This window comes from Ambystoma mexicanum, chromosome 1p (assembly GCF_040938575.1).
Source record: "Ambystoma mexicanum isolate Mex_15411 chromosome 1p, UKY_AmexF1_1, whole genome shotgun sequence".
Taxonomy (NCBI): Eukaryota; Metazoa; Chordata; class Amphibia; order Caudata; family Ambystomatidae; genus Ambystoma; species Ambystoma mexicanum.
This window is the reverse complement of record NC_090921.1, coordinates 63866158-63938246: the sequence shown is the minus strand read 5'-3', so window position 1 is coordinate 63938246 and position 72089 is coordinate 63866158. Positions and strand designations below refer to the sequence as shown.

At 45.8% G+C, this 72089-nt stretch overlaps 1 long non-coding RNA gene across 1 annotated transcript; it reads left to right on the top strand.

Annotated features, from left to right (window-relative positions):
• Nucleotides 1–31249: 31249 nt before the first annotated feature.
• On the top strand, nt 31250–32533 carry LOC138447835 (uncharacterized). The gene is made up of 3 exons (XR_011259975.1): nt 31250–31745; nt 31829–31954; nt 32193–32533. It is a non-coding gene; the product is annotated as an uncharacterized lncRNA (long non-coding RNA).
• Nucleotides 32534–72089: the final 39556 nt, after the last annotated feature.

Genomic DNA, 72089 nt, shown 5'->3' with positions numbered 1-72089 from the left:
TGCCCCTTCTGAAGCTGTGCAGATCTCTTCTTCCTCTTGTTTCCTTCATCCATTTTGGGGAAATTCGCTATATTTACATGTTTCTGGGGCAGCACTAGTGATGGTACATTAACGTGTACTCTTGTGCATACACCATTCCACAGAGGGGGCAGTGTGTGGTATGCCTTGTCTCCACAGGCCCAGTAATGGTCCATTACTACTGCTGTTCCTGCTCCCCTCTCAGGTAACTCCATCACGCTTTCACAGTTGGTGTTGTATCCTACGTCCACTTCTCCTTTATGTTGGTAGCATACCTTAGGCGCAGTTAGCGGCAGTATTGTTATTGGGTCTTCATCCTTCTCCATCCACGTGAGCATGGGTACGTACTTGACCCAAGTCATCCAACATCTATGGTTGTGTCCATCAATAGTTGAAATATTTTCTCTTGTTACCATGTTGCTGCCAACCACTCCTATGTCCCATTTGTTGTTCATGTACACCTTCCCTGTTATTATCACCAGTGGTCTTTCCCAACATCCGTTTTTACCAGGGACTTCAGTGGCGTACCAATCACATGGTAGGTACTGCAGTGTTACTTTCTTTGTTTCTCCTTTTTCAGGACCACTTGTTATGTATTTGAATCCTTCAGCATGTACACTGCTCTTGTGGTAACTCAAATAAGTCTTGAGGAAGTTGTTTTCATATGGATATGTATCTCGTGTTTTCCACACCAGATGCACCACTGTCCCTTGAAATCTTCCTTTCGTCTGGAACAGTGCCAGGTATATTATACATCGTGCTATTTTTTCATCTATCTCCATGGCAACAAATGTTCGAGAAGCGCTCATGGCGTATGGAATTAATGAGCAAACGTAGCAGCTGTCTTCTGTTGTCTGTTTACCTATGTGGGTCATGTGTTGGTACCATATGTTGTTTGAGATGTGTGCTGAATCTTGTATGTAGTTGTCAATACCTTTATTATCTGAGTATGTGCTGCGTTTAACTCTATTTTTCTTGTGTGGGATTTTACTAGTACCACCTGACGTAACACCTGTTGCAGCTGGGGGTGGGGGTGCATTAGGTTTGGGTACAGCAATAATATCAATAGCATAGCTGTACTGCCATACAGAGGCAGCCAAGAACCCGGTGATCATTAAAATCCCTATCAATTTTATTACAGATGCTAATTTCACCGGCATTTTGCTCTTACCTTGCTGCAGTCCGGCAGCTTATTCTTGCGACGTTACAGTTGCCCGCCTGAAAATTCTTAATATGCTTGTTATTAGTGTTAGTTGTCGTTTTTTAAGCTCTCCCTATCAAGTAGTCATTCAGTGCCCAGGCGAAGAGCTGTTCCCACGCCAATCTAAGCTATCTATCTCTTAGGGCAGGCAAGTATGGTTGGAGGTGGGGCATTGAATGTTCTATGGCCAAAAGAAATGCTGTGTAGTAGACACGTACCCTCCTTCTTTTCAGGTACGTTGGCCGTTTTATTTCATATACAAATTGGTGTGACAATTCTTCCAGGTAATTATCGTCTGAGGGTACCATCTACTCCTGGGCAGTGAATTGGTTAGTTATCTACTTTCTTAGTAGTACAATAATACGCTGTACCTGCATGTGCGAGAGAAAAGAAAGAGAACATTCAGGTGTTTACATGTGTATATGTGCAAGACAATGTCCTTCAGTTCAGTTATTACTACAGTGGGTAGGGGGTCAATGGGCAGAGGGTTTGGGGCTCAAATGGCGGAAGTCTCTTTATTCTTTGATCGTGTAACCATGGGGTGGGCGGTATGGGGATCACCCCTTTCTTGTCTAGTAGTTGTCTCTGGGGAATCTGGGGGGTGGCAGGGTATGGGGACACTTAGGCCGTTAGTTGCGGTAGAAGTCTCTTCCTCCGTTGGTGATGCTGTTGTTGTTCTTTCAGTGGCCCTGTCGGTGGCGCTGGGGCGGGTCTGGAGTTTGTAGATCTTTACGTCATGTAGGTGGTTCCAGGCACGTTTGTCCTGTAGCTTTACTGCTCTCGTTGATACCTCCTCTACCAGATGGGCGACAGTGAAGCGTGGGGTGTTCCACTTTCTGTTGAAATTGCGAAGTTGTACGTGGTCACCTTTAGCAACTTTGCACAGTCTTTCCTTTTCCAATTCTTTATCCGCGTCTTCTTGTTGATCGCTGTTAGACCCGCCCCGCGTGCGCTCGAGCTGTTGAGACACAAACACTACACTAGTAATCAAAGAAGACACATATTGGTACATTTCATCACCAAGGACATTTGCAGTACTCTCGTGGTCGGTAAATGCTCTTGATGTTGGCGTTAGGGGAAGGCGCATTTGACGTCCGGTAACCACCTCGTGAGGGGTGAGGTGGTGGTCGGAACCTGGTCTATTCCTTAGCTCAAATAGGGCTAATGGAAGGCAATACAACCAACTGTTCTTTGTTGTTTGCTGTATTTTTGCAATTGCCTCCTTTAATAGGCCATTCAGGCGTTCACATACACCGTTGGCCTGTGGGTGGTATGCACATGCAAATTTATGCTTGATGTTCAGTAAGGATGTGATGTGCTGGAACATTTCGTTTGCGAAATGTGGGCCATTATCTGACCGCAGTACCTCGCACACTCCCCACCTGGGGAAGACCTCCCTCACTAGGAATTTAGCTGCTCTAAATGCATCTGGGTGTGAACAGGGCCCTGCTTCAATCCACCTCGAGAATGGGCATACTACTACAATCATATACCTATTTCCTTGACATACGTTGATCATATCAACATAGTCAATATGGAGATGTCGGAAGGGTCCCTCTGGCCGGGGTATAGTACCTCTTATCACCTTCAGAGTGTGACCGGCCGTAAACTGTTGACATGTGAGATAATTGCTGATAAAATTTGACACATGAGAATTTAACTCGGGGCAGAACCAGTCTTCCCTAATTCGTGCTGCAATTACTTCCTTGCCTGTGTGGGCTGGGTGGTGTAGTTGGCTCAGGGCGGTGTTCAATAGTGCCAGTGGTATTACAATCTTACCAGTGTCACTCTGGCGCCATAGTGCGTCGGTTGGTGACATTGTGCATCCTCTTTTTAGCCATATTTCATTTTCGGCCATTGGTGCAGCCGCTTGTAGCTCCATAATCTGTGTGGCTGGGAGATAGGTGTACCCTTCTCTTATCAACATCTCCTTAGCCATTCCCCTCCCTCTCCCTCTCCCTCTCTCTGACTCTGGGGTGTTCCATATCTCACCAAAATATGCAGCATACTTCGCAGGTGCGTCTGCTGCTGCATTCCCTTTTGAAATGTGGTCTTCACCATTGGTGTGTGTGCGGTGCATTTGACCAAAGCTAATTCTTGGGGGTCCTTTATTGCTTCAATTAGTTCAGCCAATAGGAGGGCATGTTGCACTGGAGTGCCATCAGCTCTCCTAAACCCTCTTCTTCTCCATTTCGACAGCCCTGAGTGGACAGTGGACGTAACATATGCGCTGTCGGAATATATGGTCACTGTTTGTCAAAGCTTTCCTTCAATGCCAAAATTAGTGCAATTAATTCTGCTGCTTGAGCGGAGTAATGCTGTGGTAGTTGTACACATTTCATTGCCACACACACCGGTACCTCCATCATTTTTACCACTGCTGCCCCAGTCCTCCTTATACCATCCCTTTGGTCGATAGTTGATGACCCATCAATGAACAGGAGCTCACCTCCCTCTAGTGCGTTTTCTTCAATCTTTCTAGTACATGAGTACATTTCAGTTATTTGCGTACAATCGTGGGCATAATCTCCTTCCTCAAGTACTTCTGCTAGGAACCTTGCAGGGTTGACCGTGCTACATCTAACAATTGATAGTTCAGCTCTGGATAAGATGATCTCATAACCTGATGCCCTTTGCGTGGTTAGGGTGGACTTAGGTTTATTCAATATTGCAAATAGTGCATGTTCCACAAACAGTGTAGTTGGGCACCCCATGGTGATTGCTGATGCTTTTTCTACCGCAAAAGCAGCTGCGGCGAGACCTTGTTCGCAAGGGAAATGACCTAACATCACAGGATCTAAGTGGCCACTGTAAAATGCTACTGGTTTGTAGCCCATGCTTGTTTTTTGAGCCAACACTGCTTTCATTACTGCTGAGTCGCAATGTGAAAATATAACGAATTGTCTCTCATAGTCTGGGGTTGCCAGTACCGGAGCAGTTGATATCGCATCTTTCAGTTCATCAAAAGCCTCTTTCATTTCCATTGTCCACCCCAACTTTTTCTCCCCTTTATTAGCTTCCTTTAACGCCTCAAGCAGGGGTCCTATGTATGAGCTGTAATCAAATACCCATGCTCTACAGTAGTTGCACAGACCCAGGAACTGCTGCAGTTCCCTCACTGTTTGTGGCACTGGCGTTTTTGAAATGGCCTGTGCCCTTTGTGGTGCAATCGTTCTTCCATATTGGGATATGAGCTGACCAATGTAAAGTACCTGTTCTTGTTAGTATTGTAACTTTTCCATGTCTACCTTGTAACCTTTTTCAGCCAATATTGTCAGCATCTTTAATGAGTCCTCTCTGCATGTTCTTTCGTTTGTACTGCAAATTATTATGTCGTCGACATACTGCAACACTGTGCTTTCCACTTCAATGTTACCCAAATCCATCTGTATTACTCTGTTGAATATTGAGGGTGATTTGCAGTACCCTTGTGGCAATCTGGTGTATTTCCACTTTGTGTTTCTGTAAGTGAAGCTTGTCAGATCTTGTGAGTCTGGGTGCAATGGTATTGAGGAAAAAAGCATTTTTAAGGTCGATCACTGTAAATCGTGATGCTTCTGCTGGAATGCCACACAATACTGTGACTGGGTTTGCGGCTATGGGGTATTCTGCTTCTACTATGTTGTTCAAGGGCCTGAGATCCTGTATGAAGCGCCAAGACCCCCCTCTAGCCGTGCGCACTGGGTATACAGCCGTGTTACATGGTGATTCTGAGGGGACCAATATGCCATTATCTATAAGGGCCGTTATGGTTTCATATATGCCCTCATCTGCCTCTTTTGATAGTGGGTACTGTTTCACTCTGGGGAGTATTGCACCTTTTTTCAATTTTATCCTTACTCCCCCTATACTTTTAATGCACCCCACGTCATAGGGGCTAGTAGTCCATAATGATGTGGGTACCTTTGTCATATCCTCCTTAAAGAAGGGAACTGGGGTGGATGTGGGTGCCTCAAGTGCCATTGCCATTTTCTGTGCCACTTGTTTGTACGCCACTCTTAGCCATATTTCCACACTCATCATAAACACCATTTCACCTTCCTCCTTTTCTTCTGAGAACAGCTCCTCATCTGACACCTGGGTGAGTCTACATCCTTCTGCTAGTGCTATCACTGCCCTCCATGCTCTTCCGTCTCTGTCTTGGGCATGAACAGCAATGTAATCAGTTGTTGCTATAATGCTCTCAATGTCCACTGGAACCACCTTTCCTTCTGGTTCGTTGACTGGTGTTTCTGGTCTGAACAAATAGGCTGCTGGCCTCCTCCAGATCTTTCCCTCCATCCCTGGCATCCATGCAAATGCCATGTCTGTCCCGTACTGGAAGAGTTCGCCATCTACTGGCTCGGCCCTAATCGCTGTCTGTCCGCAGTATGCTTGCATAATCTGTCGTGCTGTGAGCATGTTAATTCCTGAAGTAGAGCAAATTATGCCGTTCTCCGTAAAGGAGATCGTCATATTCAACCTGTTCATGATGTCTCTCCCCAGCATATTTACTGGTGAGGCACTATAATATAAAAGTGGGACTGACATGTCATAATCTCCTATAGATAAGGGAATGTTATCAGTAAAAGGAACCAACCCTCTAGCCCCAGAGAATCCTTGGGTGTTCATGGCTTCGCCCGACATCTTAAATTTACCTTCCCTTATGCAAGACCGGGTCGCCCCGGTGTCAACAAGGAATGATAATTTTTTGTCACCTATCGTTACCTCTATGCGTGGTTCCTCCGCACTATTAGGTGTTACCAACAGGATGGGACACACCAAGGCCGTCTGTGGGCTGTCCTATTGAGGGTACAACGATTGACCATTTCCTGTGTAAAGGTTGTGTCCCAGGACCGTCACCCTACCCAGTTGTGTTTGTTGTGCTTGGGGTTGTTGTGTTATCGCTACCTGTTGTTGTGGCAGTGAATATGTCTGTGGCTGTTGTTGTGTTATTAGTTGTTGCTGTTCATTTCCCTGTTGCAACGTCTGCTGTTGCTGTATGCCCTGCTGTTCCTGTGTGGGCCTTGGTTGTCCCTGTTCGCTCCATGATGGTGTACCTGGTCTTACTCTACACGTGCGTGACATATGCCCTACTAATCCACAACTCCAACACACCGGTGGTTCCTTACTCTGCCATGGAAAGCTTCCTGTGTTGTCCTGGTATACTGGCTGCCCAGTGGGGTAGGAATTTCTAAGTCCTCCCACCTGCTGTTGTGTGTTATATCCGTATCCTCTCCCTCTCATAATTCCTCCTCTTCCCCTGTTGTAATTATAATACCCAGCTCCTGGCATTGAGTATCCTCCTCCCATGTTGGTCGTGTATGGTTGGAGTGGCGGCACCTGTTGTGTTATTGTCTGTGAGGGTGGTATTTGGGAGGGATCTTGTGCAGCCAATACTTGTGTGGGGCTTTGGGTCATTATTGTAGGTGCAGTTATTAGTGCCCCTTCCATTGTCTATTTAGTAAGTTTTTTCTGTATTAGCTTAGCCTCTTCCGTTTTCCTATCCTCTTACTTTTGTTTCATTTTTCCTTGCCATGCCCTGCAATGATGCACTATTGTCAGTTGTATTTCTGGCCATGCTTTTGCTTCCATTCCCACTACTTTCTTCAGTTGTTTCTGAACTCCTTCTGGGAGCCCTTGTACTAGTATATGATAAAATATTGCTGGTGTTTTGTCCCATTGTTCTCTAGTTTCCATGCGCCACTTCTCTTGGATTTCCTGGATGTAATCAACAGGATCTTCGTTCTCACGCATCTTGCGTGAGGTAATTGCTCCTATGTCTGATGTGTCTGGGTGCTGTACCCTCAATCCCTGCCATAGTGCATGTCTGCAGTTTGCGAATGGTGCCCCATCATGCGATGTGTTTGCTATTGTTACCCCAGGGAATCCCGCTCTCTTCCAAATGTCATCCGCTGCATCCCCTAATATCGATATTAGAAGGCCCTTTACATCTCCCACTGCCAGTTTCTGTCCTGCGGTGTGTTTTTCCATTTCATATATCCATTTACCCGCACCTCCACTTAATGATGGGAGCCTGCACTTTATATTCTCTTTGTCTGTATGCTTCCAAGGGACGTACTGTGGTCTAACTCCTCCCCTCTCCAGAAGTGGCATTAAGTTGTGTCTCATTTTACCCCTTGGGTTCCATAAAATCGAGTCCTCACACCCCTCCTCTTCTTCCCTCTTTTCTACATCGTCAATTTCGTCCGTATTTCCCCTGCTCGTAACTCTTTCTTCTCCATCTTTTCCCCTTCTTCCATCATTTCCTGTATTTAATGTGGGCGTGTGTATTCGTCCTTCCTGCCTGCGTCTAGGGAGGTCTCTAAGCCGACATGCATAGGGTGTCAGTTCGTTTGTGAAGGGCGCAAGTTTTATTGTACGTAATGAGCGTGAGGTGGTTGAGCATGTAGGGTGGGATGGGAGAGGGCTTGATGGTGACGGTGTGGTTTCATGTGTCTGTCTTTCCGCTATTCCTTGCTCTTCCTCCTCACTTCTCTCCAGTTCATCCTTTCTCCTACAGATCAATGGTGAGTCTGTATTGGTCCGGGTGGTGTATAGTTTATCTAGGCTTTCCCTTTCACTGTTTCTTCCTTCCTTCTCCATTCCTTCTTCTTCCTCACTACAAAAGTCAGTCATAAACGGCACCCCCCACTCTGTCTTTTTCCCCTTGATTGTTACTGTTTTTAAGTCTATTAGGTCCGGTTCTCCCTTTTCTCCTTTATCAACCGCTCCCCTTTGCGCTGATGTTGTTGCTACTTCTGTGTCTCTATATACATCCCCCCTTTCTTCACTCTCCCTTCTCCTATCTTCTCTTTCCCCTTCATTTCTCTCCTCCATCTCTCTACCAATTTCCTCCCTTTTCCTTTTTAATTCCTCCATTACTTCACTACTCACCTTTTCCAATATCCTTTCATCCTCTTTCTTCCTTTCCCCTCTCACCCTCTCCCTTTCTAATATACTCTCTATCACCCTCCCTTCTTCGTATTTCTTAGTCGTTTCTGATAGTAATCTCTTCTTCCACATTGCCATTTCTTTTTCTTTCTCTTCTTCTTCCCTTTTCCTCTCTCGTAGCACTGCTCTTGATACCCTTTCTGCTGCTGCTTTTACCCTGTCAGCTTCTTTCCTTTGCTCCTCAGTTCGTTCCCTTATTTTTTCCAATTTGTTCTTACCTTCTTTCCTTTCCCTCGCTCTCCCTCTCGAGTTGTTTGATCAGTTCATTCTGCTCATCCCTTAACTCTGCTAGTCGTTCCTCCAAAATCTCTTCCTTTTGACGTAACCGCTCTTCCCCTGTCATTCCACTCTCCCTAGTATTATCCTCGTCTATTTTCCTTACTACCTCCTTCTCTTCTCCTGTTAATGAACCTCGTAATTTTAATAATATCTGCGTGGCTACCCACTCCTCATGTCCTATTTCCACAGTTTGTTCTTCTCCAGTCCTCTCCTCCCCTGCTGGCATCTTCCTATGAGCCACATATGGTGGCGGGCTGTATGCCGGGTTCGAGTACCCCTCAGCCGCCCTTAACTGTCCTCTTTCTATTTCTCCTATCTCTCTTAAAGGGTACAACCCCCCTCCCTCTGTTTTCACTACCTTTGCTAGGGGTATATCGTTGCTCTGTTCCTTTTTTATTTCATTTTCTTTTGAGTTATTATTCTTTTCTCCTTCCTCTTGTCCATTCCCCGTGTTCTTTGGGTCTTCACGCCCCTTTTTCCCATTCTCTCTTTCCTCCTTAATCACTTTTTCTTCCGGTATTTCCCCCACAGTGAACATTCCATTTGGTCCTGGTCGGGACCCCTGGAACATCCTCCATAAGTTAAACACCTCCACGTGGTTTGTCAACTTCTTCCCTTTGTATGTATTATGCAAATGGTTTAATAGTGAATGTTGGGTATATGGATCGAAGCTACCATTAGGCGGCCATGGTGTTATTTTGTTGTCCGTCCCCTGTGTCCATTCTATGCTATACTTGATCAGTTTCTCCCTATGGGGTGACAGTGTTGTACATATGTGTTGTAGTGAGGGTGTTCCCCCACCCTCCCGATCCTGTCCCGTGTGACATAGTAGCGCTCCACTTGTTACCCTTCCCCCATTTGGTAGCGGTTATCTCACTAGCAGTTTACAATATACAGCCTTACATCTTTACCTGGCCCCGTAAGTTTGGGGACTTGTGATAGTCCGCTAAGGAAAATTATTAAAATATAGTATTTACATTTGTATATTTTCTTCTGTCTTTCTTCCTTTACACGACACCCTTACGGCCCCCTGCGGCCGAGGTGCACGTAGCCCCCTGCGGCTGCGTACCCCTTGTGACGTTCTTATACAGTCGTCCTATTTTCACTTGCTTCTCCTCCTTCTTCTACACTTGCCGTGGCCGGCGTTCTCCGTGCGCCGCCACGTCACCCGTTTCGCCTTTCCTCGATCAATTCATTCCCGTTTATCTCCGTTTCCACTCCCTTACCACAGTTCTCTTCCCCACCACTCTCAGAAAGAAAGATGCCTTGTGCTCGGGATATCCTATGAAAGCCCTACTGGTGACGTCACCAATCTCTTCGAACTACTGGTAAGTTCTTCATATATTCTTTAAGTCCAAAATACACTTGCAATCTACCCCGGTTAATCCTCACAGCTGTCTTCCTGTCACTCCTGGAACAAGGTAATCAATAATATAATCGGGCTGCGCACGCTGCGTCGCCTCGCGTGTGATACGCCCCTCGACAGGAGGGCTTAACCAGCCAATTATCTTCCGTATTGGGCAACTAACTAGCTACCGTCTACAGGGAAACGTCATCTACCTATCGAGTTTCTTGCTCGAACAATAGGGATCCTCATCTACTCATTGATCAATAAATGCCAAATCGTAGGAAACCACACACACACACCCTTACACGTAGTCGCGACCTAGGCCAATCAGTGTCTACGAGCGGCCGCACGTGATGTTTTCGTGCTCCACCTCCCTTTCTCGCGTAACGTAGCCGACTGCTCTCGCACTCGTTCGGCTACCATTCATTTCATTACCTACACTAAATTGTCAAACCTTTGCCGCGCACCTGTGCAACACCTCCCACCTCCCGTATTTAATTCCTCCCCCCTCCCTCACAATTTCACATTGCTTGTTGTGCGTGGCATGCTCACCAAGTTCTCTTGATGCGGGGCCGCTCGACTGCGTGCACCCCTCCAAGCGGCTCGCCACCTCCCCTCGTCTGGACCACGTCTGGACACACGCCAACCGCGGGCGGGATACTTCTCAACCGGCTCCCGAAGGCCAATATCCGGATTGCGCTGTCCGGTCTTCTCGCAGTTCCGCGATGGTCCTGTAGTCCTCAGAAGGGGGCAACGGCAGAGGGGGCCGCGCCGCCGGGCCTCCTCGCAACAGGATTACCTGGAAAAAAGTAAAAATAAAAAGGCAGATCTTAAACAGATCTCAGCAGTGCCTCCAACTTGTCGGGGGAAATTCTGCCGGGGTCGGCCGGGCCGTCCGCAGACCTCCGGGCAGGGAGGCCCCAACTCCTCCCGTATATCCCAAAAGAGATAGAGTATGAGACACACGCAAGAAGCAAGGTGACTCTGCTGTTTATTAGACAAAACGGCAGGGATGGGTCAAGGATCGTACGTGTCCGTCCTGACACACACACAATCGTGGGGCTTGCAGGCCCTTTTTACCTTAGTATGACGCGCTACTTGCGTCACCTTACAAAGTTTAGCAAAAAACCTATTTCCACTCTGGATTGGTTACTCGAGTGGTAGGGTTAGTATAGCATACATATAGAGAACGATGTTAGTGGTTGAGGGTTAGTCAGGTGATATACTTGGGCTGTCCCTTCAATTTGATACATGAAAATTGTTACATGAAGACCTCTGAGGATTGGTCAATGTTAATGGCGTCAGTGATAAGAGCCCCATGTTCTGATTGGTCCGCTCGCGAGCCCCCCAGTCTGAGACTATCGCTGTTCTCAGCTCGCGGTGCACCTGTCATTTGCAACAATGTTTTACTATGGGTAGGTGTAAACAATGTGAGGATTTATTCATATGTTGGGAGGTCGTCTACTCCCACTGCTGCAGATGTCCAATGAGTCTTTTAATTGTATCTCCCTGTGTCTTGAAACGTGGGATTCAGGCGTCTCCTTCCTCCTGGGCTTGGCATCCTGTCAGGTTTGGCTTTGTCACGTGAGGTGGGACCGTGTTTGAGTCAAAAATTAGCACAATTAATATTGTTTTTCCCACTGTGTGCCTGGTTTATCTTGCAGGTGCGCCCTTGGCGTTGGCTTGCGGCGTGCGAGATTGCTACATCGTGCCCTTGGCGGTGTGCTTTCGCCAGGCTCATTCTGCAGGGTCAGCAACCGAGCTCTTGCTCATTCAATGCTCATGGAAGCTTTTGCTTGCGGCCTACTTGGGCCTGGTGCATAGGTGGAACCGTTTGATGCAGAGCGCTTTAGGTTACGGTATCATATTGCCCTATCCTCAGTATCGTGTCTCCGTTATATTCTTCATTATGGTACATGGTTCTTAGAAGAAGCGTGAGCAAGCCTTTTTAGATAAATTCATTATGCGTCTTGCGTTTCTGCATTTTGAGAGCCTATGTGGAAAATAATAAAGATGCACGTCCGTGAGTATGTCTGTCGCCTACGTCATAGCACTGAGTATATTCTTCGTGTGGATTGGTGTGGGAGTGTCCGGTGTGCATGTTTGCCCAGGTGTGCTAACCGTTGGCTAGGTCGTCATGGCATCTCTAACGACGTGTTGATTTAGTGCTGGATGGTTCAGTCGAGTCCATCCATGCCGCAGGTGTCGGCATGTGCAGGGCAGGCTGGTGGGCACATCCGTATGTTCCTGTACCAGGGTATTTGGTCGTCTGGTAGATGGGCAAACTCCTCTCGTGGCGGGTGTCTGGGCCGTGATCCTCTAGGCCAAGCGCGAGAGGGGAAGGGCGGGAGCCTGTTCTTCCATTCTCCCACTTCACATGTTAGGGCCATTTGGTCTGATGCAGGGCTGAGAGCACGACCGGTAAAGACCTTTGGAAGGTTTAAGTCTCCCAGCACCATTTGTGAACAAGTAGGTTCAGAATGTGAAACAATCAAACTGATCGAAGGGTTCAAGACCAGCACTTTGTCGGTATTGGTCAAGGCCAAGGTACCCTCATGCAGGTCCTCCATGGGACATGGAGCAGGGGTAATCAGAGCATTTATGACAGTCTCGATAAGTTTAGTTCCAATGCAGGGGAGCTTAGCAATTAGCTCTGCGGTAAGAGCCGTGTATTGGGCTCTGGTGTCTTCTTGTACAGCAGTTTCCAAGGCGGGATAAAAGTCAGTAATTTTGGAACTATGCTTGAGGTAAGAAAGTGGATCTTCAATGTCTACAGTCCTTCGGGGACAGCCTCACAATATTTGCTGTGTGCCACATACATGTTTCCCTTTCTTTGTGGTTAAATCGATGCATTCATGCACTCCCTCTGTCCCCCCACCTTTGGGCGTGGACATAGCTTCTGGTCTGTGGGAGCTTTTCTGTTCGCCTTCGCCATCGGAAAAGCTTGCCGGTGATTGAGTGTCTAGAGTCAATATATTTGCATTGTGCATACCTGCGGCACTCTTAGAGGCCCGTGTCACGGCAGCGGTAGTGGTTCTGCGCAGTGTGACGTGTCAGATGGAAAAAGAAGGAAGCAGTAAACCACAGCCACAGTTCTCTCTGATCCGACAGAAGAATTTCATAGGGCTTACCGATTGAGGATGAAACAGTCAATCAGCTTTGCGTGCAATATTCCTGAGCCCTCACGCCCAAACACCAAAACACACTGGGCACCCACACTCTCTGCGTGTGCAGCAGTCTTTAAGCCCCACCTCCAGGCAGGCTCGTGGAAAGGATAGACTGACTTCAAAAGCTTGTGGCAGAGAAGCACTACAAATCAGAGCTTGAACAGAAGAAGGTTAAAAAATGTAAACGCGACACCTATGACTATATCAACGAAGAGGTGTATACATGGATGGAAAGATATGGCCCAGTAGCACCTAAGAAACTGTTTAAGTATACATCAGACAACACCGCCAGCTCTGATTCAGAGAGACTCAGAAACGGCAACTGAACAAACTACAGACGATCCAGTCCCTCATCACGAACACCTTCCACATCAGCTTTTTTAGGCACCCGTCGAAAAGAACCCGCAGGGGGAGGAGGAAACATAAAAAACAAACCCCAGACAAGACGGCAGCAAAAGAAAACTTCGTTATTAACATATCTGAGAGGAGATTAAGTCAGTCCGAGGAAAATACACTTCAAAAAGGTCTTAGTTTTGTACCCACTTACGGAACCACCTTGTTCGTCACAATGATCGAACTTTATAAGTTTGTTAGAAAACTTAAAACTTAAGGTCTTTTTTGAAGAATTGGAAACCCAAGATAGTCCGCTTAAGACCCCGGATTTCCAGGAATTCAGAATAAAAAGCGGGTTTGTCCCACCTATCACAGCTCCATCTATTGACATTTTCAAGAAATTAGTAACCCGTGATTTGGAACGTATCAGCTACAAAACTCCTCTACATAGGAATCTCAAACCCCACGAGATGAGACTGATAAGGGACAAAGTTCAGCGACAAAGACATCACCATCCGCCCTGCTGACAAGGGGGGTGCCTTGGTTATCCAGAACACAATTGATTATGATGCTGAGTGCACCAGACAGCTCCGAGATCACACCACATATGCTCTTTTGGACCATGACCCTACACTTTCCATCAAACAAAATCTGGAAAGCCTACTGGCTAAAGCACTTGAACTGGAATGGATCAATGAGCATACACAGAAATTTCTCCTGAAAAGCCATCCTAGGATCCCAAACTTTTACACGTTACCGAAGATCCACAAGGATAGCACCAAACCACCAGCAGACCTATTGTTGCAGGGATGGAGAGCATTAACCAACCTCTGGGCATCTACATCGATTTCTTTTTGCAGCCTTTAATCCTACAAACTTCCACTTACACCCGTGACACTACCCATTTCCTGCAGAAACCTAATTCCATCACGCCTCAACAGGACGATTTCATGTTCACCATCGATGTAAGAAGCTTGTACACCTCTATACCACACGATTTGGGGATTGAATCAGTTGAATGGCTACTGTTAGAGACATCGGAAATCCGAGCGCAGAAGGAATTTATACTAGCTCTCCTACAGTTTATCGCTGAGAATTCGTACTTCCAATATGGTACCCAATTCTAATTGCAGACATCAGGGACGTCGATGGGGGCCACCATGGCACCCATATACGCCAATTGTTTTATGCACAAGTTTGAGACTGATAATGTATTGAGTAAACAGGAATGGAACAAGGATATCCGCCTGTGGACGCGGTACATTGATGATATCTTTGGAGTGTGGAAAGGTACCAAGGAATCCTTTGAGATCTTTTTTGAATACCTCAATAACATAGACCAACGGATCCAATTCACAAGAGAGATCTCGCACGACACCATCACCTTCCTGGATGTCCTGGTTAAAAAACAAACAACTGGCTACAGTACTTCTCTGTTTCGTAAAACAACGGATCGCAATAACCTTCTACACCGTCTCAGGTTTCACCAACCCAGCCTACTTAAAAATCTGCCATACAGCCAACTTTTAAAGAGTCAAAAAGATAGTGAGTGATCCTGAGGACTATCTGACACAACAAATGGAGATGAAAGAGAAATTTCTTGCATGGGGCTATAAAAATGATGAACTGGAGATGGCATCTGCCAGGGTTACCGCCCTGTCACGTGAGACCCTACTATCGACTCAAACTCCCAAAAACAAAAGAGAATTGAAGTCACCGGTATACGTATCTAAATTCTCCGTTCAGAGTAACAAAATTAAAAAAACCATCAAAAAAACACTGGGGGATCTTCAAAAATGACATCAGGGTACAGAGTTTGTTCAGTGAATTACCGGTGTTTGCCTACCAATGCAGTAGGAACCTGAGAGATGAATTGGTTCAAACGAAACCTTCACCCAAAGGACCAACAACTCAACTCTGTCATTAAGGGCAACACCATCAATCACCCCAGAACAGGGGAGAAGATTCCACTTAAGACATTTGGTACCTGTGACAGCATCAACACTATCTACGGCATTAAGTGCCCATGCGGCAAATGTTATGTTGGGCAATCGACAAGAACAGTTAAGACAAGGTGGAATGAACACCGATCCTGCATTCGAAATGCTAATACCAACTCGGCCGTAGCACGACATTGGGCTGAGAATAGACACAATGTGACACAAATAAGATTTGTTATCCTAGAGGTACGAGTGAAAAACAGTCCACATGAAGACTTGGGCCAACTGCTCAACCGTAGAGAGACCTTCTGGATAAACAAACTCGGCAGCTTGACACCTCATGGACTCAACAAGGAGATTAATTATCATTGTTTTCTGTGATTTCTGGTTACACTCACTGTTATTTGATATGTTCCTGAGCACACTTGATATAGCGTGACCTGGGCCGATTGAATGTGAAGGTTTATAGTAATGTATCAAAATGTTAAACTTAGACCCATGGTACCACCATTTGATACTACAAATCATGTACACTGTTGCAGGATGTATACCATTTTTGACCTAAACGCTGCATTTCCTGGACCTTGTGTCTATGACCCAAGGTGTCGCCTGTTTGACGACACCAGTAGCAGCGGAGTTTGATACTATGAATGGTTATCTTTCTGCTTTTGTTGTTTACTAGTATGTTTTCTAACCATAGTATTTCTTTTGTGTTCATTGTTTAATTTTTGTATTTTTCTTTCTCTCCGATTATTCCTCTTTTTTCCTGGAGAGGCCCTATAATTATTTTATCTAGCCATGCTTTAGCCGTTTGGCCTGTGCACAATTCATTATTTCTTCTGTTTCTATTCCCTATGATATTTTACACTTAATGTTATTTTCACCACCTATTTTTCTGTTAACACACAAGGAGACCTGACAATTTAATTTTAGCTCTTAATCCAAGCCCTAGGGCCGGAATGCTGCCTTAGTATTTAGCGTGCCCTTCGAGCGCGTCACGTGTCGTATTTATGCACGTTGCCTCGGCAACGCGCCGATGCGAGGACGGCAGTCTGCTGCTTGCAGACCTTGAGAGAACTGCTCTGCTCCCGCTTTCCAGACGGTGAGCCCATTTTACTCCTCCTAGCTCTATTTCACCACGGATGTCATTTACTGACATTAATAGGTTTTTTTCCTGCTTACAGCTATTGCGTTGCAGGCTTACAAACTGCGCTGATTTATATCGGACAGTTCATTTGGTCACCATCTGACAAGCCTCACTTTAGTTTGCTATGTGTTACCTGATATCCACCTGCCCCAGGTAATTTATTACTTCTTGGCACCATACTTATGGTTATATACACACATACTGTTGGGCTACAGCGATTGATGAGTCATTTTCGCTTTCTCTTTTTGTTTTCTTCTGCTGCACTCTTCTGCTACTGCAACCACGAATTATTGGTATGTTTTTTATTTTTTAATTGTATGTACTTTACTACTATAATTTCTTACAATTGTTTCCTCGGAATTGTTTTTCCTGCATTGTTATTATTCTGCACTGCTAACTTAATACATGTTTTGGTATGAATCATGATTAGACTGGCCCTGATGAAGGATTCTTTTCCGAAATGCATTGGCATAACTTGGTCTGATTGATTAGTCAATTGTGGCAAACTCTTCCTCACTAAGAAATTATTAGTGACTACTCATTTTTTTGACGTGTATCATTGTTGCAGATGAATATGATTTTGAAAAAATAACGGATTCTTCGAATTTTTTATGAGATTTGAAACAGAGATTCAATTTGAACTAGCATAAATCTTGAAAGTTACCACTACCCAGGTTGGGTACACTGGAGAGTGGCTGTATGACTTGGTAGTTTACCTTGTCTTTTGCTTCACCAGCAGTCTTTAAGCCCCACCTCCAGGCAGGCTCGTGGAAAGGATAGACCGACTTCAAAAGCTTGTGGCAGAGAAGCAGCTCACAGTGTAGCATCTCCACACACAACCTCACCAAAACACACTGCGCGCACCGCGTGTGTAGCAGTCTTTAAGCCCTACCTCCAGGTAAGCTTGTGGAAAGGATAGACAGACTTCCAAAGCTTGTGGCAGTGAAGCAGTTCACAGTGTAGCATCTCCACACTCCACCTCACCAAAACACACTGCAGGCTTTGTGTGTGCAGCAGTCTTTAAGCCCCAGGTCCAGGCAAGCTTGTGGAAAGGATAGACAGACTTCAAAAGCTTGTGGCAGAGAAGCAGTTCAGTGTAGTGTCGCCACACTCCACCTCATCAAAATACACTGCACACCTATATATATATATATATATATATATATATATATATATATATATATGTGTGACAACAGAAGAGAACAAATGAAATGTTGAAAATTTGCTACTGATTTTACAAATGCTAGGCATTGTAACCTTTTCAGCGATCTGGTATAGTTAAGAGTACTCGATCTTTAAACATATGATATGATATATGATAGTTTATTTATATAGCGCCTATACACAATGTGTTTCAAAGCGCTTCAAGGAGGGAGGGGACATAGGAAAATACAGTTACATTCAGCAAAAGTCCTTGAGACAATACAGAATGTGAAAATAACTATCATAATAGGCCTGTCGACATTTCTGATAGTGCAAGTGCATAGAACAAGTAAGGCAAGAGGTGATGGAAAGGAAGGAAAACAGAGCAAGCAGTAACATTACTAAGTCTGACGACAATTTACGCAGTGCAGGTGGTAACAAGAGGTGGGGTGGGAGGGGGCAAGTGGACGGAGGGGGGAAGGAGAACAAGACACGCTACTGAGCAAAAAGTCAGTGACAAATTGAAAAGTAGGGGAGGGGGGAGGGGGAGAACAAAAAGGGGGGACAGACAAGCTGCTATCAAGAATCACGGAACAGATGATAGGAGTAAGTGCTAGGAGGCGGAAGTCTAAGAGGGGGGAGAAAAGGAGGGGGGAGTAGGAGGGAAGTTGAAGAGGATGCAAATGAGGAGGGGGGTGGAGCGCAGAGCAAGAGGGGGGGGCAAGCAGGGTGAGGGCACACAGATACTCACGGGGGGGCAAACAGAATCTCAGGGGGGGCAAACAGACACTCACGGGGGGTAGGGGGGCAGGGGGGGCACACAGATACTCACGGGGGGCACACAGATAGTCATGGGGGCAGGGGGGCACATAGATACTCACGGGGGGGCAGGGGGGCACCCAGATACTAACGGGGGGCAGGAGGGGCACATAGATACTCACAGGGGGCAGGGGGGCACCCAGATACTAACGGGGGGCAGGAGGGGCACATAGATACTCACGGGGGGGCAGGGGGCACACAGATACTCACGAGGGGGAGGGGGGGCACACAGTTACTCACGGGGGGCAGGGGGGCACACAGATACTAACGGTGGGCAGGGGGGCAGGAGGGGCACATAGATACTCACGGGGGGCACACAGATACTCACGGGGGCAGGGGGCACAGATACTCACGGGGGGCAGGAGGGGGGCACACAGATACTCATGGGGGCAAGGGAGGCAGGAGGGGCACATAGATACTCACGGGGGGCAGGAGGGGGGCACACAGAAACTCACGGGGGGCAGGGGGGCACATAGATACTCACAGGGGCAGGGGGCACACAGATACTCACGGGGGGCAGGAGGGGCACATAGATACTTACGGGGGGCAGGGGGGCACACAGATACTCACGGGGGGCAGGGGGGCACACAGATACTCACGGGGGCACACAGATACTCACGGGGGCAGGGAGGGCAGGAGGGGCACACAGATACTCACGGGGGGCAGGGGGGGCACACAGATACTCACGGGGGCAGGGGGGGCACATAGATACTCACGGGGGGAGGGGGGGCACACAGATACTCACGGGGGGAGAGGGGGCACAAAGATACTCACAGGGGGTAGACAAACACTCACATGGGACCGGCGATCCGGCGTACCGCGGTGGACAGCGGTAGACAGGGCCTTAGGATCGGGCCTTTGGGGGAGGGCCCGCCAAGCCTGCTGGCCTCCTCATTGGCCAAGATGTAGAGGGCCATGGCCAATCACACTTGCTAACAAGTTGGATATCGATTATGGCATGCAGAAGCAAAAATATATATCCACATGCTTGCAATGGCAGCACAAGCCTTTATGTCATTCTGAAAATGCAGTTAATTTCCATGGTTGATGCAAGTTGACCTAGCTTCAAATGGAGCTACTGATGGGGGATTGCAGGTTTGATTCGGATGAAAGTGCACGACTGCAGTGATATCACTCAGGAGGTGTTGGGTGTATGAGAGCACCAAGCTTCCCTGCTCTCATATAAGAACATTATTCCAGCAGTTGGGAGGTGATAAAAACCTCCTTAATGAAGTCATAAAATATTTGGCCGTGCTCTTAGACTTCAATGTACTTGAGTCTATATAAAAGGGATGCACTGTGGGTGGAGGGCACACAGGACTTCTCTTACGTTATGTACTGTGGGTGGCTGTTGCGATTAAATATCTGTTGGACTAACCTCACACTAATTAGAATGAGAGCAGCATTGATATCCTCAATAAGTCAATCCTCGTCTTACCCTATAGGAATGGGATCAGGTAGATGGAAGCAAGTGCCACGTGCATCTAAGTAACGTCCAGTCCACTACGTATATATAGATTATTTGCCCAAGACGTGTACATTTCTGGATAAATTACACTATTTTAAGCGTAGTGAAGCCAGTAAACTGTTCCTTGAGGGGGTACAGTATAATTTACTTATGAGGCACCCAAGAAGCTACACCTCACTGAAGATGCCCAATGAGGCCGAAACATGCCCGGGGTTGCTTGCGGTCTTGTACAGCAGGGATGTGACCAAACAATTTAAGCTGGGACAAAGCTTCATTTGCATATGATCTTTTCCCTTTATGCTGCTGTCTGGAAGGTTTAGAATTCATCTTAATCTATAGCATAGCTCTGAGCACTCCCAGACATATTTCTTCTGCCTGCCAAGCCATCATGAAACTGAAACTGCACTGGTTACCTGGCCATCCTCTGACCTCGGGCCCAGGTCCCCTCCCCAGTCAGTCGCATACCTGCACTGCCTCCTGGCAACCCCCACACTTGGGGACCGTTTTCTGTATCCCTACAGTCCCACTTCCGGCACTTGACACCTGATGTCTGCACTTACCCTTGCACTTGCCACCAGTAGGTCGCACTTTTTACTTACTGTTTATTTATTCTATTATCCCATGTACTGCACTGCCCCCTCCCTTTTCTCCTCCTGCACTTTTCCCCTTCCCCCTTCCCATGCACTTGCCCGATCTGAGTGACACCTGGCCTAGTAGGATCGTTGTCTCGGTCTACCCTCTGTTCCCCTCCCTTGCCTCGACGTGCGTTGAAACACTTGTGTATAGGTGCATTATAAATGCCATATCATATCACACAAAACAAAAGAGGTGATAGTGGGATGGTAATTTCTCAGCCTCTGGTAATTGCTCTTGTCAACTCACCAGAGCATCATTGTTCATTCAGCCTGCCTGTATGCAAATCAGACTTGGACCGCACCAAAGAATGCTGTACAGCCTAAACTGTTTGGTCACATCACTCTGCACGATGACGCAAGAGACCCCAAGGTTAGAAATTGCCGGGAGCTATTTAGCTCCTGCTTCTATCCGAGGAGTGCCTGGTAAGCTTGAAAAGATCAGTTACCAGAAGCTACTTTTAACTCCCGAGACCAACTGGTGCCATAAAAACATACATATGCTATATTCACTCTGTATGTTTTGTAATATAAATAAAGGCGACTAAAGGACGCATCTAAGGGACATTCAAATCAGAATAGAGCATACACTGTGGACAGAAATGTATCGTTTGGATCTCATGCGCAAATTAGATTAGTGGTGCTCTCCATTCTAGCTCCTGGTTCTACTGAGGTAGATCCTGCCTACTGGGTGATGCCAATACCCAGGTGATGTCCAATAACCAGGAGCTGCTTTTAAAGGGGTCTACTGTGTTCAGAGTATCGGAGCCCTGAATATACTTTTTCCCCGAAATCTCGAAGAAGTGTATCCCCATATATTTTGCTTGATGAATATGTAGCTGGAAATCAATGTTAAGCGGTTCCATATGATAATGTCCCTGTAAAAATTTTATCTGACAAAAATGTCACCAAAAAGGGCAGTGGTTTGCAGGGACATTATCACATTGAACATGCGGGGGGACATCCCCACAACCGTAGCTCCTCTTGACCCCATATATATGGTCACCATATATAAAGTCACCACAGCCTTTTCCCAGCGATCACATGTATGGGATAATATTACTGGATACCTGTTAAGCCTGATGGAACAGATTTTATCCATAAAAAAAGACATAAAATCATCAAATTCATTGGCCAGAATGGACGAGTGGGGAAGACTGGGCATAGTACATGATACAGAGGCTACATTTTTGATTGCTGCAAAAAGTATTTCATGTATATTGTCAGCATTGTTTATCTGTTTCCGAAGAAACAGACATTCGGCAGATATAATGCCCTCTTTGTAGGCATTTAGGGATATTTTTACAATCTGGTGATCACTGGAGTCTCTAGACTAACCATTTCTTCTTCTTATGTTAATCCTTAAGAATTATTTTTTTGTCAACTTTATTTAAGTTCGGTTGCACAAACATGACGTGTTGTTGACATTTAAGTACCAGATAGTCGTAAAATGCACATTGACCCACCATAACAGTTCAACCCCGCCCTCTTGTTACTTTTCTCCCTCCCTTCACCCTATCCCTACCAGGTCCGGCCAAGAATTTTGCCACTTGCCACTGCTTGTACACTTTTGCAGGAAAGTCAACATCTCAGTAAACTGGTGTAGCTGCTGTGACCTTTTCTGCCACTAGGATGTCCCAGATTTGTGTCCACCACTGGGGGTGAGCAGGCCTTCAAGGGTTTTCCAGGCCCATGCAATTGTGATCCTTGCAGCCAAGAGGAGATGAGTGATCAGCTTGACCGTTACCACAATCTGGGGTATTTCTCTGGGACTGGCATCCCCAGCAAAGTCACTTTGGGTTTCAATGGAAGTTGGACCCGGGTTATCGCCTCAAATGTGCATACCAGTTTTCCCAGAAAGACTGGATCCGTGGGCATTCCCACCACATACGTAAATATGTCTCTCGGGCCCCGCACTTCCACCAACAGATCGAGTTTAGGGTTTTCCTGATCTTATGTAGCCTAACCGAGAAGTGTGTGGGGGGGGGGGCAATACCAATGACAAGTCAGTCTAAAGACATATTCCTTGTTGGTCACACATTTTGAGGAAGAGTCGTTTCACCCATATTTCCACCCATGCCTGATCTTGCCCAGGATGGCCTAGGTCTGCCTCCCACTGGGTCATATAATGGGGTTGGAGCGTCCACATGTCCACCTGCATAAGTCTGTATAACCTGGATATGTTCCCTCCACGTGTGCCCTGGTGCAGGGTAACTTTGATGGCCTCCAAATCTCGGTTGCTCCCAGTCACGCCAGTGGATGGATTATCCTGTGCCCGAGTTAGGCGTAGCTATATCTTTCCAATTCGGTTAAGGCAGCCGTCCCTTTACCATCTGCAAAGGTCAGGGGTGACCGATTTTCAAGAAGCTGGAAGAGGAGGCATAGGCCCACTCGCAACCATCACCTAAAGTCAGCTGGTCTGAGGCTGGGGGCAAAGTCTGGGTTGTGAAGGATTTGGGTCCATGGACCCAGCCCCCTCCCATGGGATTCCCACCATTTTTATCACTGAGTCCCATGTCTTGATTATTGTTTGCATGGATGTCCACTTGCAGAGAGGCAGTGGGGGTCTCGACTGCTCTATTGCCACCCATTCTCGGGGGTTATTTGTCATGTGCCAGTTGGGAATGTGTGGCAGTTGTGCCATAGGATAGTAGTTGCGCCAGTTAGGGACCCCCATCTATCCCAGCCATACATTGCCCATCATCACTGCCGTGGGGATTCTTGATTTTTTTCTCCTGCCCTATAATCCGGAAGACCTTCTGTTGCAGTCGAAGTAGGGGTTTCTGCGGGGTAACCACTGGGAGCACCGCACATTGAACCTTGGAAGCAAATACATTTTGGTTACCATAATGCGACCCATTAATGAGATCTCCTGGGCTTTCTACCACTCCAGGTCTGCCTCTAGGTCTTTGAAAAGCTGTGGGAAGTTGACGGCATATAGCTCTTTCGGTTGTGATGAGATGTGAACCACTGGGTACCCCATCGCTTTATTTTCCCCATGTGATAGGACAGCTGGGGTGGAGGGCCTCCACTTCCCCTTGCATCAAGCCAACCCCTATTGCCCCAATGTGTGATATTGATTGTGAACCCGCTTAAAGGAATCTAATTGTATTACGAATTGCCGCATGGATGACTGAACTTTGTGAGTGTTAGCGTCAGCATATAAGGACAGCTTATACTGATTCTGGCCCACTGTTATACCTTCAACAGCTAAGTTGTCTCTGCCTCGTTTGGCAAAGGTCTCCATTATTAAAGCAAATATTAATGGGAAACGGGGCAGCACTGTCATGTTCCACATGTAAGTTCTATGGAGCCCGTCTTTGTCTGGTTTACCGAAAGTGAAGTTCTGGGTGAGCTATAGTTGGCCAGGATCATTTTTTGGAAGAACGGCCCAAAGTGGAAAGCCACGAGGGTCAATTTCATGACGGCCCAGTCAAACCTGTTGAAGGCTTTAGTGGTGTCCAACAGCAGTTGCCCCATTTTATAACGCTCTGATGCCGCCATTTCCACCAGGTTTAGAGCCAGGTGGATGTTATCTCCTGTGGTTCTGCCCAGAATAAATCCGGTCTGATCTGCATCAATTATTTTGGGCACAATCGCTGCCAACCGATTGGCCGAATTCGCAGCGTAAAAGTCTGCATCGATGTTCAACAACAAAATCAGCCTGTAGGAGGTGCAATCTCTTAAGTCCTTTTCTGGTTTTAGCAAGAGAATGGTAGATGCTTGCATGGATTCTGTTACCATTTTGGTCTGTCGGAAAGTGTTAAATAGTTTAGTTAGGAGTTGTATCCAGAAGATTTCGTAAAAATTAAGCATAAAGCCATCAGGGGCCCTTGCCTTCAGCGATGTGAGGACTGCATCTACCTCTTCTGTTGTGATTGGTGAATCTAGGGTTTCCTTATTTGCCTCTGTAAGGTGGGGGAGGGCAGCTCCTTCTATAATTTGCCTCTGTTCCGCGGGAGACCGGTGTGAGGCCGACATGGGGCCTCATGACGAGAGTGGCGGTACGGAAACAAGGGTGTCGGTAGCCTTACCGGCACCCTTGTTTTCGGACTGCCGCACTACTATTCTGCCTGCAGGGGCGGTCACCGTCAGTGACGGTGTTGGTGCTTCCGAGTCCCCATTTCTGTGGAGTCCTATGCGACTCCACAGGAATGGGGACTTACAAAATGTGCCACATTACTTCCCGCTCTGCTGGGAATTATAATGTCCGGTGGCATCGGGAAGTCAGGTGGCAGATTCGGTGTTACAGGGTTGGCGGCAACCCACCGGTACCACCCGGTGGGTTAACGGAAACCTAGTAATGAGGCCCATGGTTTCTTTGAAGTGTGCCGGGGGCTGCCTCCTAAAACTCACCTAAGAATTTAAAAAGTAGTAAAACAGGAGTGTACTCCGGTGCAAGAAGTAACAGTTTTATTCAGGGCCACAGATGCAGCTGGGACAGCAAATTCAAACAGATCGCTGAACAGAACTGCATGAAAAGGCGCTGTCAAAGAAACGCCCATAAACTAAGATCTTTTATATAAAGCAAAGCCATTCGCATTTTCGATCGTGCGACACAAAAGAATCTCCCCACACAGAACTGATTGGACTTCGCACTTTGGCCTCTTATAGAAAAACAGACATTGCGATTAATCATTGGCTCCATGAACATTCCCACACCGCCTTCAATTACAGTGTTGTGATGTCACAATCCACCCCCAATTCCCACAGCACAGAATTATGTGATTGAAACATTTGAGACGACCAGCAGAACTTTAATAATCAGCCCTGGTCGCCTCATCCCGATTCTCACGAGAATGGCTGCCCACCATCACACCATCAGAGCCCTGAAACACGGACATCCTGTTCTTGCCGGCTCCATTTGAAAATCGCATTTTTGTATGGGAGCTATAATCTGTTGACTTTGAAAAAGAACAACCACTGTTTGCTTCTCTTAATGCAGGCCTGGGATCGCAGACTCTGCACTAATTCACCAGCTACAGCAGCCTTTGCCACAAACTAAATGCTTGCACATGTTTAAAGCAGAAACAAGCTTTTGGAGCCTACTTACCTCATTTCATTCTTCCACCAAATGTGATTATACTTAGCTGTGCTTCAGTATTTATGGATTAGTTTTATTAAGCATTTAATTTCAATAGTATGAGAAAGAACCCCCTCCCCTTTTACAGAACTACTGCTGCAGCTTATAAGTGCGTTCCTTCATACCTCGCTTTATTACAGAAGTGACATTCTGCCAGCTGTAGTTCGGCATCCTTCACATACTACACTACTCCATGGAAGTCCCTTATTTCTACTATCGTGTTTCGTTGGTTCATATTCACCAAGCCTGGTCTGGAATTGAGGAAAGAGCCCCTTTAACGTGCAGATTATTGCTCCGAGCCATGTTCTGAAGGTCCTCCTGTTTCATTGGCATGGACTCACTCTCCCCTTCCAGGGATTGAACTCAGAGCTGCAGGTTCGCCATCACTGTCACTTGTTCCGACATCCTGCCCTTTACCTCCCCAAGCCTCTGCTCTGCCACCAACACCTGGCCGTCTAGTCACTCCATCTTTGCAGAGAGCTCTGACATGCAATTCCAGAATTCCGCCTTGAACTCTCATTACTGGAGGTCTTTTCTCATTGCTAGTCGCTCTGGAGTGTCCTGGGAGCTTTCTGGGGCGTGGATCATGGCCCTCACCCTTTTCGTCTTCCTCCCTTTCTCCCGAGTTTTTAGTACAGCTGCTATATATGTGCTCTCATTTGCTTTCTGCTGCTTGTCCACTGCGGTCACAAAGGAGACGCCAGGTGCGATTATTCATGGATCTCACGTTTGGGTCTTAATTCTTCCTGGAGCCGGCAATGCTAGGCTCAGTGTTAGCAGCCTATGCCTCTTCACGGGGGGTAGGAGGTGCTACTACCTGGTTGATAGGGTCAGCCAAGCTGGGGCCTCGTGTGCGCCTCTGGGTTCCCCAGTGGAAACAGCTGCACTCTGCAATGTAGGGAAAAGCTTTTACTGGCAGGTGTCTCTCTCAGCCCAGACTGCGGCACACATTTCCTCCCACCAGGCTGGCTCCACGCCTCTCTTATGTTGAGTCCCCTTCTGACTCCGGGCCAAGTCTTGTTGCTACATCTTTATGGGGCGCGGGGAGGGGGGTGATCCCCTGCAGCTGGGCTTTCCCGTTCGAGCAGGATGGTGGAGCCCTTGTCCCTAAGGCTGCCTCACAAAGCACCACTTTGGGGGACTCCTTCAGGTCAGAAGTCCCGGACCGCTAGAGATGGGACCGAGTACGGGAGGTGGTTCAGCGCCCCCAGAGTCGTTCCGCTCCCTCTCCCAGGCAGCGCTGCATTCCATTTGGACTCCTGGTTCTTGCCGCCACTCCGGCTGCTGCAACGATCCATCCTCCACACCATGGATGGAGAGGAGTGTAGTCTGCCAGGGGATATCCCAGTGTTTTAGCGCCGCTGCTCAGTGACAATGTTCCTCCCGAGGCCTCCACTCTGGATCTTAAGGATGTTAAGGCAGCAGACTATTCCGCTGCTAACGGTGGTTGCTGGATGCCATCTTGGATTTTGACCGTGGCCACTCCCCCCCAGAGTTTCTACAGATCAGTTCACAGGCAATCCCTCATCCTAAATTGTTCCACTCAGATCCACTGTTGCCCTGGACTGCGCCTTGATTACTCTGCCGCATTTCGGCTTTGAGACTGGCGTTCAGCCTATGTTACTGGCTGATATTCCTAGGTTCTGCACAGAGGCTCTCAGAGGAGCGTCCACATCGATGGCGCTCCAAGACATGCCCCCCATCTTTAAAATATTTTAATGACTGTGTACCATTGTTATTTTATTTTTAGATCTATTCATAGTGTTTAACAGTGCAATCAAGTCAGAGTTGTTCTGTAGATGTGTTACATTAGTCTTATAAACCTCTGCACAGTTTAAATAAGGTGAGATGAAGTTAGGGCCATGAGTAGTAGAGCTTTGTGAAATTAAGATCTATTTTTACCACATGAACAAAGTACATACAGTTACTATAGGGCCTTTACAAGAGTCTACATGCTGTGTTGGAATAAGAGAAGGAACAACAGAGCGGTCCGACCATACAACAGAAATATTTTTCTGATGAAATAAGAATTTGCCTCTAAACATTACTGGATATAAGCAACCTATATGTGAGGCAGAATCAGTGAGGAACGAAAGGAAGTGACTGCAATATATCCTTAAATTTGATGCACTTTGGATCAGCGGGAGCATTGCACCAAATATTAAAATTACTGAGAATTATCATATTGGAATAGTGCAAGGCTTCTGCGCCCAGAAAGGCATCAAAATTGTATCAACAAATGCAAAAGGGGCCAGGGTGTCTGTGTTAGGCAGAAACCTGTGCAGTTCCCTTCGGGACCACTGCAAAAGATTTAGGACTACAGGTGTTGGCAGTAAACCCACTTGGTAGCAGTCCATACCACCCAGATTTACCTGGTAGCTGTGGCTGAGCAGTCAGACTTCCCTCAAGAAGAGTTAGGCTGTATGCAAAGTATACACAATAGGTACTCAGATACAATAGCACAAGCAAACACTGACCAGAGCTTTAGTATCAAGGTATATAATTATTTATTTAAAAACACACTTATTGAAACACTCCAGCACTATTATTGTAAATCACTCTAAACACAATTACTATTATTATATATACACTCCTTATTCCTTATCAGACAAGTCTTAGTTAACACCACTTATTTTCAGACATAGGTGAGCGCTTAACTACAGATGGCACTCCAATAAGTTAACGAAAAAGGGAGGGAAAAAGGCAGAATGTAGGAAAATACAACACACTAATACTTAGGAATTTTGAAGCAAGGCAGGAAAGTCGAAAGTTACTTGTGAGCCAAAGTCCATAGGCCGGGCCCACTCTTGGAGGGAGCAGGGCACACATGCACCCAAGATCACACAATGACAACAGGTTTAAAAAGTCTTGCGGGGAGTTCAGAAAGGTTTTAGTTAGGCTCAGAAAAGTTTAGCCAGGGTGTCCCAGGCTAACCCAGGGTCGAAAGCCGGGGACTACATCTACCCCGTACAGTCGGCTGCAAGGGAAGCCAGGCGGAACACGGTACCTTATGTGGAAAGGATCCTCCAGCGGGGGCAGTTGTTCCTGGCAGTGGGTGCAAGTCGCGGCGTCATCCCGGGGAAGAGAAGATCTCGACGTGGAGGAAAGATGAAGGTCGTTGCACTGCCAGGGAAGAAACCAGCTGCAGAGTTCTCTGGTTAAAGGTACTACCCTTTGATTCGCGGTAGTGGTAAGACGTGGTATCCCGGTTGCCGGGGCGCTTGGCACAGGCAAGGCGGCCAGGAAATGCTCCAGGAAGCGAAAAAGGAAGCAGACTGGTTATCCCCACCAGTCGAAGGAAGAAGACTCTCCGGGCTGGAGATCTCTGTCGTTGGGAAGAGTGGTGAGAAGGTTCAGCAGTGCTCCACCGGTGGTGTCGTCGTAGCAGGTCGGCTCAGCTTCTCCCTCGTCGGATTCTTAGGTCCTGTGGCGACTTCTAAAGTTCCAGCCCCCAAAGCCCTGCTTTTATGCAGAAAACCCCCATTCACTCAGCCTAGCTGTCACTGAAACATGCCAATCAGGACGGAGTGCGACTTGAGTTGCCTAGGCAACTCAGTCCAGGGTGCCTAAATCCCCCTCCTAAGTACCCCAAACAGAGTGGCACCACTTTGGGGGGCTTCTGTGGAGAAGCCCGCCAAAAAGTGGAACAAAGAGCTCAACTTGGGTTGGAGTCACAGAAGTGAACACAAACGCCATTTTAGAACCGCGTTCTGGCAAAAAATACCAACCGGAGAATTAATATTAAATAAATAAACCGGCGGTATGTTCGAGGCTATAGGAATTAAATAATTAAAGTTGGTAGCCTCGAACAATGGGAAATCCCATAGGGGTATATTCGCAGTCGAATATAAAAAGTAGTATCCACTGCCACCAGTCAAAACTCGATCACGGGGGACAGAGACGTGCCCCCTCGACTAACAGACCCCGTGGCAATCGAATTGCCCCGGCCAGTACGTCCACAATATGATGGTTTTGAAGAGGGAAAATCGAGACCAAACCCATGCCCCCTCACCCCAAGCGCATATATAGAAGAACAGCAGGAAGAACAAGGAGCGCACTTATCATTTGAACCAGGCCCCAGCGCACCCATGGGTGACAAATATGCTGAAACACACCCACTTCACCAACAGTGCAACTTCCATGCTATATTAGAATCAATGCTGCAATATCAGAATCTACAAACACAAAAATCCCTGTTTAAAGGCTTGGAAATGCCTATATGAATTAACATGGTCTAAATGCACAGTGTAAAGCCATGTTTCAGGAAAATTACAGCCAAGTTCATTTCACTCACTGAACACTGGCTGCGGGAGCCTCATCAATGTTCCTCGCAAAACATCCGACCTGCCAAGGCCGCAAATTCAAGATAAAATTGCTTTCTGCAGACAAACATTCCTCGCAAAACCCCCGAACTGCCAAGGCCGCACATTCAAGATAAGACTGCCACAAATGCGCATAAATCACGGCAACCCAGTGTGTTTTTTTTTTTTCTTTCTGGGAAAGAAAGACATTTTCTCAAGGACTCGCACAACATTTGAAACATAAATTGTAGCAAGAATGGCGCAGCCCAGCCAATCTGCGCCCAGAGCCCAGGTGCGAACTGCTTGTTCAGCTAAAAAGTTATGGGAACAAAGTCATAATGTAACAGGATAGAATTAGGTAATGGGGGCTGGCACAGCTAAATCAACCCACTGACGCAGAAAGGCTAACGCCCAATTGTCAGGCTCTCTATAAGGGCTACAATCACAATCTTTCACAGATTAAGTTTCTGATTCTGGAGGTACTCAGAAGAAATAATCCTCATGAAGATTTAGGTCTGCGCCTCAATCGCAGAGAGACATTTTGGATTGATAAACTCTGTAGTTTGGTCCCGAGCGGTCTGAATGAGGAGATCAATTACCACTGTTATATTTGATTGTGATACTACGGTTTTGCCTGTGTTAAAGGTGTATGCTTTGCCATGTTTTCACACATAAGGGTCTCTACTGTTCCTCTTGTGACTTTACTGTTTCTACTGTTCTTTCTGTGCTTGAGTTGTATACTTTAACATGTTTTCATACATAGGGGTCTCTTTGCCCTGTGCTCTAATTATTACTTTTTGATTGCATTGGCTATTCTATATGATGCTCAGAGTAATTTGTGAAAGATGTTCTGAACATTTGGATACTGCTCTTTTTACATTTCCACATGTTGACAGCCGTTGAGCTTAACTTGTTCGAATCACTCTACCTCATGTAGCCTTTTTTGCTTTATTTTCTTAATTATTGTCTGGCATATGTTGCCCTTTGTCTAATTATGTTTGGAGCATTCTAGTAACAGCCCTAGTGCAAGTCCCGGACGGTTGTCTGGGACCCAAGGTGCCGCCCCTGGGCGACACCTTACGCACTGTGACTGTACTTCAACTGCTCATCTACGTTTGAATAGTCTTACTATTACCTTAGCTTAATTTTGTTATGTCTTGCTGTCCAGACAGCTTAAAGACCTGTGACAGTATTTTTTCTATCTTTACTACTTTGTTACTTCATATATTTATTTGGAATTTTGTCAATACAATTATGGGCACCCATTGGTGATGCCCCATAAATACTTTAGAAGATAGAAAAAATACTTTCACAGGTCCTATGGCTATCTTCATTATTCTAATGTTTAATTTTTTTTTTTTTTTTCGGATTTTATCATCACAATTATGGGCACCTATTTATGATGCCCCATAAATACTTGGTTTGACATCTCTGTGGGCCCTGGCCTATTTTACATCAATATTTGTGACCACCTGCATAAATCTATCACCACTACTTTGTTTTTTCATAAAAAATTTTAATTTGGGAATTTGTTATTACAATTATGGGCACCCATTTGTGATGCCCTATAAATACCTCATTTTTTATTTTTGGGGGGCCCTGGCCGACTTTACAGCAGTATTGTGACCAGACAGCCACAGGACCTGTGACAGTATTTTTTCTATCTTCATTATTCTAATGTTTAATTTTTTTCGGATTTTATTATCACAATTATGGGCACCTATTGATGATGCCCCATAAATATTTGGTTTGTCATTTTTGTGGGCCCTGGCCGATTTTACATCATTAATTGTGACCACCTGCATCTCACAGAAACGAGGTGGTCACATGCTAAACAAAAGAACCGTTGCCTAGACAACGGCTTCACACTGCAGTCTGAGTCACTGCCCTGCAGCTGCACAGTGGAGGATCGTTTCTCTCTGTGTATTACAAGGTAAGAATCTGATTACAATCCTTCTCTTTGACCAAGTATGAGTGTAAAACACAGTATCTAATTGGATCTTTTATGATCCACAGATTGGTTTCCTTGTAAGCACGAGTGGATTTTCTCCATGCCTTTGTGCATATTGTCATTTACAACCCACTGCTGAGTGGGCATGAACGCAGGACGTTCTGTTTTTCACCACTGACCACACCAATGAGGTAAATTCATACCTAATATTCTTTGGTTTCATTTATTTACCTTATAAACCACTTACGGCATTTTTCTTTTTCTTTTTTGCTATTGATATTTACCCATGATGTAACATCTACTAATTGGTATGTTTCCTTTCATTTTTTTCAATGTATGTTTCGTTTGAATTGTCACCATTATATGAATTTATGTCACATACTTGCATTTGTTATGTTATATACTTGCTTGCTGGACTTATATAATTAGACTCGCCCTGATGAAGGAAATAATTTCCGAAATGCATTGGCTTTTTTAGTCTAATACATGTGGATTGTGGCAACTGCTTCCTCACTAAGGATTATTAGTGATAGCTTTTTGTTTGAACTATTATGGATAAATCATTTTTGATATGAATCAGAAAGACTCATCTTCCTTTCTCTAAGAAGTATGGTATATTATGGATACTTGAACATATTGTCGTGAATCAGATATAAATACGTGCCCATCTTGGGCCCCATATGAGAGCGGTTGTGTGACCCAGTATTATTACTTGGTCTCCAGCGTGTGCTACATAGGTAACCTACCACTTAGCAGCCAATAGCAGGAGGAGATAGGTTTCTGGGAGCTGATCCAATTCTGTGAGGTCAGCCTGCAGTGCGATTACAAAGCTGGCTTGCAAGCCAGCCCCGGGGGGAGACGGCGCCTGAACTCGCGATGTGCACGATGCTCTGTGTTTTTTTTTTCTTTTTTGCTGCCCAGAAATAAATGCAGTTTGAAACATGCTGCTGCCTGCTTGGGACTCTGTTGCATTTCTGGGGGCCATATGGGAGGTGTTGGGGCCTCCCATAGCTGGCGAGGGTATGGCTGCTGGCCCCCCACTGCCCTGGGGGGGGGGGGTCCAGCTTCTCCCCAACAGTTTGTACTGGTTTCTTTTAATAATTTGGGACTAGTAAAGCCAATGGTGACTTTACATGCCCTGGGAGACAGTCAGTCCCAGGGTATGGAGTCTATGGTGGGGTGTCACTATGACACCCCTGTGTTACTGCAAGGAGGGTGCTGTGTAACACACATAGTAAAAACACATGAGACCCTATGGAGTAAAAGACCCCATAGCCCATTAAACACATATAGAATCAAAGCGACACACTCAAATCATGTCCAAGAGTTAGGGTAAAAGAGTCTCACTCTTGCAGGAGAAAAAAATAAACCCCAAAAAATCCAGCAAAGCTGCTGGGGGACTCACTAGGTTAGGAAATTCAGCCTAAACAGAGAATTCTCCCTAACAGTCTGCAGCAAAGAAATAGCTAGTAAGAAACATTAGGAGCTAAGGAGAGTGTAAAAGCATAGATCTGAGACGTCTCATCCCAGCTGAAAATTTGAGGGCTCCGCAATTCCAAAGAGGACTTGGCAATAACAGCAATTCCTCCACCTTTTTGTGTCCCTCTATGTAATTTGAAAACTATGAGGTACCAGTAAATGAAAGTGAGCGGTGGAGCTGGCTGTAAACCATGTTTCGGTTATAAAGAGTAGATCCAGTTCTAAAGATCCAGTAGTAAAGCCTGTGCACAATTGAAAGTCTTTGATAAGTATAAAGTGAATTACAATTGGTCCGAACCTGGCTAAGGGAGACTAGTTGAATGTGAAGAGAGATCCGATCCAGTTGAGGGGGATCCAGGGTGAACCGTGAGTCACCCAAGAAGGAATAGTTTTGGAAATCCGAGAGAAAGGGGAGGAGGGATCTCCCCACCCCCCAGGCAGAAACCTCCAAGATTGTTTAGCTACAAGAAAAAAAAAAGGAACTTTCTACGTTTTTGTTTTCTACATTAGGCCCTCTGAAACAAGAGACTTTGATGGAAAAGAGAAGGCACTGATACTAGAACTGCCATTGTATCCTCGTACCGCAACCGCCAGAGTGTGCGCTTTTCTTAGAGTGAACCGCCTTGTTCTGTGCTGAAAATGTGTGAAAGGGAGGCCATCAGCCCAAGTATCCTGATCATCATTTTGTGAACACTTCTTTCTTTTTAATGAACTGCAACCCACACTATTTGCAACTAGTAGTAAGGTTTGGCAATATTTGATTTTAGTATAGGCCCTTTTCTATTTGTCACGACTTCTCTAAGACTGCATTCTTTATTATTTGATGGTCGTACATTGCTCCAATCTTAGATTTAGGTTTAGATAGACGTTTATCACAACTCTTTGAAAGTTCAATAAACATCCTTGAACTGTGGTCACTTCTGTCTGAAGCGGGAATATATCCACATGCCAGCACACACCTTTATATAATTCTGCAAACACAGTTAATTGCAGCCTGCTGCAAGTTGACCTAAGCTCAAATGGAGCTACTGATATGGGATTTCAGGTTTAATTTGCATGAAAGCCCACAAGTGCACTGATATCACTCGGAAGGTGTAGGGAGTGTTCTAGGAGAGCTCAGAGTCTGCCTGCTTTCTAATAAGAACATTATTTATGTAATTGGGAAGTGTAGAAAACCTACTTAATGAAGTTATACATTATTTGGACAATGCTCTTAGACTTCATTGTATTTGAAAGTTTACATAAAGTGATGTACTGTGGGCAGAGTAACGCATTAACTTGTCAAGTGGTGTACTGTGGGAAACTGCCGCTATTAAATACCTGCTGAACTAATCAGGGTCTAATTTGTCTTTCAAATTGGTGATTGCGATTTGGAAACCATTGTCGCCAGGCACCTTAGAGGCTGCTGTAGGCAGGTTTCTCAGTAGCAACCCCGGGTCCATTAAAGAAGGTAAGACACTTGTCTTAATGGATATCTGTTAGTCGGGAGTCTATTTGAGCCAAGTTCTAATGTGTATACATCCGTCTTTGGTAACTGGTATTCTGGATTTGTTCAAGAGAGCACTCTCTGGTAAGCACCCCTATGTGGTCAGGAACAGCTGGCTGTCATAGAAAGTTAAAATTGTACATTTGAATCAATGCACAATGTTTAGAGGGGTACAGTGTTAGGTCAGAGAGAGCACCAGTGTTCTTGTATGAATGGCTAGTTCATACATTTTTTAAATGTTTAAAAAATAAAGAATGCCCATACACATTTCAAACAACAGGACAGCCAAGGTTATCTCTCCCATGACAAACCACAAAATGTTATATCAAGACCGGGTGTCACATAAGGGCTTGTGGCAGAGAATACTAAATGGGTGCAGAAAAGTGACCATGTGCAAGAGTTGTTGTGTGTCCATCCACTTAGCTGCCACCCAATTCATCTGTGCAATAATAGAACCATTGCCTGGCAAGAGTGGCTTTGGTGAAGACTTTCTCCATCTTAGTAACCAAACCAATCAGGCTTTCTACTCCTCTTTTGTGTCTAACCCTCCACTGTCCCCTTCCCTACCCTTTCTCTGAATCACTATACATGTAGGATGCAACAGGGCAACATACTGCGCCTCAATAGTCCCGCATGGGGCATGGTTCACAAGAAAATTATTGCATTTGGGGGTGGAGTACAATCTTAGTACAGCAGTGTTAAGAGATGTTACTGAACTTTCAAATAAGCCAGGTCCCATTAAATTGTGTCTCAGCGAAGGGGCACTGCTAAAGAGCAGCATCGACTTCTGCAGTACATCAATCTTTGTTGTGCCATGTGGGAACAGAATGAGATGAGGTGGGGGGGATTGGCACTGGCTTCCATCTAAGAGAAGTCCAGCCCACTTCATATGTGTACACACATTATTTGCCCAAGACTCATACATTTCCGAATAAATTGTACTATTTTATGCATAGAGACCCCAGTAAACTGTTCTCTGAGGGTGCGGGTGGAGGGGTACTTTTTAAAAACAAATGTATTTGTATTAAGTACTTAAACTTTTACAAATTTGAAACATCATATTGATCATAACTATGCATCTATCGATAAAATATCAAAGCAATCTAAAATTTTAATTTGATAAAACATCTTATAATACATTAACATGTGAGGCAGAACCAAATTTCATTAATTAAAAGCAACACTCCTTTCCTCTGTACACATAAAATCCTAAACTTACATCAGACGTAAGTTTATTGTAGAGAATTGTTGTTATGGCTCGTGGTCCTGCGTCTGTCTCGCGAGTCCGTGTTATTGTTGGAATGCGGACATTGTGTATCAGAAGCAGGAGACCGTTACAAGAGAAGGAAAGCAACAATCTCCTGGCAGGCTCGTTTAATAAAGACACTTGAAAAACGTACCCCACTTCGTCTCGCATTCCTTCAAGTGGCGACGAGGATGGGATGCGATTACGAGCCCGTCACGGGGAATGGAGAGCAGCGAAATCAGCCTCGTAGCCAAGGCCGACTACTGAGGGAGCGTCGCAGTGAGGCCGGTCCTGTCTCCCCACTCGAGTTTACTGGAGCCAAGGCAGGGAGGCCGCCCTACTGTCACCCTGCTGTGGGGGGCCCGACTGGAGCACGAAGGAGCGGAGCGCTCTGAATCCTCCCCTCTCTCGACAGCTGAGCAGAAGTCGCAGCTAGCCATTGAGGTGAGGAGACGGGGGAGGAAAGAAGGAAGGCAACCAATGAGCGGCTTCACGTGTATGGCTTCTTCCGTGTTGTGTTAGGCGCGGAGAGGAGCTGGCTGGTGATTAGCAGCAAGCAGTCCTCTCTCCGATTGGCTATCCGGAAAAATTGGAGAAACAAGGTGTACAGGCAGTGGGAAATACTTCCAAGGAATTAAACAGGAACAGTGATAGAGCCTGTAAGCCTATTTTGAAAGTGTGGACGGTTAAGGTAATAAACTGAAGAAAACAGGCACAGAATGGACCCCATGAACCAGATTATACAGACTAAGAGGAATTTTGGACTCAATTAGGACATTTGCATCCCCAAGATAGAAAAAATTGTAAGTGTAGCCAGAAGAATAAATATACACCAGCACAATTTATGAATATTCATACAGGTGGTAACACAAAAAGGTGTGAAGTTTAAGCAGACATGGCGGCAGCAAGTATGTCCCCACTTCCACCTTTCTTACCAAAACCAGGCACGCCAGCTATTAGGTGGAAGAAATTATTCGATACATATTTGATTGCCATAGGAGGGGAAAAGTTTGCTCCAGCAAGGAAAGGAGCGGTATTGTTGCATAATCTGGGCGCGGAGAGTCGTAGTGTCTACGACAGGTTGCCAGAGCCCCCACAGGAAGGCCAAGGGGACACTGATCAATATAGTGTGGCAGAGAAGAAATTAGAAATTCATTTTGAGGCTAAGAAAAACGCCACGTTCGAGAGGTACACATTTTTCCTGAGGTCACAGGAACCACAAGAGCAGGTGGAAAACGTTATTGCTGCGCTAGGACTTGTAAGAGGATTCAATTCAACACTACAGCTAAGTCAACGCCTAGTCTATAATACTGAATGAAAACCCTTATTGATATCACTTTATGTCCAGTTCATGCGTTCTGGATGACTACCCCTATATAACACCCCTCTCTTGGAATCCCCCTGACCCCACTGAGCCAAGAAGTAGTTCTGTTTTGCAAGTTTAAAAGGTTTATTTGATAATTTAAACAATAGATATATATATGACACTTTATAATAAATTAATAATTGAATAGAACACTTAATCTGATATGATAAAGATCAACAACGGAGAATCTGGCACTAGCACACTTCTTATAATCACTAATGAGTTGACATGAAATGGATAAGGTAGCACACTGGTAAATAGGAACAAAAGAAGAAGGTGGTACAAAATGCTTTATAGAGTTCAAATGGATGCAAGGTTGAATGAATGAAATGCAGTATAGAAATACTCAATATGATTTCAACAAAACAATGTAATCACTTTTCTCTGGCAATTCCCCCCCCCCCCTTGATGCAAGGCAAGGAAATGGAAGGAAACACACAGTTCTCAGAAATGCAATCAAATGTGATTCAGTTCAATCCCAGCAAGCTTACAGAAAACAGATAGGAGTTTTGAAAACACAGGCCCAAATGCTTTGATATGTGCTAGCAATGGATGAGAAATATGCTGGAAATGCTTTTTAATTCCCTTTCAGAGGTTCAGGGTGAGTGGTATCTAGTTAATATTAGTCCAGACTCACACTAGCAATGAGGCAGGGATAGTTAGCAGGTTAAACGAATTTCTGGCAAATGGAAGGCAAGCAGCAGCAGTTTTTACATGTGAAGAAATTTGCAAATCGCGGCAAAATTCGCGGATGCGTGTTCCGCGATTGCGGTAAAACTATAAGGGCTAGGAATGCGGTTCTAGGTGCGATTCAAAGCTTTCAAATAAAAGTTATTGCAAGTCTCTAGCACAAACGGTTGCGGAGATATGAGCAATTTTGTGAAGGTCGTTTTTCAGATTTGAAATTTTAAAGTTCAAAAAGACAAGTGCAGCTTGCAACTAGCAAATCACAGGTGACAGCTTTACAAGTGACAGGTGACAGTTAGGAGGCAGTTCTACTTAGGTTAAATAGATTGAATTAGATGAATTTAAACTAAGAGATTGGTTCTACACAGTTCTCTAGGTACTCACACTATATTCTTGAGTGAAATGGGCCTCGCCATGGATCTGGTCAGGGTTTTGGACTGGACTCTGGTCTGGTCTGGCCTCTGCACTTCACAGTGATCTGGGTCAGCTCTCTCTGGTTCTCTGGTCTGGGTCTCTAGTTCTGGATAGATTGAAGTCTCTAGTTTGGCTTTCTGGAGGTTGATGGAGGTAAGTATGGATTTTTCCGGCAGAGCGTCCCGCTGCAGATGGATTTGGAAGGTCCCTATCTGTCCTGTCTGTCTGCTTTTATGTGTTTAGAATGTGGGTGTGTTCTAGCATCACTGACCCTACCTCTCTCTCAGCTTCTAATTGGTCAAACTCCCATTTATCATTTGATTGGGGAATGAACTGTGAGTCAGAGTGATGTCATTTTACAGCCTGCAGAAAGTCCACTCCTCCTGTCAACTTACACACAAATCTAGATTTGAAACAAATACATATTTGCAGAGGTACATATTGTTTTAAAATCATATGCACCCATCATGCATTACAGGAGGTATCCCCTGTTCAAACTCTGCTCTTCCTGGGAGCTTGCATTCAGAAATGGCACATATTTCACTTTTTAACTGATTTTTCAATTTCTGACATTGACCCAACTTTACATACATGTGTGCAGGGAGTATGGACATTAACTGAAGAAGTTTCAGATTTTTAACATGCATACAGTTAGAGTAATATCCATTTTTCCGCTAAAACCCCCCTGAACATGCCACCGGGTCGAAAAACCTCTTAAAATGTGGGCAGAAAAATCACAAGAATTATGGTATCATTTATAAAATTTTCACATGTCCGCTCTATGAGTTATTCATCTTTTTAAAGTTATGTTCTGGCTCCAAAGGGGTGTGGTTTCCCAGGTCACATGGTATAGAAACCAGTCTTTCCAGTTTCTGCCAAGCCAGCTTGCTCTCACAGGCAGTGCTCCTCCCAGCTCCTGCCAAGAGGAAGCTACATTTTACGACTGCGGTAATAAAAACCTTTGCCTGAGTGAAGAGGGCTTTGTTCACTCTCCTGCAGAGCACCAGTAATTCAATTATCAGATAGATGGCATATCCTTAGCTTGGGCAGCAAAAGGAAGGTTGGCCTGGGAACACAGTTGTGACTCAAATTTCACTCCTGATGGGGGTAGTGGCCAGGCAGAATTAAGTTCCTTAAACCAGACTTTCAGCTACTGTCATGTTATTTGTTGCTTTTTAAATTAACTTGCAATTTTACACATGCAGCTAGAATGCTGATTCTAAGTTTAAAACTATGACATTTAAACAGTTACAAAGGCATGTGACACCAAACATAGCTCACTCATTTAATCTAAACATTTTCGATTTTAGTGTCTTTAAATCCAGTGCAACTTAAACTGCTGACTCCATAGCAGTTTTGTTATAAGCATTGTTTTGGGCTCTTCATTTCCCAGATTTTGTAGGCACACAACACTCCATTCTGCCAAATGTCTGCTGGTGTTCAGTAAATATTTTGCACATATTGCAATGTTTGAAATAGGCACTTTGGCTTGCCTTCAGAGAAACACAGGGTGGTTTTAAACTGCCGGCTTTTGGATAGTGGTGAGTACTGGTACTGCACCCATTTTTGGGATTTAAGAAATGAATTCCCAACAATTCTAGGTTGCATTTGGCAATCAGCATTGCCATTCCCAATGGTTTCAGACTACTGTGCGGGTAGTCCAATGGTGGTTTTAGGCAGTGTCCTTCTGTGCCCATAACATCGGCAAAAATGAGTGGCAGCCTATTCTTCATGCATTTCCCTGTGCATTTTCTGGGAAGCTCTGGCCATCATGATGTTTTCATGTCAGTACTGCACAGTTTTGAGGTAGGGCTAGGATGCATGGGTAAATACATCCCACAAGCCCCCCTCTTGCGATGGCCATTCGGTTTCACTGATGGGACTCGCAAGATCTGGGATGTTTCCTCATCTTCTTCCAATAGATGGCACAGTTCAGCATCTTTTCCTCCATCCGGTACTGATCGATCAGTTCTCCTCGCCGGTCCTGATGGGAATATTGGGCGGTCCACTGGGCCCATTGGATCTTCGTTCCCGGTCTCCGTATCATCCTCCTTGGCCCGTCTTCAGGTTTTCTTTCTCCTAGGACGACAAAGGAAGAGCGGCAATACCTATTCATAGACGTTTTTCCACCACCGTTGAGATAGTGGGGCAGCATATGCATTTCATCATCACGAAACATTACATTCTTATTTTGAAAAAAAAAACAGTATAACTAAGAGACAGTTTCATGCAAATCACAATATTTTAGAGACTAGATGTGGTATGTTTTATGATTGGAACTGAATTAGTCTGATACAGTACCCGCTAGGATTCCAGAGGATTCCTCCAGTTGTTGCAGAGTGTGCCTGGGATGGCAACACTTCAACTGGTTTATGTGTACCCACTTGTCTTCCCCCTCTGCCGAACCGCCTTTGGGGATGCGGATCTTGTAGGCCACAGGGGAGATCTTATCGACGATCTCAAAGGGTCCTTTCCATGTAGGCAAAAATTTGCGCTGCTTGGCCTGGTTCCTTTGGAAGTTGTATAGATAGACCCGGTCTCCCACCTGATATTCCTTCCTGGAAGTTTTCAGGTCATAATGGGTCTTCATGCTATCAGCTGATCTTTCTAGATTCCGCTGAGCATAAGCAAAAGCATGTTGGAGGTGTTCCTTAAATTCTCTACATACTCATGAGTAGTGGAGGCATTTATCAGTGTCTGCTCTTGGGTCCTGTAGAGCAAATGCTGAGGAAGCACCATCTTGCGCCCAGTCATCAACTCAAATGGTGACATTTTGGTTGCAGATGAAGGGGTAGATCTGATGGCCATTAGGACCAGAGGTAATCGGATATCCCAACTTGGCCCAGAATCTGCCACAAACTTCTTTAATATGCTCACAATTGTCCGGTTATATCTCTCTACTGCCCCAGAAGAAGCTGGCCGATAAGCAATATGCAACTTCCTTTTGACCCCCAGTATCTCCCACATCTTTGTCATTACTTCACTGGTGAAGTGGCTACCTCTGTCTGACTCAATCCTTTGAGGTAGACCAAAACGGGAAAAGATGTGGTTAATCATCAAGGCAGCTGCAGTTTCTGCCTTGCAATTTGGGGCTGGGAGACATTCCACCCACTTGGTAAACAAGCATGTCACAGTCAACATGTACTTATTCCCCCTAGCCGAGCGAATCACAGGGCCTACAAAGTCGATTTGTAAATCTGACCATGGCAGTGTCATCCCCCTCTTTTGGAGAGGCGCACGGTGCGTGAGGGATGATGGCTGAAATTGTGCACACACAAGACACCCCTTCAAGTATTGGTCGAGGTCCTGCCCCATGTGTGGCCAGTATGCAACCTCTCTTAAGATTTCCAATGTTGTGTGAAACCCCCTATGACCGGCGGTGGCCGCATCATGGGCGTGACTTAACATCAGGCTTCGGAATGAGGTAGGAACCACCCACTGATCGTGGCCCGCTTTGGATTTCCTTACCAACAAACCGTCTTGGATCCGGAACATTTTTGGACATTTCATCAACACTCTTAGGTCCTCTTTCCCAATGTAATCGGTATCCGTCAGGGGAAAGTTCTCAGGGTCCTCAAGGTGCTGGTAAAATTTACCAATAATTGGATCCCCCTTCTGAGCAGTAATCAAATCAGCATCAGGGGTCTCCTTACTCCATTGTGCAATTGAAAGGTCGTTGTGAGCATTTGTCTGGGACCTAGTGATAGCAGTGACCTGGATTTCCCCCAACAGGGACTCAATCTCAATTAGATCCCCTTGGATGGCCCCGGTTTTGGCCAGCTGATCAGCTAAGTCATTTCCAGTTTTGTCTGGTCCCTCTACTTTGGAATGACCCTTGATCTTTTTCCAATAGATGGTCATCTCATTCGAGGTGACCAAATCATCAATGTTTTGGATCAACTTCCCATGTTTCAAGGGTTTGTTGTTAGCACATAACATGCCTCTGGTTTTCCAATTAACCAGGTGCTCCACGAACCCGTTCCGTACATAATCCGAATCTGTGATTATGACCAGTTCGTGGAGTTGATGCTGGACAGCAGTGAGGATGGCCTGATGCACAGCCATCAATTCTGCCACCTGACTACTTCGGGGACCAATTTTGTATCCAGCGGAGGGTTCTGGGGACTCATTCACCCATGCATTCCCTACGCCAGCCACCAGTTCTTTCTCCCCGTTGGTGTCAACATGGTAAGAGCATCCATCCACATACACAGTGGGCATTCCCTCACACTTGTCTTCTTCAAAGACTTTGTGGGGGGAATTAAGGTATGCCTCCATGTTGTCCTTTATTTTTAGACTTTCGTCCTCGAGACAGTTTTCTCTGGCACAATCATGCAAGTCAGCCAGACCTTGCGCGAGGGGACTCTTCTTGTTTTGGCCATATCTGACCTCCACAGGAAAGCCTTGCATTGACAGAATCCAGGAAGTAATTCGGGAATTACTCACATTTTCGGCCCGGATTCTGTCACTTTGGAGATATTGCAGAGGCTGGTGTGGAGTCTCCACTATGATGTGTTCCCCCTGGATAAACGGGCGGTAATTCTTCAATGCCCACACCGTTGCCAGGAGTGCCTTCTCACAATCGTTGAATTTTTCCTCCACAGAGGATAAAGTTTTGCTCGCATAGGAGATTACTTTATTGACCTTGTCATGCTTTTGGTATAATACTGCCGTCAAGCACGTATCAGAGAACCCCGTCTCCAGGAAGAACTCCTTGTTTCTGACAGGGTAAGCTAGGCAAGGCGCTTGTGAGAGGCTTCTTTTGAGTTGTTTTACCGCCTCGGCTTGTTCTGGACCCCATTCCCACTTGACCCCCCCCCTTCAGGAGATGAATCAGGGGTCTGGTGATCTCTGCGTAGCCCTCAATGAACTTTCTGCTGTAATTAGTCAGTCCAAGGAGGCTCCTTAGTTCCCGCAGAGTTGTGGGGTCTTTCAGTTTCTGAAGTGCTTCCACTTTCTTTTCCTGGGGACAAAGACCCTGAGGAGTAATCTCATGCCCCAAGAAGTTAACACGGGTTCTACACCACTGTGCTTTCTGAAAGGAAAGTTTTGCTCCGGCGGCCCTCAACTGTGTCAGAACATAACGGATCTCCGCTATGTGTTCCTCCACAGATGAACTTTTGATGAGGACATCATCTACATAGGCCAGGTTACCCCTCGCACCCAGGTCGGGCATGGCCTTATGTAGGAAAATGTTGAATTCATTGCCGGAGTTAAGGTATCCGAAGGGAGTCCGGGTCCATGTGTACTGCTGGCCCCCAAAGGTAAAAGCCAGTTTGTATTGGTCCTCCCTGCTGACAGGCACGGTCCAGTATCCATTGGTCAGGTCTATTGCAGTGAATACCTGTGACCCTTGGATCTGGGCCAGCCCTTGGTCAATGTAGGGCAGAGGCCATCGGGAAGTATGGACCCGTTTGTTGAGCTCCCTGAGGTCGGCGCAGAGTCTCCACTGGCCGTTTGGCTTCAATATCCCCAGCACCGGATTATTGAAGGTGCTGTGGACTGGACGGATTATTCCCCGGGACTCAAGGTTCTTAATTATTTCAGTAAGGGACTCCATTGATGCGAGAGGCAATAGATATTGCTTCACAAACACAGGAGTCATGCCAGGGTCCGTGGGGATTGTTGTTGTATGGATGTCAGTGCGACCACAGTCATATGAGTCTACCGCAAAGAGATCTTGGAAATCCAAGAAAACTTGTTTCAACTTTTGCTTTTGTTCCAGAGTCACACAGGCATCAGCTAGGTTGACTCTCTCTTCCGCCATCTGCCTGAAGCCTGGAAAGACTTCTGGTTTGGCTATCTCCGCGGCCTCCTCCAGCTGGGTGGAGAAGTCCCTGGTCAGAGTGCTGATTTGGACCGGAGGCTTCAGGTGGGCAAGGCAGCCTTCATGAACCTGGAAAATCACCTCCTCCCTCCTGAAGTCACAAGTCACATCTTCCTTACCATAGGGGCAGGAAGTGTACACCAGGAAGTTCCCCCCATGCCGGGTAAAAATCCTGTCTGGTGTTGTATTGTCATCACTGTCACTGTCAAAACAGTCCTTGGGGATTGGTCCTAACAGTTCATTTACTAAGTCGATGGAAAAATGTCGGTCATCAACCGCCATTCCAATAATGGTGCCTGCGGCTAGAGTAATACTCTTTAAGTCGCTGTTATCCACCTCTATTGGAATGGTGTCATGTTCTATGTTGACTAATGGAGTTGGGTTTACCCCCAACCCTTGCTGTTGGAGAGAAGCATTTAGATGTATGTAAGCATCAGGGTTTTTCAACTCTTGTCCCCTTTTAACTTTCACTTCCAGGGAGAATTGTCGGGTCCTTTCTGGGATGGCGACTTCCTCTTTGATCTGAATTTCAACTGCATAAGGTAGCAATTGAGCTGACCTAAATGCTTTTTCTGGATCATCAAAGCCCCTGGGATTATCCGCTAATCGGGACCAAGCTTTGAAGTTTATTAGGTCCAAACTAATGGCAAAGCGATTGAGAATGTCACTGCCTAAGTAAAAGGCGGCAGTGACGTCTCGCACGACCCAACAATTATGGACTATGCTCTTGTTGCCAATGGAGATTTTGAGCATACACCTGCTTGGCAGGAGATGTTTTGAATTGGGTGCTTCCAGGTCCATTTCCCATTTGTCTATCAGTTTGAATGTGGGAATGGCTGGATCTTTTGGGAGTTGGCGAAACATGGCTTCGCTGATGAAGCTCTTACCGTTGCTCACACACACTCGAGCGAGAACAGAGTCCTTCCCATCATTTAACTGAACAGGGATGAACAACTGCTCTCCAATTTGCTGAATATCAGCCAGGCTTTGAGCTGATTTCACATCTTTCTGGACTATAGGAGTGGGAGTTTCAGATTGTGGATTGGTATAGAATTTCAGAGTGTTTCCTTCCAGCGTGGAATACCACCTTAAACTGGAAGGAAGGTTGATTTTCAGAAATAGAGAGGACCCCCCATCACCAGTCTGTTGTCCTACTGCTATTACTGTCACATCTGGAATCTGGTTGTTCTGGAAGTGAAATTCTACTTGGTCAGATTTTTGTTCAACCATGTGGCAGGTGCCGTTTAAACTAACATGGTTGACACTCTGTTTTAATTTTATTGGTCGGCTAGTCTGGGTCCAGAGGACCTTGTTTACACAATCTATTAGGGGTGACAACCTTCTCAGGAGGTCATTCCCTAGTAAACAAGGGGTGCCCTCTGGGGTCACAACTATGACCGGGTGTTTCAACTTATGTCGCCCAATTTTAATGTCCAAATCTGCCGTCCCCTCGACGGGAATTTCCTTCCCGTCAAAGTTCTGTAGTTGTCCAGGAAGAGAGGTGAGAGGAATTTGGTAATTCTCTCCCCTTCCTGCATTCAGTTCGTCAAAGGCCCTTCTGGACAGAAGGGTAGCTTGAGATCCCGTGTCCACCAGTGCCGAGATTGTACCCTGCCCCTGTACTTGTACCGGGGCATAATATCTTCCCTCCTTCTCCTCAAGGGGGCACAGATAATGTACATTTTTGGACAACTGGTGGGCTAACTTTCTGGTTTTGGACATCGCTAGCGAAGAGATTTGGGCAGAATTCTGGGGAGAGCCTTGGGAATCTGAAAGAAAAAGTTGGCAACTGGAGATCAGAGCCATTGTGGGTTCCCCTGGCTCCGGTTCTGGGCCGCCCCCCCCTTTTTGGAGGCAGTCACCAGGATGGGTTTGAACCAGGGGGTTTTCTTGCTGTTTGTTCTGGGATGAGATAGTGGGCGGCGGTAGCTCAGTCTCCACATCTCCCCAGTCTGGATTTGCATCCCTAGGGACCCATTTTTCTTTGGGAGGAGTTCCCCCCTCTCTGAAGGAGAAGATCCTTTTCTCAGGATCCTCTGAGGATCCCTCTCCCTCAAATTGGAAGATCTGTACCTCCTCCTCAAATTGAGTCTGTTTGGGTCTTTTGTTTCTCCTACCCCCCCTCTGCTCCTTAGGAGGCAGACTTTCAGGGGCAAGAGATTTTGTTTCCGGTTCCTGGGTTTCCAGGGGCTGTTTACAAGTGAGGAAGGAAGCTTCCTCCAAGGCTTTACACCCCCCTTCCCTTTGTGCCTCCTCCCTGGGAACCGGTGAGTTATCGGGGTGCTGACCCCGTCATTGTTCTGGAGAGCCAGGTCCAGAGTTGGGTGCGTTCTGCGCCGGCACGCCCATCTGAGGGTTCTGCTGAGCCCTCAGTATGTGACCCAGATCCCGCGCCATGTTTTGAACCTGGCGCTCTAACTGGGAAACCCGCTCAGGCTGATACGGGGCCCTGTTTTCTCCCCTGGGCTGATCCCGGGAAGGGTAGCTGTCCCTCCTCTGGTAATACCCCGGGTTGGGAAGATTTGGGTACCCCTCCACCCTTGGCCTCCCCTCTCCCGGATTCAGTGGTCTAGACTCAGGGAATTGGGGAAAGAAGGATGGATGATTTTGGGGTTGAAAGTCGGGTGGATATCTGGGGAAAAAGTTCTGCCCAGGATTTGGTAAATTTCTGCCCTCCTGTGGGAAGTTTGGAGGGAAGTTCCCTGGGTTACGTGCTTGGCTGGATCCCCCCCCTTGGGCTGGAGGAGTCCACACATAACCCAGGATGGGTCGATTTCCCTTGTAACGGGGACTTACATAATCCGGAGAGCGAGGGACCCCATTTGTGGGGCTGCCTCCTTGGCTCCCGGTCTGTGACTGGCCCGAGGACCTTCTGGGCCTAGCATTATTAGGTGCAGGTAGGTTTTTAGGCCCCCCCCATCTCCAAATCCAAAACGGGGGTGACCTTTACCTCCGCCACCTTGGCAGCAGCAGGGGTGCTGTTGGCTTTGGGGTTTTTCTGGGCATTACTTTTATTTTCGATGGGCTTCTGCACCTCATAGATCCGGGTAGCCTGTTCAATGACCCAGTCTAAAGATCTTTTCTCATGAAAATCCCTCACAAGCTGGGTCATGATATATTTGGGCAAGGCATGGAAAAACGTATTTATAAACTCTCTACTATCTGTGCGCACCCTTCTTGTGGTCTGTGCAAAAGCACGCTTTAACTCCTGCACAAATTCTTGTGGGGCCTGATCCTCCCCACATTGCAAATTGTAGGCTGCCTTGCGAGCCTCTTGAGGATTTCTGTGAACAGAAAAATGTTTCAGGATGGCCGCCTTATAGGTGGACCATCTTAAATGATTTTGGTCCTCCAGCCCCGCAAAGAAACTGGAGTATTCCGGGGAGAAGGTCCACTTTACATATTGAATGCAGCTTTGGCTGTCCTTCAAATGGAAAGTCTCCATCATTTGTTCAAACAACTCTAAGTGCTCCCAAACAGAATACTTAGCGTTCTTATGGTAAGGCGTGATGACGCTCCTGATTGCCTTAATCTGCTTTAAGGGGTCCTTAAGCAAGGCCCTTTTTGCCTTATTGGCCTTTTTGGTTCGGGTAACCCTTGTCCATTCTTCCTCGGACTCAGAGGCACTGCTCCCAGAGGTTCCCATCTGTTCTTCCAGGTTTTCCCGAATTCTGCGAGCCTGAGAATGGCTGGCAGAATGTGGGGACCTGGTCTCCTGTGTCCTGCGCAGTTCAGAGGAGTCTTCAGATTCCTCCTTGCTGCCAGGATTTGATGGGTACCCCCTCCACTGACCTAACTGGGCAGAGGTTTTCAGGATGCCCTTAATGGGCCTACTCTCCTGGGGTTCCCCATTGAACTGTACTGTACTTGGGTGCCCATACCCGGATGCCCACCCCTCCATTCCTGAGTGGTACTGGCCTATGAGCCCCATACTCTTAGCTGGATAGTAATCTGCCATCCCTGTGGCCCTGTGCTCATGTGCGCCAGGGGACATGGGGGTGGCAGAGTCCAGGGACTGGGGGAGATGAAGGCCCCTGGGGTTAGGGCTCCTGCGGTTATGGTCAGGAGTCTCTCTTTCCCAGCGGACCTCATCTCTATCCGCCCCTGCTCCCTGTTGCAATGCAAGAGCCTGCATTTGTGCCTTCAGTTCCTCTGTTAAGGCCTTACTCGACTCTATCAGTTTCTCCTGCATCGCTACCTGTTGCTGGAGCCTATCATTGTGTTGACAGAGGGCCTCATTCTCCCTCTGTGCTTCCTGGTTGGTCCTGGAGAACTGGGCCAGTCTTTGCTGCAGGAGGTTTACCTCCTGGGCAATGTCCCTATTGGCCTGCTCCTTTCTTGCTAGAGCATCTTCCACCCTTCTGGTGTGCTCTACCAAGTTCTGGTTTTCTTTTTGGAGATCACCCAGCCCCTGGAGGGCCAGGTGATTTTCTTCAATTTCCTTTTTTAAGTGGCAGACTTCCTGGCCTATGGCGTCTCTTTCCTGACTAAGAGCCTGCATTTGTGCCGCCAGGTCGTCCCTTTGCCGTTGAAGGGCACCAGCTTTTTGGCGCTCCTCATCAAACTCTGCCTGGGTATCCAGGTCTTTCAGAATCAGTTTATTGCTCTCCTCTTTCTCTCTGTCTAGTTGGATTTGCAGGGTGGCTACCTGCTCTGTGCATGCCCTGTTGAAATTGATCTGTTGCTCCAGCTTTTTCTGGTTCTGCAGCAAGGAGTCCAAACTGTCTTGGTGCTCCTTCTGCAGGGCCAGAAATCGGGTATCCTGGTCTGTCTTTTCCTGTTGTAGGATGCCCATATCCTCTTTTATTTTAATGATATATTGCCTACTATCATTTTCTGCCTCCTGGCTCCTCTGCAGCCTCTGCTCAGAAGAGTCCAGATCAGATTGGGCCTTTTGTAATGCCATCTGTTGCCTATTTGCCAGATTTTGGCTTTCAGCACATCTATCCTGCATGTCTCCCATATATAGGTACAGGTATGCTGCTATCCTGGCAATCTTATTGTGTTCCTCTTTGGCTTTAGGAGCCATATATAGTTCACTCAGGGCCACATGTAAGGGACCCTGATCTCTATATATATCTGACCCTGTTTCAGTGACCTGTTGTGTGATGGCCTGCAACCACACATCCTGGCCCTGTTCGGTCCATTCACCTCTCACAAATAGCTTATGCAAGAGGTGCTCTCTGGCTATTTTCATATCTACCAAGGTCGTCATTCTAGAGATTGGTCTCTGTCCTGACTTACAGAAGTTAGTATTTTATTTTTGCAGAACAGAACTTTTCTTGGAGTGTCCCTTTTGAGGAATGCTTCACAGCGTAATGCAGCGTGGTGATCCGACCGGATGTATGTATCCCGTCAGTTAGCACACTGTATTAAGCTGCACAAGTGGTATTCTAACCCAAACGTCCGGCTCGAGCCCCCAATTTGTAAGAGGATTCAATTCAACACTACAGCTAAGTCAACGCCTAGTCTATAATACTGAATGAAAACCCTTAATGATATCACTTTATGTCCAGTTCATGCGTTCTGGATGACTACCCCTATATAACACCCCTCTCTTGGAATCCCCCTGACCCCACTGAGCCAAGAAGTAGTTCTGTTTTGCAAGTTTAAAAGGTTTATTTGATAATTTAAACAATAGATATATATATGACACTTTATAATAAATTAATAATTGAATAGCACACTTAATCTGATATGATAAAGATCAACAACGGAGAATCTGGCACTAGCACACTTCTTATAATCACTAATGAGTTGACATGAAATGGATAAGGTAGCACACTGGTAAATAGGAACAAAAGAAGAAGGTGGTACAAAATGCTTTATAGAGTTCAAATGGATGCAAGGTTGAATGAATGAAATGCAGTATAGAAATACTCAATATGATTTCAACAAAACAATGTAATCACTTTTCTCTGGCAATTCCCCCCCCCCCCTTGATGCAAGGCAAGGAAATGGAAGGAAACACACAGTTCTCAGAAATGCAATCAAATGTGATTCAGTTCAATCCCAGCAAGCTTACAGAAAACAGATAGGAGTTTTGAAAACACAGGCCCAAATGCTTTGATATGTGCTAGCAATGGATGAGAAATATGCTGGAAATGCTTTTTAATTCCCTTTCAGAGGTTCAGGGTGAGTGGTATCTAGTTAATATTAGTCCAGACTCACACTAGCAATGAGGCAGGGATAGTTAGCAGGTTAAACGAATTTCTGGCAAATGGAAGGCAAGCAGCAGCAGTTTTTACATGTGAAGAAATTTGCAAATCGCGGCAAAATTCGCGGATGCGTGTTCCGCGATTGCGGTAAAACTATAAGGGCTAGGAATGCGGTTCTAGGTGCGATTCAAAGCTTTCAAATAAAAGTTATTGCAAGTCTCTAGCACAAACGGTTGCGGAGATATGAGCAATTTTGTGAAGGTCGTTTTTCAGATTTGAAATTTTAAAGTTCAAAAAGACAAGTGCAGCTTGCAACTAGCAAATCACAGGTGACAGCTTTACAAGTGACAGGTGACAGTTAGGAGGCAGTTCTACTTAGGTTAAATAGATTGAATTAGATGAATTTAAACTAAGAGATTGGTTCTACACAGTTCTCTAGGTACTCACACTATATTCTTGAGTGAAATGGGCCTCGCCATGGATCTGGTCAGGGTTTTGGACTGGACTCTGGTCTGGTCTGGCCTCTGCACTTCACAGTGATCTGGGTCAGCTCTCTCTGGTTCTCTGGTCTGGGTCTCTAGTTCTGGATAGATTGAAGTCTCTAGTTTGGCTTTCTGGAGGTTGATGGAGGTAAGTATGGATTTTTCCGGCAGAGCGTCCCGCTGCAGATGGATTTGGAAGGTCCCTATCTGTCCTGTCTGTCTGCTTTTATGTGTTTAGAATGTGGGTGTGTTCTAGCATCACTGACCCTACCTCTCTCTCAGCTTCTAATTGGTCAAACTCCCATTTATCATTTGATTGGGGAATGAACTGCGAGTCAGAGTGATGTCATTTTACAGCCTGCAGAAAGTCCACTCCTCCTGTCAACTTACACACAAATCTAGATTTGAAACAAATACATATTTGCAGAGGTACATATTGTTTTAAAATCATATGCACCCATCATGCATTACAGGAGGTATCCCCTGTTCAAACTCTGCTCTTCCTGGGAGCTTGCATTCAGAAATGGCACATATTTCACTTTTTAACTGATTTTTCAATTTCTGACATTGACCCAACTTTACATACATGTGTGCAGGGAGTATGGACATTAACTGAAGAAGTTTCAGATTTTTAACATGCATACAGTTAGAGTAATATCCATTTTTCCGCTAAAACCCCCCTGAACATGCCACCGGGTCGAAAAACCTCTTAAAATGTGGGCAGAAAAATCACAAGAATTATGGTATCATTTATAAAATTTTCACATGTCCGCTCTATGAGTTATTCATCTTTTTAAAGTTATGTTCTGGCTCCAAAGGGGTGTGGTTTCCCAGGTCACATGGTATAGAAACCAGTCTTTCCAGTTTCTGCCAAGCCAGCTTGCTCTCACAGGCAGTGCTCCTCCCAGCTCCTGCCAAGAGGAAGCTACATTTTACGACTGCGGTAATAAAAACCTTTGCCTGAGTGAAGAGGGCTTTGTTCACTCTCCTGCAGAGCACCAGTAATTCAATTATCAGATAGATGGCATATCCTTAGCTTGGGCAGCAAAAGGAAGGTTGGCCTGGGAACACAGTTGTGACTCATATTTCACTCCTGATGGGGGTAGTGGCCAGGCAGAATTAAGTTCCTTAAGCCAGACTTTCAGCTACTGTCATGTTATTTGTTGCTTTTTAAATTAACTTGTAATTTTACACATGCAGCTAGAATGCTGATTCTAAGTTTAAAACTATGACATTTAAACAGTTACAAAGGCATGTGACACCAAACATAGCTCACTCATTTAATCTAAACATTTTCGATTTTAGTGTCTTTAAATCCAGTGCAACTTAAACTGCGACTCCATAGCAGTTTTGTTATAAGCATTGTTTTGGGCTCTTCATTTCCCAGATTTTGTAGGCACACAACACTCCATTCTGCCAAATGTATGCTGGTGTTCAGTAAATATTTTGCACATATTGCAATGTTTGAAATAGGCACTTTGGCTTGCCTTCAGAGAAACACAGGGTGGTTTTAAACTGCCGGCTTTTGGATAGTGGTGAGTACTGGTACTGCACCCATTTTTGGGATTTAAGAAATGAATTCCCAACAATTCTAGGTTGCATTTGGCAATCAGCATTGCCATTCCCAATGGTTTCAGACTACTGTGCGGGTAGTCCAATGGTGGTTTTAGGCAGTGTCCTTCTGTGCCCATAACATCGGCAAAAATGAGTGGCAGCCTATTCTTCATGCATTTCCCTGTGCATTTTCTGGGAAGCTCTGGCCATCATGATGTTTTCATGTCAGTACTGCACAGTTTTGAGGTAGGGCTAGGATGCATGGGTAAATACATCCCACAGACTCCAAGTCAAACTTGCGATTTTGGACCACTTACAGATTCACTCATATGTGACCAGTTGGTCCATTGCACCAATAGTGCTAAAATACAAGAAAGATTATTGTCTAAGGATATGCCATTAGGATTAGCGGTGGAAATGCATGGAGCAGACATGCAAATATATGTCAACTATGAAAGGAGAAACAAGGAAGTGAAGTGGCCGCAATAAAGGGAGTGAAGAAACTAAGCATGAATAAATAAATCAAAAGTTTCAAGAGTGGTAGCAACCGTCACATCTCCACAAGCATGTTTTGCCCCACGAAGAATATCAGTTGTTTGAAGTGCAAAAAAAGGGGGCACTTCGCAAGGGTTTGCTGTGAATCTGGACATGTAGAGAACTTGGAGACCGGAGGAAGAGTGCCAGAACAAGAGGAACATTTTGTGATGCCACAAAATAATCAAGGGAAGCATGTGGTAGAGGTGTCAGAGCTCTCAAGTAAAGGAAATGGACTGACAGATGGTTTTTTTATCAACGGGAAAGTTGTCACGATGAATCTGGACAGTTATTCTCCTTGGACATTAATGTCAAAAAGAACTTTTGAAGGATGTGTACAAGGAAATGTGGAACAATTAAAAGGAGCATAAAATAGAGCCATATTCCTATGGTAATGTAGATTGAAGTACAAGGTAAGATTCACGCATCAATAAAATATAAAGGCAGAAGTTGTATATCAGATGTTTATGTTACACAAGAGGGCTCATCTCTACTAGGATGGAGCGAACAACGAAAGTTAGGAATCAGAATACAGGCAAATGCTGAGAACCTGGTCACCGTGGCAGAGGTGAAGGACAAATGGGAACAAGGATTTCCAACGGTATTTATGGAACAGTTTGGGATGTTAAAGGGGTTTGAACATGAAATTCAACTGAAAGCTGGAGCTACCCCAAAAGTACACAATGTGAGGCCAATACCACAGAATTTGGGTGACAAGGTGAAGCTGGAAATTGAGGGGCTATTGCAAACGGGGATTATAGAGAGAATTGAGAGTTTAGAGTGGTTGTCACCAGCGGTGGTGGCTGCGAAGCCCAATGGAGAGAAGGCTTTTCGTCGACTTAAGAGACTTGAACAGGAACATCTTGATAGACAGACATCCTCTGCCCATAATCGGGGGGAAAGGTTGTCAACATTGAACAATGCAAAGATATTCTCAGTTCTAGATCTCTCTCAGGCATACCGCCAAGTACCAGTAAAAGAAGAATGCCAGCATCTAACTGCATTCGTAACCACATTCGGAACTTTCAAGTATTGCAGAATGCCGTTTGGCCTAGCGTCGGCGGCAGCAGTGTCCCAAAGAGTAATGGAGACTATAATGGAAGGGTTATGCAATATTGTGGTGTTCCAAGATGATATGTTAATATATGCTGACTCGGAATGTGAACATAACATGATTCTTGAACAGGTTTTAAGCAGATTGAATGATGCGGGATTGACAGTGCGTAGGAGCAAGTGCAAAATTGGAGTAGAGATTGTAGATTACCTGGGTCATGTGATTAGTAAGGAAGGTGTGAGACAATACTATCATACATTTGTGAAGGATTTCGCAATTATATCTACACCCTTGAGAGTCTTATTAAAAAAGGGTTCTAAATTTATGTGGAATTCAGAGTGCAGTGAGTCTTTTGACAAAATTAAGGAGGGAGCGAGTAAAGCACCTTCAATTGGGAAGTTTAATCCAACAGACAAAAGTGTTATAGCGGTAGATGCAAGTGTGTTGGGTTTGGGTGTAACTTTGTTACAATACGATAAGGATAACACAGAAAGGGTAATAGCTTTTGTTTCAAGAGTTCTAAGGGAAGCAGAGAGTAATTACTTTAGCAATGTTTTGGGCGATCAACCATTTTAAATATTTTTTGTGGGGGAAGGAGGTTTATTGTAAGGTCTGACCATAAACCCATGGTACAATTATTTGAAAGTGGCAGGTGGGCTTTGGGGTCTCCCAGGATAAGTAGGTGGGGTTTGGGACTGCAAACTTATAACTTTGATGTAAGCTATCTTCCAGGAAAGAAAAATGTGGTAGCAGATTGCCTATCCAGATTACCTGTGAGAAAAGAAGAAATTAAAACAGAGGAAGAGGAAGAGTTTGTGGTAGCAGAGATTGTGAGGTGGAGACGGGGAGGAGCTGGCTTGTGATTAGCAGCAAGCAGTCCTCTCTCTGATTGGCTATCCGGATTACCTGTGAGAAAAGAAGAAGAAATTAAAACAGAGGAAGAGTTTGTGGTAGCAGATGTTGAGAGTGCTGTGGGACAGCAAAAGTGGTTCCAAGAGGAACGTTCTGATGAAGACCTTAAGTTAATCAAAGAGTGGACTATAAGAGGATGGCCAGATAAGAAAGTGCTTGATAAAAAGTTTGAAGTGTGATGGGAAATCAAGGAGGATTTAAACATCTATGAAGGCAAGTTATGAAGGGGACAATATGTGGTACCTCCAGAAACACTTAAGGCCATTTTATTGGAAATGGCACATCAGGGGAATCCAGGGGAAGGGGCCATGAAAAGAAAATTAAGAACAAGTTGCTGGTGGCCAGGAATGGATAAAATGGCACAAAGACAGGTAAAGAATTGTATGTCATGTCAGTCGAGTGATAAAAGCAAGGTCATTAGAGAGACACCGATGGTTCCCACCACAGTACCAAACCAACCGTGATTGAAATTGGCAGTGGATATTATGGGCCCTATTGCAGGTTTAGGTGATGGTTTGAGATTTTTTTTTTTTGTGGTGGATGATCATTCTAAATGGATAGAATGGGAAGCAGTTAGAGAAGTGACAGCCAAAGATTTGATTTTGTTCCTAGAAAGATTTTTCTCTCAAAGAGGGAGTTCCGACGGAATTGGTGTCTGATAATGGGGTACAGTTTGTATCAGAAGCGATGAGGATGTTCTTAGTAAGTTATGGTATAGAACATACTAGAACTGCTTTATACCATCCTAAAGCAAACAGCCTAGGACAGAGAGTAAACAGATATTTGAAAGGTGGGTTACAGATAGCAATGCGGCTGAAACACCCATGGAGAGAAGTACTAAATCTTTTAACATGAACTATGAGGCCACGCCACATTCAATTACAGGTATCTCTCCTTTTGTTTCCCTGAAGGGGAGAGAACCTGGGACAAAACTTTGTCCAGGGTGGTTAGGTATGGCAACAGTTGTTCAAGTAGACAGAAAGGAGATTATGAGACTCACACACTAGGGCAAGAAAAGAATAAAGAGCAGTTTGACAGAAGAGAAGGTGTGAAGAATGGAGAGTTGGGGATTTGGTCTATATCAAAAATCCCAGATCCATAAAAAAGTGTATCGAGAGTAAGCTTCTTGGCCCGAAGAAAATTGCTGTTGTAAGGAAAAGTGTGGTTATTCTGGAAGGAGAGGAAGTATGGTCCAAGGGAAGAATTGCCAAAGCAAATGGTGTCAGTGTTACTCACCAACCAGGATGAGGATAAGGAGGTGACCAGGACCGGGATTCGCAGGGTTTGATTGAAGAGCTCGGATGGGGCCTCCAACCGAGCCTCCTCTCTGTGAGGGAATAGATCTTTAAAATGATATGACCCCCTACTGATTAAAACAGTACAAGAGCCCGATCACCCAAAAGAGCGGGGAGAACACACCGCCACGGTTTACCAGATGTAAAAATAAAGAAGAAGAGATGAGTTCTATAATTGCAGACCGGGGATGGATTATTTCTACCTCAAGATAATATCCCTGTCAAGACTATTCAAGGAACTATGACAATAGGTTGGAATAGGAAAGAAACACTCCTTACCACTAGTAGTGTTGGGATCAATCCAAGGTGAAACAAACGGCAGTATAAAATAATAAATGGGAATGTTAGTGAGGGTTCTAACCCGAACGGCACGAGGAGCGCACTAGTTCCGGGTTGGTGCACACTCTGCGCAGCGTCCCCCTGTGCACTTGTTGAAGAAAGGTAAACACAATTCCCAATGTCCGATATCAGACTTGATAGAAATGTCAATGAATCCCAGACGGTAATCCTGTTAGATGTGCAATTCGGGGCTAGGAGCAAGACTTGAAAGGGTCCTGTTAACGTGCGGGCAGCAGAAGTACAAAATCGATTTGGCAAGGCAGTCCGTGAAAACAAGAAATAGGTCCTGGTACACTAACCTGGCAGTAAAGTACAAAGCAGCAGACAAGACGGTCCGTTAGGCAGGCAAAGGTCAAGAATTCCAGATTTTCAAGAAAGGACGAAGACGAAACTTCAAAGGCGTCAGCAACTTCAATCAGAAGCAGTGAGCTGAATGAAAAGACTGCATTTATCCGAAAGAGAAAGCAAAACGTCAGAGCATGGTGATTGGAGGCGCAGGGCACATGATAGTGCAGTGGAGGATCATGGTACTCGTAGTTTGTTCAACCCCTGCCGCAATCGCCATTGTGAAAGGAATGGGGGAATGAAGCGCCGCATACCATAAGGAAGGAAAACATGTTTGTGCGTACCTTTTAAAGAACAAGCCCGCCTTCTGGAGTGATGTGCACGGCGGGGTGTAACAGTCAGTGGTGCGAGTAGGGAAGATAAAGACTTGCAGAGTGGTGGTATGTGTGAGGGGGGTATCAGGGAAAGTGTGGGATTGAGTAGAGGGGCCATGAAGACAAATGGGCATGTCACAAGTGAGGATTATGTATATTAGTGCACAAATGTGCATGGTCAGATGATTATGTAGATAAGTGAAAACATTTGTGTTTTTCTGTATTCAGGTTAATAGGTGGGGTGGGGGGGTCTGTTTCAGTTTCTGTTTATGCTTTTGTTTTCTGTAGAGAATTGTTGTTATGGCTTGTGGTCCTGCATCTGTCCTGCGAGTCTGTTTTATTGTTGGAATGCGTACATCGCGTGACAGAAGCAGGGGACCGTTACAAGAGAAGGAAAGAAACAATCTCCTGGCGGGCTCGTTTAAAGACACTTGAAAAATTTACCCCACTTTGTCTCGCATTCCTTCAGTTATCAGCAATAAGGTCATTTAGCAAACCGGAGCTTTAAGACCATAGGTGGTTTCCCACAGGAGACATTCCTAATGTACATAAAATATTTGGGACCTTCAATAATAAATACTAAAAATAGCCGCCAATTAAAGTTTGTACAATGAAAATCAGTTAAAATAGGTGACAATTGTCAACTGTGGGAATCCAAGCATAAAATATTACATAGCACATACTAATCAATCATACTTTAATCCTTAGGTAAAAGATTTCAGATGATGCCCCACCATATGTACAGAGCCAGCGGTACCCTTTCATTCTCCGTGTTCAGACAATAAGTTCAAAAAGAGGACAGTTTTATGGATTTGTAACTGTGCACAAAGCCATCTAGCATGGTCATAAAGGCCAGACCTAAATAAAAACACTCTGTAAACACATGTTTTGCTGTTTCTAGCAAGACCCCACTATTACAGATGCGGCAGGTCCGTTCCTGACATGGGATGTTATGCCTTGTCCCACAGGATGCCAATAAAGGAATTTGGTTAATATTTAATTTCACTAGCAACCACCTAATAGCAGGGATTGGACACTGTATCAAGTATCTTTGTGCCTATGGCACGAATGTGTTACATTTAACATCGGCGTAAGTTCTTTAGGTTGAAAGGTGAGAATAATTGTTGGTCTAGTCCCACCGTTTTAGTTTCTTTTAAATGTTAATGGACATTTGTACCGCGCACTATCACCACCAGAGTGGTCCCCTGGCGCTCTGGCAGCTCTGAAAGAGGAGGGGAGGTCGAGTTAGAGGGAGGAAGCAGGAAAAGTGCAAGAGAGCAGTGATGTGCTGTTGGCGGCCTCAGCCCGGTGGGTCCGTTGGCTGGGCCTGGGGTGTTTGCGGCTGGTAGTCGTCGTGTACTGTTGTGCAAGACTATGTGTGTTTTTGTTTTGTTGTTGCAATGTAGTGAAGTTTGTGCAGTTTTTTGTGCTGTAGGTTTTGGTTGTGTTTGGTTTGGAGTTTGAGAGGTGTATGCAGAAAGGGAAATTGTTAGTAGGGTTGGTTAGTTTGCGTCTATATCCTGAATTGAGGCGCTCGGCTTGCGTAGTCTCCCCTGATGCGGCCCTGTCCTGATCTGGGTCCGACTGGCATACAGGTTCCTTACTCCTCTGGCCCGCACCTCTAACATGTTCTCTTATAGCTCCCCTTATCTTCTCTTCATACTCCTGTGGCCAGTGCACCTGCCAATGTCAACCTCTCAGGTAGTGTGGTGATTGCCAATATCTCGACAATTCCACACCACTGTGATACCTGGCAGCAACTAAGTGGTGGGGTAAAGTGTTGGTGGGATTGTCTGGGGTAGTTGACGCAGTCTCCGTGCGTGCCGCCTGTGTTCCAGTCTATCCGGTGTCACCCGTCCAGGTGTCGTGGGAGTTACCCTCTCGGGTTGGGGATGTCCGTGTCCTTTCTGGTTTAGTCCTCCTTTTTCTGGTTTGGTTTCCAGATTTAGTCTGTGGTATTGAAGAGCCAGGTTTTTAGCGATTTCCTGAATTTTAAGTGATCTTCAGTGTTTCTTATTTCTTCTGGGATGTTGTTCCACGTTTTTGCAGCTAAGTAGTAAAAGGAGGTGCCTCCAAGTTTTTTCTTAAGGTATGGGTTGAGTTCCAGGCAGATTTTGTTGCTGGATCGGAGGGGTCTCGTTGGTTTGTAGACTGTAATTTTCTTTTGTAGGAATTCTGCTCCTTGTCCGCCAATTGCCCTGTGCGTTATGCACATTGTTTAAATATATGTTTCAGGGTGGCAAAACTGGCACCACGTTTAAAGTCTGGGGTCCAAGCCATATTTACACAAAGCTTATCAAGTTATTGAAGTCCTTACCTTTTGCAGGGCTTCCGGAGCCTTTTGGTATCATCATCAACTAACGTAATTGGCATTTCGGGCTAGAGTTCGTTTTTATATACAACATCCCCTGTCTGGCCATAGCCTGGGATACCAGGCCAAGCTCCAGCCTAATAAACTCAATTGGTGTCGATGATGGCAATTTAAGGATCCTTTTCCAGAAATAGCTCTCGATACCATCAAGCCACCTGAAACCATAGCAAGGGCATCGAGGTCATAAAGGACCATCAAACAATGGCATTGGGTAAAAAGGGTAAGTACCCCTTCAAGAGAATAGCCCACTGTATGGTTCGCAAACTTGTCTATCAGGTGGGCCAGGCGTTTAGCTCTTACACTTTTACATTCTTTTATATAAATTATAGGATCTAGATGGGCTAATTTCCAAGCCAAGGTATGGGTACTCTCCCACCTTTTTTAGCACAGCAAGACTAGTATTAAACACTGGGCATTTTATCGTTTTAGGGGCAACCACCATGACCTTGGTTTTTTGCATGTGTATGTGTAAATCGTTGACCACAGTGTACTTGACCAACTTCTCAAATATTGCCCTTGCTTCGCTGAATGTATGATTAAATAGTACCAGATCGTCTGCGTATAGCATACATGAAACAGTTCGCCCGCTCTACTTTAGGGCATGCGGCCTGATTAAAGAGTAGTGGGATGTCAGCTGTGTATATGCTGTACCACAAAGGTGCCAGGGTGCATCCCTGCTTGACTCCCATATTTGTCCGCACTAGGGATGTTACACTACCCTGGTCATCCAGCCTTATCTGCACCATCATATGCCAGTGTAGACCCTTAAGGATGCTCCGTAATGAAGCAGGGCACCCCCATTGTTCCAACTTACCCCGCAACTTCTCACGGCACACACCGTCGAAGGCTGCCCGAAAGTCCACAAAAATAGAATACAATGCAGCCTCTCATGAGATGATGCTTCCCTATAAAGGGAATTCATAAGTCTTTTATTGTGAGAGGTGCCACACCCCAGGCTAAACCCTGGCTGTGCGCAGCTTAAAATATTAGCTTCGTCCACCCAACATTGGAGGGAGGTACAAATTGATAATCAAGAACCATGTATCATCATACTTCGTTCTGGTCCATATTTCCACCCCTTGAATGTACCCACCGTCAACTGACTTCCATACTTCACAAGAGTTAAACGGCTGACCAATAATTAATCTGCCAAAAGGCCTACCTTTGAGGCCTTTTTGGCCAGGATTTGTAAAGGTGGTAACCCTCGATCTGTGCTGTACAATTGAGCCATGTCTTCTGCAACAAAAACACATCATAATTAGACAGGATTTGTAAGGATCCATCAATTTGCAGATGTCTATGGCCCTGTGTGTTCTAGCTAGCAACCCTAATTGGTCAATTATAGTCTGTCAATAGGGACCAGCATTTTCACCACTGTCCTGAGTCAGGAGGACACCCAGCCGAAGGCCAGGGTCACCCAGTCGTCTTCCTGGATTCCTGCTTCTTTCTTCATTTTCACCCAGAGTTTATGTACTGCTGCAATGACATGCGCTCCCATTTTCAGCGTCTCCAAAAAGGTACAAACGTGAAACATGAACTCCCGACCTTTTTGCAAACCCTGCCCTCCATTACTGTCAGGAGGTCGAGGACATATCTGGTTAGCATTGTCTTTAGTCTGAGGGCTCTTAATTCCACTTTGATGATGTTGAACCCTTCCTCAGTACCGTTTGCCAGCTAGACCAGTTACCATCTATCGATCTGGAGCCATTTGGCATTGGCCCTAGTCTGGACGCTGGGCTCAAGGGATGCAAAAAATGTCTCTGCAGAATTGTACAGTCTATATTCGTCAGGCATTTGTGCGTGCAGATCAGATGAAGCTTGGGACAAGCCGTTTCTTAATTCTAAGCCAGTCATGTTGTTCTGTTTCTGGAAGGACACGAAACTCTGGTGGTGGAATGGTGGGTATCATTTCTGTGGTTTCAGGCACTGCTTGTTCTTCACAATGGTCCCCCCTTTAGGTGTCCTTCAGGTACTACCAGCAGGGCCGAATGCAACGTTGCAAGCAAACAGTAGCCCCTCCATGATGATGGGAGGTGCAAGTACGCTTTCTGACCACAGATCCAGTAGTAATCCATCATCGCTGCAGTGCCTTTTCTGAGGTCTGGAATGAGCAGCGTTCAATTGCATCATTTTCAACCCCATTAAGACAGTTCCATCGCTGTAAAAACAAAGTTCATAGCTTTCTTCTTGGCACACTTTCACTGGCTTCTCGATTGCTGTAACCCATGTTACTTTTGCGACATGTTCTGTCCATATTTGCGCACATGCTTGTTCTACAAGGGCTAGTGTCTTCTGCTTTGTACATGAAAGTTGCTTCTTGCCACTTATTGCCTGTGTTCCTTGTATGGCTAGGAACGCCTCCTTGAAGCAGTTGGGTTCATAGTGCTCTTTTTGCATTTTCGATTATCTGGCTCAGGAAGTTGTAGATGGACACTGCATGCTTGAAAGGTGCCTTTTTTCGTACATTGTGCAAGATGAATTAGACAGTGTGTTTCTCCTAAGGGTGCCTCTTGCAGCATTAAGACTTTGGGCTAACCAGATGCGTGCGTTATTAAGGAACAAACATAGCAACTCCCGTTAGTCGTTCACCTTCCTATCACACTCATATCAGAGTAGCAGCTGTTTGAATGGTCGGGATGGCAAAGGTCTTCCCCTGTGTCTAAACTTTATATGCATCATATTTATGCTGGCATGTGTGTCGTTTTCTTCTGTTACTGCGCAAGGGAAAACGCCCCCCTCCCCCACTGTTCTTTGAGAAATACTAGTGTTACATACGAACCGCTGTATGTGTGGTTTTAGTAGCTATTGCACTATGTATGTGTGGTTTTAGTAGCTATTGCACCATGTGGATTGGGAGTTGCTACAGGTGGCATTTGTAATATTATGCACAGTATGATAGTACTTACCCAAGAATCTCTTGGTCTGCTTGTATATAAAATAAACCCTTGATTTTTACAATACATAGTGCGTCAGTGTTTCTTTGGACCATATGTATAATACTATTTCTTTGTATGGATTCTACAACCCTCTCTCCCTCCGAAGATAAGCCTGGCTGCTCTGTCTATGCTACCCTATACTCGGGTGGTACAGCCTTATACTTAGGGGAGTCTTGTACTGCCTCCGTTGAATGGTTTTACTAAGCCAATGGGCTTCAGAAAAAAATACCTATTAAGTGGGAAAATGAATACATGTGAGATACAGTAGATGGGGGGAACCACATAAAATTGGGACATTGCAGTGATTCGAAAATACATACAAGCTAGCTAATATCAGTGTGCTATACAAGGTAATAAGAATGGTAATGTTTAGGTGGAGTACAGGAATTGCTGTGCTCCCCCCAGCCAGACCACACTTACCTTAACAGTAGCTGCTGTATGAGGGTGGCAGGCTTCACAAGCGAACACGGATTGGCGTTTCTTCTTTGGGGGCTGCCCTTTGCCTTGTGGTCCTTAGCCGAGGACTGCCCTGTCAGGGGGTGCTGCCCTGGAAGAATATCCTAACTGGACCACACAGGCCAATCGCGGAGTGGGAGGCAGCCGACAAGGGGGAGAAACAAGTAACAGATGGGGAGGGAAAGCACAGAGGAGCCACAAAAGGTTCAAATTTAGAAATAAATGCAGTTTAAAGTAAAAATCAGCAAAGTCGAAAGGGCGATTGTTTGAGACACTAGATCATAGCTTCAGATGCTGATTGCTGGCCTGGCCACATTTGACAAGAGCTGGATGCTTTCAAAAAGGGGGAAGTCAGTAGGTCTTTGAACATTTTAAAGAAACTTACAAAATCCCACACTGAGGTTCGACCTTCCCTAATTAGCTTCTCTGGAGAGATGCCTGCTTCAAGTTGGTCTTTAGATATGGGGGTGACTGTGTTCCAACCTTCCAATTAGGACTCGATTCATTTGTGTCACAGTCATTTCGGAGTAAATATAAAGATGTGTAAAAAAGCGAATACAGGATGGGAGTTATCTGGGGAGCCAATATGTGGAGGCAGCCGTTATCTCCAATGACAGGTCTGATTGAATGCATTGAATGCAACCCACAGAACTAATGTGTCAGTGACTGAAATAATATTTTCTGAGGCAAAAAAAATCTTCTACGGTAACATGAACATTGGTGTAATACAATACTGTGGTAAGTAACATTGTGCAATTTCTCCCTTATAGAGTACAGTGGGATACAAAGAACAGCTCAAAGTCTTCTAAATAATCTTTGAGATGTGGAAATAAAGGACATTTTCTTGCATGTCGCAAGTATTCGCATGGCTCCGTGCAGAGCTGAAATTCTGAATGTTGGTGCCATGTGTTCAGTAACTGGGTAGAATGGCAAGTTGGAGTCCCCTCTAAAATAAGAGATGTTTGTGGTAAAGATAATCTGAACTTTTCCAAATCAACCTAGAGTGAGTCTATGTTGGAGGTGGGCGGCATACATACACAACCTGAATGCCCTCAAATTTTGATGAGAGGCGAGTCTTCCCTTACTAGCAGAAGAGGTACTACTAACCACAGTTAAACCTGGTTGTTGTTGCAAATGTTTACACTCTTTTTCTTACGAGAGCATTTGATGGTTTCTATTCACGGTTAATCACGGTTACCGTTAGTCATCACCACTAAAGCTCATAGAGTTTAGGGTATAAAATCTACAACAAACCAACAACACTCCAATTTTTAGAGAGTCAGGAGTGCTTTATAAAATCAGAGTAAACTCTGCCAGGCAGCACGTCTCATTTCTGTATCTGTGTATGATACAGCACCACAATGTTTTACACTGCGGTGTCGCTGGGAATCATTGTGGTTGAGTTTCTGGGCAGCTTGTGGAGATATGCGTTAGACTGGGCACATATAAAAACAAAACAAACAAAACGTGCAAGGAACTTCGTTCAGTGCATAGAAGTACACACTGTGACAAGCATACCTCTTCTGACCCAGTCTGCCACCACGTGCCTACTGCTACAGACATAGGGCCTCATTACAACCCTGGCTATTAGCACCATGGTCCATGCCGGATTCCGCCATGGTGGATGGCGGATTTACCGCCCCATTCCAAGGTTGGCGGGGCGGTAAATCCCCATTCACCATGGCCCCTTCCCTATTCCCATTTTTGGCCCATAGGGCTCAATGGGAATGGGGAAGGCGCTAATTACGGCACCGTAAATTACGGTGCCGTAATTAGCACCAAGGTCCCTTAGCGGGATGGACTTTAACGCCTGCAAAAAGCAGGCGTTAAAGTGTGAATCGGGCGTTAAGGGTTTAACGGCGCTGCAGCCTTTTACGGCGCCGTTAACCCCTTAACGCCAGGGTTATAATTAGGGGTGTCACGGTATTTGTTTTAGGACGGTACGATAACCTTCTTGCCAAATGACGGTATATCATGGTTATCGCGGTATAGCAGGTGGAGTTAACTAATCTTAACAAATATTTTCTAAAAGGTCATAAATTGACAGATGTATCATCACAAACAAAACCAGGCACCCAGGGCCAGAATTGGGCTTTTCAACATACTTTCCACTGACATGCCTTGCTTCCACCAAACACAAACACACGTGTGGAGAGGAGGGGGTGTGGTGGAGGCCTGCTGCAACTGGCAAAGCAAACTGAATAGCTTTTCTTAAGTGGTCATTTAGGCTTTTTGCTCCCCCACTGGCTACTGGTGAAGATGAACATGTTGCCATCTTGATAACCTGCATGCCACAGATCAATGGAGGCTGATGGTAGTATACGCTCGTGCGCACACACACACACACACTCTTTACGTTACAGCCTTTAGTTTACTTGCGGGCCAAAAGGTGTTCAGTAATCACCGACATGTTACCCTTTGGTATGGCAGCAGGGAATACCCACAGAGATGAGTGAATTTCGCATTGTGACTTATTATATGTAAATTCAATGATAGAACCAGAGAAATGCCCCATTGCCATATGTTTAGAGAACATTATCCATTATAAATATATAAACCCCAAAGCCGCCACCCCAAAGTAAACCCTTTTCCTTCTTGGCACTGTATCTATTCTTCCTATTGCTAACATACTGATTTTGTGTCAGGCACGTGTGGTTTATGGAATGGCATTAAAAACTGCTCCAACTGAAACTACTTGGCAGAGGCACATCCAACAGTGCAAGACCAAGACTGTGCAGCACTTGCTTACTGCAGCCTTTACAAATCAGATTGAAAAGCACACTTAACGGCATGAACGGTATACCGGTATAAACAATGTGATGGTTATTATTATTCAATTAAGTGGTTCACGGTATCTTTAACGGTATACCGTTACATCCCTAGTTGTAATGAGGCCTATAATCCAAGACAGAGTCAAAGAGACAGCCAAAACCCGAGGCAACATGAGTTCAAAACCAGAGCCTCCACCATTGCCGACACCCGAGATACTCAATAAACAGATGAAATGACTGCGATACTAAAGGAGATGCAGCATCATCGCTCCTCTCTAGTCAGAGAAAACAGTAGCGATATAAAGGATATGAAAGGTCATCGAAATGCAGGCGGATGTGTCAGCTATTAAGCTGAGAAAGTGCAACAGAAAAATGGAAAGCTTGGATTAAGCCGGACCCCTGCACAAAAAAATAAATAACTGCAATAAAAATACACTTTTGAAGAGAAAATTAGGGCCCTAGACAATCGCGAATCGCAGGTCCATCATTAGGGTTCAAACTTGAGGGGAGCTGGGAGCTATTCAGCTACTGCTTGTTGCCTAGTAGAGCTTGGTTAGCTTAAAACTAACAGCTACCAGGAACTACCTTTGGCTTTCCAGGACAACTGATGCCGACCAAACATTTCTATGTGAATTTAACTGTGCTTTTTCGGACAATCTATAAATAAACAAACACATCTGTACGACAGTAAAAGTAAAACGGATCAATGGACAAAGGGGTGTCTTTCTTTCTTACGTGGAAGTCAGATTTGCAGAACGCTAAGTACTAGCTCCTCGTTGCCCAGTGGTAGCACATGGCCACTTGTTAATGCTGGATACACAAGAGCCGCTTTTAGCTCCTGCTTATCCAATCTTATTTCTCAGCTGCCTGAAGGGAAGCAATCAGATTCCTGAGACGTTTCTTCAAGTTAACCTATGAAAGGTACTAAAATTCAACCCAAAGCAAGCTCTTGAAATCCAACAAGCCAACAACCCACCTTGAGTCCTGTCAATCTATTTCTTTAGCCAAATGAGAACCATCATTGCGAGCCTGCTAAGATAACCGCAAGTACTCCAAATATTGAAGTACAGAATTTTCCACCAGTAAGCTGAAAAGATAATAGTATCAGCATTGCCCGGAAAATAACAGAACACAGGACAAAAAAGAAGATCTTGCTTTCTTCCCAATCATGAAAACTCATATGATGATCAGACACAATGCCAGGACCACAGCACACCAGTGCCGCTCTGGCCTCAAAGTTTTTCTGCAAAGTTCACATCCCCCAATGAATCCACCAGGATGTGGAAGCGGACCTTATTATACTCTTCTCAATTAGCTCCACACATTTCCTGCAGTCTTATGTACCCACATTTTACAGCTATTAATCAGCAGTAGAACACATCCCTGGGGGCTTGAAAACTTGACATTTTGGTATGCCACAATATCATGGTCTACATGCTAGCTGTGCCAAAACAATGTTTTACATTTTGACTCTGCCTGTGACACACTATGCTAATCTTGTCAGGCAACACACTCCATTGCTTTTACTCACCTAGAAGGTTCGACAACAAGAATATTGGGCTGGACTAGAATGCGTGATTGTACATTCATATCACAATCTCACACAGATGTACTTCCACTGAACCATCTGAATTAGACAAAAACAGGTCTACAGGAAGAATCCCTATGATGCAAATGTGTTTTTGTGTGTTTACATCCAAGCGTGCAAGGATTACTGTGTATGTGAGCACGACTGTACAACTAGGTTCCCGGCCAGAGATGCTTACTTCAGGTTTGTGGTTGCGCTCCGACAGGCAATGTGACTTCTTCCAACCACATGGTCCATCTGTCAGAATCTGTGCACGTTGGTGGCTATGTGAGGAAGGGACAGGATTCAAAGCGTGGTCTGGGAAGAGGTGCGGGTGGCAGTGAAAAGATCAAAGGAGGTGCTTAGGTTCAGGATGCTCAGAGCCTTGTCCACAACCACAGATACACAGGCAGTCTACGAGTATTTTGAGATACTTGTGGGACGAGTATGGCTATACGAAGGAGTGGGTGGGAAGGCAGGCAAAGCACCCATATCCCACTGCAATGCCACCCGTCTTTACTTCACAGCAATAACGCTAGCTTTCTAAATGTCACCTTAATGCCATAATACAACACAGAGGGAAAAAGGTATGTAGTGATCTTCATAGTACGCAATACAGTAACTTAAAAAAACTTCAGGTAAACAAGAGCAGTGTTGTAAATAAAGGTTTAGTATTTTATCTTACAAAACGAAATAATCCAAATAAATCCTGGCCATTTCTAGCAAGAAAAGAAACTTGCCATAGACATCCAAGAGTACAGACACATAATAAAAAAGTATATTGGTCCGTGTTAGTTCGGATCATCTTACTTGCCCCACTTTAAACTGTTCAACAGTGATATAAAGAAATGCGTTTCGTACTTACATAATTTCCTGATACATAAACTTTCCAAACATTTAACATGTCTATTTCTGAAGTTTGCTAAACGTGTGCAGTTTCTGAGTTCAAAACTGCTCTCTGCATCCTAATGGATGGCATGCAATATGGCAGCATGAATCCCTGTAACCAAAATATTAGGTTTAGGACCCTGCCACCATTCTGCTTTCAAAGCAGCCTATGTCTGTTTATCCCAACAGCAGATAAAAGGCTCCAGCGTCTTGACCCGAGGACTCCACGGAAGGACAAAAACCAAGCCTACATTGCGACTCTGCCAGCCCAGCAGAGCGTCCAATCATGTCCATAGTTCCTACAGCATCATTTGCTGCATCATTGTAAAGCTCCAGGGCAGCGCATTTCACAGGATTGTGCAACAAATTCTGCGCGTACCCAAACTATTGAAAAATACTGCTTTAGGACTCTTGCAAAGGGGAGACGTATACCCACGATTTGTAGCCTGCTGAGCTTTAGAGGCGGCAAGGAGCTCAGCACTAGAACAGCTTCTTCTAGGTTGTTAATGCAAAGGATCAATGATGAGTTCTGAAGAAATGATGCTCATAGCCCAGACACACTCTTCCACGCTCTCTCAGAAGTCGACTGTGCACCTTTTCATCCGCATGCCAATGTTCCAAGTATAGCTGGTAGGAGCAGAGTGATCGATTTCTGCTGTAGCTGGTTCTGTTACGGGGAGACCGGCTCCTACTGTTCCTGGTACTAGAAAGAGGAAATAGGTTCTTGGGCACGTAAGAAAAGGCGGACAAGGACGTGCTCCTGTTGCGTCTCATTTTTATACATGCTGATGTGGACAAAGGTGACCAACTTCCATTGCCTCCACTTAAAGTATGGAATCTAACTAAAGAGGAATACAGTGATGTACTATTTTAGTATTTCGTCTCAATACCAGGACGACATATGCCAGGATTGGATGGCTAATGACTGTTCATGCCAAACAGGGAGTGGGATAGCTACTAGTGGCCCATTCCACCCAAAAGTAGGTTGATGCCAGGACGATATATGCCTGGGTTGGATGGGTTGGATGGGTAATGATGGCCCATGCCACACACAGGGTGGGATAGCTTTTGGTGGCTCATTCCGCTCACTAGCTAGTTGATGAGGACTGTCTTTCTGCTGGGACGCCAACACGGCTACATCAGGTGAAGAACCCACCGCCATGAGGATGTCGTCATAGGACATTTCACTTTTGGATGGTGGCAATCTATTCCATGCATGCAAGGTAACTTCCCCAAATGAGGTTTTGAAAGGGTTCTGTGAAGCAAGAGCCTTCTTCTGTCCCTTTCTATCTTTGTAGAACACCAGGGCAAATCGGTCGGAAACTAAACCGCGCATCACAACTAAGGCAATATCCCCAAATATGCTAAAGTCAGATCGGACTCTGTCGGGAAGGTCTAAATAATTGTCATCAATACCTGTAACCAGAATACCAAAAATACACGGTGACGGGCCACTCCATTGTGTAATACAAAGTTTCATTTTATGGGGGCCATTTGTATCTGCTTTCAGGGCTTTCTCTCGTTCATGCTTTTGTTCGTAGAAAACCAGGCCATATCGATCCTTGTGAGAGCCATGCACAGTAACACAGACCACATTTCCATAAGGCATGAAGTGCTCAGTGAGGTACGATTTTATGTGTTTACCTTTTAACCGAAAGTGGAAATTAGAAACCTTCACGCCATACAACCCATCAGGAGGTTCATGCGAAGAAAGTGCCGAGGGGTCTGCATCGGCCCCAGGAGGAGATGTTGCAGAGACTCCATCTTCATCCTCACTATTTTGGTCTATAGTCATAGAAGGAGATATGCGATTGGCGCTCTTGCTGGAGACCCCCTGGGGAGACGGGCTCCTGCTCGAGGCATCCCGAGGCGATGGGCTCCTGCTGACGGCCCCCTGGGGACACGGGCTCCTTTTGGGCGGCTGCCCCCTGCTGCCAGCCCCATTGTGGGGCCTGTTCCTGCTGGATGATGTCAGGGGAGACCCCCCTCTGCCGGCAGGCCAGCTTCTGCTGGGTGCCCGCACGGGTGATTGGCTGCTGCTGGAGACCCCCTGTGGAGATGGGCTCCTGCTGATGGCCCCCTGAGGAGACGGGCTCCTTTTGGGTGTCTGCCCTCTGCTGCCAGCCCCATTGTGGAGTTTGTTGCTGCTGGATGATGTCAGGGTAGACCTCCCTCTGTCGGCGGGCCGGCTCCTGCGGTGGGCCCTCTGGGGTGATCGGCTCCTGCTGGAGACACCATGTGGGGACAGGCTCCTGCTGGTGGCCCCCAGGGGAGACGGGCTCCTGCTGGTGGCCCCCAGGGGAGACGGGCTTCTGCTGATTGCCCCCTGGGGAGACGGGCTCCTGCTGACGGCCCCCAGGGGAGACGGGCTCCTGCTGACGGCCCCCAGGGGAGACGGGCTCCTGCTGACGGCACCCAGGGGAGACGGGCTCCTGCTGACGGCCCCCTGGGGAGACGGGCTCTTTTTAGGGGGCTGCCCTCTGTTGCCAGCCCCATTGTGGGTCTTGTTGCTGCTGGAAGACGTCAGGGGAGAGCTCCCTCTGTCTGCGTGCCGGCTCCTGCTGGAGAGCCCATGTGGAGAGCGGCTCCTTTTGGATGGCTGGTGGTCTCGGGTGCCAGCCCCATTTAGTGGCGTGTTCCTGCTGGATGTCAGAGGACAGTTCCCTCTGCTGCTGGCTACCCAGCTCCTTCTGGATGCTCCCTGGACGTGCCCATTCATGCTGGATTCCCGCAGGGGTGATTGGCTCCTGGCGGAGGCCCCCCGGGGTGGCAGGCTCATGTTGAGTGTCTCCTACGGGCAGCGGGGCCTTTGCTGGATGCCGCGTGAGCAGCCCAGGGTGCCCGGTCTCCACAGCACCATCCACCGTACAAAACACCCACTTGCCCACCAACACACTGTACACATTAGAAGAAAGGACATTGCCAACGTGTGGCGTGCGTGCCTCACGTCACTTCCATAACGCACGTCGGACTCGCCGAGTTGTACAATAGAACTAGAAAGCGGGCACACATTCCACCAGCATCGGTGTCAGCACTGGCCGCCATGCTGGGTGGACAATGCAGCCTTGGAAATCCCTCACTTTGCTGTGCAGCCAGCAGCATTTGGAAACACAAATCGGGGGATGGCACACATTACATTTTATTTCAAATGTCATTTGGGGATATAATTTAAAGTGTTTTCAGATCTGTGTGTGTTTTTCTTAATGAACAATTATTTGCATTGTTTAACCCACAACTGTCACTAATATTGTTGTTTTTCAAATAAAACATGTATGTTGCAGTGTTAGACATTGACTATTGTCTGTTTTATTTTAAAATATGGTCTTCTGCAGGTAAACGTGATAGAAATTATAAGTGCTATTTGTGATGTTCTGGCCTGCTGAGTAATGGGGAAACAACCAGAGTGAATCAGGACACAAGGCATGATAGGTTCTGATATGTCTTTTCTTTATTACGTGAACTCTCGCACTGCCCCCCTCCCAGGGGAGTTGCTAGGTCTGGAAAAGACCCGGGGCTAGGCTGATGTCGGAACTGTTGGGACTGGGGGCTAGCTAATCTTTTGGCTGTAGCTCCTGAGATTCTATCCGGGGCTACAACCAAAAGATCAGGGGCTATAGCCCCCTTAGCCCCCCCCTAGCAACGCCCCTGCCCCCTCCCCTTACTGCCAGGTGTATACTGTTTGTGGCAATAAACATAGAAACAGGAGAGGGTACTACATCTCCTCCCCAGTACCCTGCATAAGTGAATACGAACAGCGATTACACCATCTCTCCATTCCACCTTGATGGTTTTCTAATCTTCGTTGAGGAGGGATTCTGCAGGCAACAGACTCATGCACTTAACTG